We start from the raw sequence: 72,089 nt of genomic DNA, 5'->3' as shown, positions 1-72,089 counted from the left end.
ATGTGGTGGGGATGAGGAAGTTTAAGTTTATGTGTATGGTGTATGTATGTGTGATGTGGGGGGGGGGTGTAAGTACTATTTTATATTTGAAGTGGGATGGTGTTCTTGTATGTGTGTGATGGGTATAGTTGTCAGTGTATGATGGGGATGATGTAGTTGTCTGTTTTTGATAGGGGATGGTGTGGTATTCTATGTGTGGTTGATGATGGCATTGCGTGTGATGGGGAATAGTGCAGTAGCCGGCATGTGATGGGGAATGATGTGGGTTATTTTATTTGTGGAGAAGGATGGTGTAGTTGTCTGTGTGATTGGGGATGGTGTAGTTGTCTGTTTGATGGAGGATGGTGCAGTTGTCTGTGTGATGGTGAATGATGTAGTTTTCTATGTGTGATGGGGATGGCGTAGTTCTCTGTGTGTTGGTGGATGGTGCAGTTGTCTGTGTGATGGTGAATGGTGCAGTTCTCTATGTGTGATGGTGTAGTTCTCTATGTGTGATGGGGGATGGTGCAGTTCTCTATGTGTGATGGGGGATGGTGCAGCTCTATATGTGTGATGGTGGATGGTGCAGTTGTCTGTGTGATGGTGGATGGTGCAGTGTCTGTGTGTGAAGGGAAGTTGTGTAGTCGCCTTTGTGTGGTGGGGACGGATTAAGCCAGTCCTTTAAGACGGCTGATGAATGGCCCGTCCATCGCCTGAGATCCGCCGATACTAGCAGTTGTTCCCGTCAAGAAAACAGCGCCCCAACGACCGCGTGCACCAGCCAGGGGGAGCCGTGTCTTAACCCTAACCGGAAGTTGTCTAATTACCCACACTGAGAATAACGGCACAAAAGAGAATTTTTTAAGCTTGGGTTTTTTTTTTTACACACATTCGTTCGAGATTGTAGGAATGTTTCAACGGAAGGCGTTTAAATGCGTTTAAAATGAGTAAAAGTTTAAAAAAAGGGGAGGGGGGGGGGATATTTTTTGTATACAAACTAGTGTTTAAATATAATTTAAAAACGAAAGTAGTTTTGAAATTAGAACGGACAAATGTTTTAATTTCATCTGGACTTGGATGTTGTAACATTGCCGCGTGTGTACTTTATTTCAACTGGCTGACTTGGGCTAATTCGGTAACAGAAATATTCGGCTACTCCTGGCTCTCCAATCTTGTAGATCTTAATTAACCCCCGACCCCCCCCCCCCTCCCCACACCGTGATTCAGCCCCGCTTAGGTCACTGGCTGACCAACAGGCAGGACACACAGCCCCCTCTGGTCAAGCGCTGACAAGCCACGGCCCGAGGGGTCGGGGCCGGACACAATAGGAGGGGGCCGGAGAAATTAAATCTGAAATTAAAGAGTGGGGGCCGACTTGAAGGCTGACCCTTGCACAAGTGGAGGTCAAAAGGTGACGTGTTTTAGGAGCCGGGGATGACGGTAGGGCCGCGGTTTATCGATTTCATTAGGGGCAGCTCCTGTGTTTTTTTGACGAACAAGTGGGTGGGGGTGGGGGTGGTGGAGTGGGGGTGGGGACGAGAGAGGCTGGTGTCTTGGAATCCGGGTCGAATTTTGCACTCGTGTACTGACATGTGTTGCTGTAATAAGCGGGGGGAATGGGTGGGAGGGGGGGGGGTGCTATGAATGGGGTGGGGGTTCATATGTTAACGAGGAGGTCATAGTGAAGAGGGAGGGTCGGAGGGAGTAAAGAGTGAGGCGGGGGAGGTCATGGGTCTTTTAGTGGGGGGGGGGGGGGAGTAAAAATATTATCGAAGAGGACGTGTATGAGTGTAGGGTTAATGTGGGCGGTGTAAAGAGTGCTGAGGGTGTGAAGGGGTGGGGTGAATGGGAGAGTGGGGGTGGGGAGTAATTTTTTTTCCAAGTACTAGGACATTGAAGAATACGGTTTAGATGCAAAGATGGGCATTAAATACAGGAGTGGGGTCTTACCAAAGCAATGCGGCTCAAATTATTTAGCAATGTTTATTCTGGCTTTTATTTTCTGTCTGAATCAGCAAGGGAGTAGTTAGCGTGGGAGGGGGGTGGGAGCGAAGAGGCTGTTGGGGTGTAAAACCCAACAATAGAACAGCCACCTGGGAGCCCTACAGGGGAGGTGGCGGCGACGAACCGTGACGGCAGGTAACAGGCTTGGATCAGCAGGTTCCGCTTTGATCACCGGGCGGTTACTTCATCCTTGTCAAGGTCACACTGACGGTAATCTGCACAGCCGAGGGGGAGGGACAGCAACGCCTCTCCCCGGGGGTAGGTTTAGAGGGATGTTGGAATACAACTGGATGACACCTTTCTTAGAGTTTCATTTTTTTTTCTTTAGTCGCTCTGATCAAAAGATAGGAAAGCTAGTTGAGAATTCGTGACGGTGGTGATACTTTCCTCTAGGGAGATGTAATGTGGTGGCGGCGGTGGTAGCTGTCTCAGCGCCGTTGTGGAGGGTATTGTACCAGTCTTGACAATTTAAGCTCGTTAAGGGAGTTGATTGAGTGTCCCAGCATTAAGACGGGATCTGATACGCTACAGCAAGACGGTCCTCGCAACAGGCAAGTCTCAGAGACCCCACAAGATCTGATTTATGTACTAATGTGGTCAGCTCCAGGGATAACACCACCACAGCTTTGATACAGGTACCGCAATGGTTCTCACAATTAGAAAGTCCCAGGCGCCTCAAGATCTTATTGGAGCTGTGGATACATGATCTCTGATACAACGGTTCTTACACTAATGGCGTCCCTGGCGCATTAAGATCTTATTGGAGATGTGGATACATGATCTCTGATACAACGGTTCTTACACTAATGGCGTCCCTGGCGCATTAAGATCTTATCAGAACAGGGACCACGGCGGTTCTCAAACTATGGGAGTTTCAAGAAACACACGATACGATGGTTCTTACAATAACGACATCCGATGTCTCATTGGTACGGGGACAACGGCGGTTCTCAAACTATGGGAGTCCCAGGGAACACAGAACCTCCAAGATACAAGAATGTGCGACAATCGTTTAACCCAACGGCTTAACAGACCAGTAAGATTGTGTACATTATAGTTGAAGCCGCTGTTATCTTCTCATTGATTACATTTTCTGTGATTACATTTTCTGTGATTACATCTCGTCCACTTTGTCCCTGCTTACATTACCCAACACTTTTGAAAAAGTTCACAAAGACCCGAATAATTACCCGGAGGGGGGGGGGGCGTGTCCAAGTGACGTCATCACTATAGGTCAGTGCCGACCTTTCACTGGCGAATCCATCAAATGTACCGTACCGTTTAATTATAGACTGCCCGTCTATGGACGGAGTGGAGGGTGAGGGTGGAGGCAGAGGAGCGAGGTGGTCGGGCTAACATTATTTGCTATTGTTGAATGCGGTTACCTGGTAAAGCACGCCACAATTCACATGCCACACCTTCCTTTTTATCACCAACACCACCACTACCATAAATACTACCAACAACAACAACACTACTACAAACAACAGCACTACCAACAACAACATCACGAAAATACATGTATGAATTAAAAAATACACGTCGCCGAGATGATCAAAGAAACAACCCCCCCCCCCCCCTATCTTCCCGCTCCAAATGGAAACAAATTAGTGCAATCTTTGAATTGATTGATTATTGAAGGTTCGTTTTGGAACTTAGATATGAACACACATAAAACATACACATAGATATAGACGTGATAGACATTGTTATGGACTTCTGTTTGCCTTAAAGTGTGATAGACATAGAATTGTTATAGTCATATTCTTGTGTTGGACTTAAAGTGTGATAGATATAGTATTGTTATAGTCATATTCTTGTGTTGGCCTATAAGTGTGATAGACTTGATATTTTGAGGGGAATTGGTTTGTGATGCAGATTTATTAGCGTAAATAATAGAAACAATTATTCAATTAACAGTAATTAAAGGAGGAAAGGTATAACGTATTTACAAAGGTGTTTAGGCACAAGAGAGATAGAGATAGAGCGAGAGAGAGGGAGAGACTGGGAGGGAGAGGGGGAGAGAGAGAAATAAAACGTAAATTATTTTTTATTTAAAATTAACATACCACGCTGTATAGTCTTTAACGCGCCTGATGTGAAGCGAATCTTCGGATTGTCAACAAAATCAAGCTAGTTTTGGCCACCTATGTACAACCCTGGATGGCACCAGTTGGTCACTTTATTACAATCCTGAATGTTGGCCACTTTATTACAATCCTGAATGGCCCCCAAAACAATGTCGGCCACCTTAGTCAAAGCCTCGGAAATTAAAAACTTGCAAGCTGAAACCTCATATCAAAGTCTAGACGCCCTTTTGTTAATAAATTCCATAGCACCTGACCATCATTCGACCTTTAAATACGTCTACCCAACATAGAAAATTGCCGCTTCGACGTTTTAATTAGCATAATTAACATTAACTAATTACTGTTTTTTTTATATTTTAATTGAATTGAATTTTTTTTAATAGACCGGACTACAAAAGCAAAACACGCATTCATCAAACGTTAGCTCCCTTGATGACAGATAAATTACCTCCCCTTTCATAAATTAGTTGTAAACAAAAGGGAAAAAAAGCAGGATTCGCCTGTAGGGTGGGTAGTGTGTGGTGCTTGCTTTCTTAGATCTGAAGTTATAATTATAGGCTCAAAATTTTGAGTCAGATAAAAAAGATACTTCTGTAAGATTGTACACTAGACAAATGAATTCTTATATATATATATATATATATATATATATATATATATATATATATATATATATATATATATATATATATATATATATATATATATATATATATATATATATATATGGCAAAATTTAAAGAAATGACCACCGACTTTAAAGTTTCGAGTTAGAATAGTTAAGGGTACACTCGAGGGCAGTAAATGATGAGAGAGAAACGAAACTGATTTGATACTTGGACCACTAAATGAAGGCAGAGAATTAGTCCGAACAATTGTCTCTTATTTGGTCCTTCAGGTCAAATAATGACCGAGATAATTCCGTGTGGAGATATGACCAAGTTTTTTGCGAGTGCCGACTGAACGATGAGAATCTATATTCTCCAGTGTTGGTGGACGTGAAAGGGTTAATACACTCTGATAATAGAGGTACTTAGTGAAGGGTTAACCACGTCCTTATGAGTTTATTTAAAATTTTATTTTTTTAAAAACTTGGATAAGGAGTTGGTCTGTAGACGGCGGTCAAATTTGTGGTCAGTAATGTTTAATACTTGTTTAATCATTTGATCAATGTTGTTTAAAGTTTAATAGCACTCGATATAGTTTAATATTATCTAATGTGAATGTTTTTAACATGCTTTAAGTTGTCAACGTTGTGTACAACGTTGTAAAGTAACTTTTTACAAGTCAAGTGTGCACGGTTGTAAGCCTACAATCCCATTTGTTTTGTTACCTAACCCACCGCAGACTGTACCTCATCCCCCACACACCCAGACCTACCCCACCTTTTGTGTAAATAACATCACTCCCCCCCCCCCCCGCATCATTAGCAGGGCACGCCCGTTGCATACCATACCCTCTATAAACATTATAGTTTTTCGTTACACCTCACTACGTTAATAAAGTTTTTTTTTTTATCACAAAGAACTCATTTCAACAATTTTGTTAAAAAAAAAAACAACACCCATCAAGATATTTGTGTTGCATCGCAGAAATGCTATGAAGAATTAGCCAATGAAACGATCCTTTATAAAAAAAAAATAACCAATGAAACGATCCATTATAAAACTTCAATGAGCGATAACATTTTTTGTTTTTTAGGGAGCAATTAAAGAGCTCTGGACGTGACGTCATTTCTTTTGAAAGGTCCAGGTTTTGACGCACCCTCTGTTGTGTTTACCTGCCGGGGCCAGGCAAGGTTTAATTACACTAATTAAATGAGTATTTTTCATAACAAACTTTTTTTTCCCTCTTTTTTTTCTTCTCTTTTTTTTTTTATTTTTTTGAATTTTGAAAACATGACACGCGATCTGAACAGTTTTTTACGCGTAAATTTAGTTGTGGTATATGAGAAAACAGGGCAGGGATTGTCTGCCAGAAAAATATTCTGCAGTAAAGGCTATTTTAGCTTTTAAGTTAAGGCTCATCCATTGTTTGAATAAAAAAATCTTCATAGCCTAATTGGCTTTTTGAAGCCAAATTTAATTTCCACGCAAGCCAAAAAAAATGTTTACGATTTCGTGAACGGATTGTAACGTAATATTCCGATTTGAACTCACATTGCTTACATATCTACTTGCATGTCTTACATCAAGTCTGGTGTGTAATTATCATTCTTTATCAATCAAGCGGCTGCGCATGCGTGGTCTCGGCGCTGTGGCGTTATCTCCATGTGGGAATCAGCTCAGTCCGGCGCCGCCCTGAACCAAATTTTTTGTGTGTGCTTCCCGCGACTGTCTGCCCGCACAATCAGCCCGTCCCCGGGATTCAGTCTAACACGTTTTAAACAAAACTGATTAGGTCTGCCTCCAAATTAAACTCGTTAATCTTTCCCCGGCTGGCCCCCTATTCATCTACCAAGCGGGGTAACTCGGGGGCCAAGCACTTAACTCTATCTGCCTTATCTAACCGCCCACCAGTTTGAGAAGTTGGCCCTTCACTACGGCCGACACTTTCCGAGATTTAAAAAAAAAAAAGAACACCCCCCCCCCTACCTTTTTCCTCTGATAGAACTTCATTATGTACTATCGAATTACGAGTTTTCGAACCTGGGATCTGATGAAAGATAACCAGCATAGCACTTTCATAAATAAATACGAGCGAGAAACATCCACGTTTTTTTTTAAAAAGGGAGAAAAAAAAATAATTAAACAAGGCGGACAACTCCAGGTAAGGGGAGAAAACCCGAGAGTTAGCTACCTTCTAAAAATACGGTTCTCTTAACGGCATATAATATATACGTGTTCATCTGTTCAAAGGCGAGACGATTTGACTGATGTTGACAGGGTGTAAGCTTGCCGATCGCGTGATAAGGGGGCGGGGGTTCAAATCTCCTTTGTACCTCTGACACCTTCCATTTATTTGAAGCAAATATTCGCCCTAGGTAAGCGTCAACAGGGTTTGTTGTCGTAAATTGGTTTCTTTTTTTTTTTTTGGCGTGTAACAATTACTAATTGGCAAGTCATGTGATGTCACGACTAGTTAGCCAACTTCGTAGTAGCACACCAGGTATTTTAAAAAAAAAAAAAAAATTGAAGAAGAAATGTCTTGTGCGTATAAAAAATTTTAACAGAATTATTGTACTTTAATTTTTTAAAATGCGAATTAGTGTGGTCGGGAAGGAAGAGCGCATATCTCAAACACGAAGATACCGGGTTCGAATCTTTCATGAGGTGTGTAGTACGTCAATGACAACATGGAAAAAGACATCATGTTGTGACTTAACACTGATCACAACATCACTCACTAATTATTCACGACGATGTTGACATAGAATCTAAAGAAGGATGATATCTGTACCACTGAAGGATATGGCATCTATGCCGTTGAAAGGCATGACATCTGAGAGAGTGACATTTGAATAACTTTCAATGCCAACTCTTCAAATGTCAAAAAAACCTGAAACACATCTAAAACAAAGTACTACAAATCTAAAAACATGTCTGATGAAGCCCACTATCCACAACCTCTTGCTGTAACTTTGTTACTTGAATTTGTAACACGAGAACCCCCTCACCCTCACATTTTGTTACCCACATCTTCCCCTACCCCACCGGCCAGCCACTGGGCTTCCAACCATTTCCCCGAGGGGTGGGGCAAGAAACTGTAATTTTACTACCAGAGTTCTGATGGGAAATCATATTAGTAGGTCAATACTTTTAAAACCCGTTATTAGCTACATTTTTAACTAACTCATTAAGGAGAGAGGATTTAATTATTTTTAGGGTAGATAAGACTCGTAGTTTTCTTTTATACGATCAATGCGAAATTTAATCCTACGCTTAGGAAGATTTAGTTATATACCAGTGTGCATTTTGATTAGTTTTAGAATTAGATTCAGTAAAAGATGAAATATCAGTCACAATTTATTTAAATGTATTTGCAACACTTTAGCTTTAACAGTTGCTTAAATTCACTTCGGAATAAACGTTTCGTTTGTTACATGTATGAATAGACACACTAAGTTTTATAGGAAACTTTCGACACACAATTTTTTTTATTAAGTCGATACACCAGGCAATACTCAGCTGAGGTTTAAAAGATAAGTTGACCCCGGTTGGGGGCGGGGGGGGGGGGGGGGGGGGGGGGGCGGGGGGGGGGGGGAGGAGGGGGGGGAGGGCATTGGTGGGTAGTGGCACCACTGAGGTGGGTAGTAGCACAACTGGGGTCGGTAGTGGCAACACTGGGGTCGGTAGTGGCACCATCAGCGGCACAACAGCTTGTTTTGATATTGGTAATACTTAGTGGGTGCATACAATTTCCAAGTGCTAAAGTAAGGGGCATAACTCAGTGTATAGTAAGACAATGGACATACCCATAACTCAATGTAGAGTAAGACAATGGGCCAAACTTAATAAGCGGTTAAATATGGGACATATTCTGGTGAGAAAACTGAGGGGTAGGGGGGATAATCTCACAAAATGTACAACAGGGGAGCATAGTCTGGAGAGTGGTAAAAAGGGGGCATAACTTAACGAGTATACGCGGTTGATTGACAAAAGATTATTAAAAGCAGGGAGATTTTTTTGTCCAGCCCCCACCCCCGCTGTCAGAGCGGGAGATAAAGTGGGAGCAGGGGGAGGGGGAGGGGGAGGGAGACAGGTGTAGGGCGCTGGAACCTGCCCAGATAAAATGACACGGGGGGTGGGGGGGTGAGATGTGTTTATCACTGGTTAGGCTGGACTCAAGAAAAAAGCCGGCCAGATTCTTGGGCGTTGGGTGTAAATATTGTCTCGTTTTCATTTGTGTTGTTGGTGTAGATGGCTGTTGACGTCATTAGTGTAGGTGTATGTACGACCCGTATTAGATGGTATTGACGTCATTAGTGTAGGTTGTACGTCCCATATTTAAATGGTGTTGACGTCATTAGTGTAGGTTGTACGTCCCGTATTTAGATGGTGTTGACGTCATTAGTGTAGGTTGTACGTCCCGTATTTAGATGGTGTTGACGTCATTAGTGTAGGTTGTATGTCCCGTATTTAGATGGTGTTGACGTCATTAGTGAAGGTTGTACGTCCCATATTTAAATGGTGTTGACGTCATTAGTGTAGATGGGTGTACGTCCCGTATTTAGATGACGTCAGTACAATAAATGTTGACGTCAGTTGTGTAGGCCTAGATGGTTGTTGACGTCATTATTATAGATGTCTGTTTACTTCACTTTAACATATATTATTGATGTCAGTTTTTTGACTATTGACGTCCATTAGATGGCTGTTGACGTCCTTAATAGTCTATATATGACGTCAATAATTCACATAGTTAATGATATCTAAACCATAACTGTTGACGTATATATTCTAGCTGTTGAAGTTATAAATATAGCTTGATGTTGACATCTATGCTTTATTGTCGATTTTGACGTCTAACTCAGACACACTTTTGACGTCATTGTGAAAGCTGTTTGACGTATATGTTGAGGTCGAGAGTATATAAGTAACTGACGTCTATAATTAGATTGTTGCTGATACTGTTAACAACAGTAGTACCGAGTGTTTTGGTTACTTGAAATAAATTTTAAAACGTCGAAGAATAGTTGATATCACTTTACTACAGCAGTAAAAAAAAAATCACCTTTACAGTAGCCAAATCTTGTACTTTTAAACTAGCGGGGAAAAGGCGCCCAGCAAATTCACAATAAAAAAAAACTGTTTCGCTCCCAGCATAGGAAGTCATCTCTTTAGCCGCTGAGCTATCAATGAACAAGGGGTCACCACCCCATTATTGACTCACCCCGCGGTTGCAGCCCTTTGCTCGGCTTACCTTATTGAGGAAAAAAAAATTTCCACGACAGCGGACGCTAAGAGCGATAACTCAGTGTCCTCGCGAGAAGTTGGGAGTTGTCGGCGTTGGTTGGGGCACAGCGGTAGTAGGCCCGTCTTCTGCGGGAGGGCGAAATAATAGAGGGAGTGGGGAAGGGGGGGCGGGGGAGCGGGAATGGACATAATCGCAAAAAAAATTATTTAATTAATTAAATAAAATCTATTTATAAACCAGCAATCTAATCCTCAAGATTGTGTTCGTTACTGTTTAGTTTAAATCAAGGATTTCGTTTCCTTCTGTGAAAACAATGATTTATTCCGTTTTTATAGTTATCCCATTTTAGACCGAGAGGTTTATATGTCACGTAATGCAATTCGACACATACACCCGCACACAACATTACATTCTATTGCTCCACAACTACAACCACCACCCTAAATATTTATCATCCACTGAACTACCACCACTCTCATCAAACCATCATCGACAGCAGATCTACTTTCAGTTACGGTCCTACTATCAAGCTACCATCTTTATCCCAAATTTAACCCTATCACCTTCCTGATTCACAGATACAGCGATTTACGTGCGCACACACACGCGCACGCACACACACACACACCACACACACAGACACACAGAAACACAGACACACAGACACACACAGACACACAGACACACACAGACACACACACATACACACAGACACACACAGACACACACCACACATACACACAGACACACACAGACACACACACATACACACAGACACACCCAAACACACGCGCACGCACGCACGCAGACACACACACATATTACACACATACGCCATATCAGCACTTCAATATTTCACAACCAAGGAACAGAAGAACTAATTCTTCACTATTGGATCTAGAAGAAAAACAGAACTAGAACACCAGAAAAAAAATATCACAAGGCCAGTTTATTTAGTCGAACATGCATTTATTTTAAGTTCTATTTTGGTTTTAGTGAAACTTTTTGTACTACAAAATATTTTTATTTAATTTAAACGAACTTTCCCAATCTGATTGCGTAATTTATTTTGTAATGAAGTAATACAAGAGCGTACTTGTCCATATCCGTAGGCTAGTTGTCCAGTAGGCTAGTTGTCCAGTAGGCTAGTTGTCCAGTAGGCTAGTTGTCCAGTAGGCTAGTTGTCCAGTAGGCTAGTTGTCCAGTAGGCTAGTTGTCCATTAGGCTAGTTGTCCATTAGGCTAGTTGTCCAGTAGGCTAGTTGTCCAGTAGGCTAGTTGTCCAGTAGGCTAGTTGTCCAGTAGGCTAGTTGTCCATTAGGCTAGTTGTCCATTAGGCTAGTTGTCCAGTAGGCTAGTTGTCCAGTAGGCTAGTTGTCCAGTAGGCTAGTTGTCCAGTAGGCTAGTTGTCCATTAGGCTAGTTGTCCATTAGGCTAGTTGTCCAGTAGGCTAGTTGTCCAGTAGGCTAGTTGTCCAGTAGGCTAGTTGTCCATTAGGCTAGTTGTCCAGTAGGCTAGTTGTCCATTAGGCTAGTTGTCCAGTAGGCTAGTTGTCCAGTAGGCTAGTTGTCCATTAGGCTAGTTGTCCAGTAGGCTAGTTGTCCATTAGGCTAGTTGTCCAGTAGGCTAGTTGTCCATTAGGCTAGTTGTCCATTAGGCTAGTTGTCCAGTAGGCTAGTTGTCCAGTAGGCTAGTTGTCCAGTAGGCTAGTTGTCCATTAGGCTAGTTGTCCATTAGGCTAGTTGTCCAGTAGGCTAGTTGTCCAGTAGGCTAGTTGTCCAGTAGGCTAGTTGTCCATTAGGCTAGTTGTCCAGTAGGCTAGTTGTCCAGTAGGCTAGTTGTCCATTAGGCTAGTTGTCCATTAGGCTAGTTGTCCAGTAGGCTAGTTGTCCAGTAGGCTAGTTGTCCATTAGGCTAGTTGTCCAGTAGGGTAGTTGTCCAGTAGGCTAGTTGTCCAGTAGGCTAGTTGTCCAGTAGGCTAGTTGTCCATTAGGCTAGTTGTCCAGTAGGGTAGTTGTCCAGTAGGCTAGTTGTCCAGTAGGCTAGTTGTCCAGTAGGCTAGTTGTCCAGTAGGGTAGTTACGTGTGGATGGCTCAGATTAGCTCATCCTCTCCTTACCCTTCCAGTCACACATCACGTGGTACACCCTGACACCAGTCACGTGGTACACACTGACACAAATCACGTGGTACACTCTACTACCAATCAATCGGTCACGTCAGCCACTATCGCCACATAAATGAGGAACTGCAACATTTTTACAAAACATATTCCGTCTTCATATTCCATTAACCCATCCCTGTTTTTACAACTGTACCCACGGGCCATAAAGGAAGAGAACTACAACTTGATCTTCGGAAAATAGAAAATAAAATATATTTGAAAATATAAAAAAATTAACTAGAATGAAACTTGAAACTAAAATATATAAAAAATTATCCGGTAAAGTTTTTTTTGGTCAACCTAATTAACTGCAGTTTTTATCGACACAATCTCCTCCCTTACCCTCCACTCCACTACTCTCCCTTCCCCCCTCCCCCTCAGCCTCTCCCCTCCCCCCCCCACCCCAACCCATCATGACACCACAGCCGAAGTATTACAGAAAGAGATTCTGACGCTACCGCTGCATTCTGCCGAAGTTACGACTGGTATTGATTTCAAATCCACCACCCCCACCATCCCACCACCCCCACAATCCCACCACCCCCACCACCCGCCCCCCTCACCTCCGTACCCACTCCCTCACTCCCCCCCCCCCCCCCCCCCCCCCCCTTAAAAAAACCAAAAAAAACCTAGTTATTTTTCCTCAACCGGTTAAAAAAACCCGGATAAATTATTTAGAGGATGAACGGACTTTAGAGGCGTGGAGTTTTTAGAGGAATTGATAACAACGTGGGTCAAATGTGGCGGGGAGGGGCGGGCTGGACAAAAGTAATTAATCTAATGAGTATTGTGGCTACGGGGGAGGTCGTTGGACTTATTCGTATCAGCTTCTTTAAAGTAACTAGAATATACATTGAAGTGAATACATTTAAAAAAAAGTAAATTTAGGATGTATCGTTTTTGTTGCCAGAACTACTTAAGAAAAATTTGTTATGAAGAATACATCAAAATGATTTCGTTGTTATTTTATTTAGAAAGAATTTTAATAATTGGAATGATTTAGGGAAAAGTATAATAAAAAACAAAATGTAAAACGAAAGACAATAAAAGAGGAATAGATTTTATAGATTTTATAACAGTAAATAACATAAAAACATCAGCTAGGCTAAGCTGAACTTGTCGTACTCGACTTTGCTATTTAGTGTTATGACTCGACATTTTTACAACGCATCTTGAGAAGTCTAAGATAAGGTTCATCGGATATCACATCTTAGAGCATCGCTAGGCTTAGATTTACAGATTTAGACACATTAAAATTGTTCAAACACTAACAAAATTAATAAATAACAAAATAAATAGATAAAATAAAAAAAAAAACAAGAAAAAAAAAGACTGAAAATCTTAAGGTAACTTTTTTTTTCATGACAGAATTTTGTGGATTGGAACCCAGGACCACCAACATCAACCTGGCGGATTTGCTAACGATCGTATAAAACACTAAAACAATTTTTGCGACTTGGGAAACATAAATGTGTAAAACCAGTTTTTACTTAATCAAATAAAGCCGATATAAAACCGGCATTTAGGGTCTGTCTAACGGAAGTGTTCAGTTGAGTAAAAATGGAAGTCTGGGTGTTCGTTAAAGTACTGGGGGTGGGGTCATTAGAAAAGGCGAAATCTTCCTTGGGAGGGGCGGGAGATGTAATAGGTCGATGAGGGAGGGTGGGGGTGTGGGGTAGTGAAAGCATGGGGAGAGGGTGGGTGATGCTGGGTAGAGGAAGCAGAGTTATAACTGTGATAATGAAACGAGGGGAGGTAATGTTGTCGACGCTCTGCGCTATGAAAGAGATTCGCTCTTTTTATAGCGCAGAGACGGTTTTTCTGCTTTTTTTTACACCCCCCCCCCCCTCTCCCTCCCATCTCCTAATCTTAAATGACCATAACTAGGGGACATTAACCCTAACTCAGTAGAGCACCATCTTCTCTACAGAACTACTGGTCACACGGATATTTTATCTGTATCCCTATCCCTCGCATAACTTTAGAGTTCCCAATGTAATCACTCATTTTTTTTTTCTAAAGAAATTAATTTAAAATATTTTACGTGCAGAGAGTGTAGTGCATTGTAATCCCGACCCCCCCCCCCACATCCACCAACCTGAACCCAACCCCATACAGTTTAAATATTTTGTGTTCTCAAACGAAGCTCCCCTTACTTAAAAATTTATTTTTGTTATTTAAAGTAATCGGGTTTCTCCGATGAAGATCCTTGGTCCTTATGTCGAAACCTCACAGCTTTATTTTAACATATTTTTTCAATCCTACTTCCTGCTTCTCAAGGCGGCAACTATTGTTTTATACCACGCCCTATCTCCCCCTCCCCGGGGGACGCCATTAAGCCCCGATACAGCAAACATTTTAAAAAAAACAACACGACAATACTAGAAGTGCTGCCCTCTTAAACTCTACGAGTCATCCACACAGAGATAGTCTTTAAAATTATTTTCGCCCAAATAATAATAAAGCGAAAATTACATTATCACCGCGAACAGTAGGACGACGATAAGCCTCTACACAAGAACAGTTCAGTTTTTCCATTAAATCTGGAAAAAACGTCACATGTATTCCATTGGCTATCAGCACGGAGCACGTCTTTCTGCTGGTCTAATCAGTAATGGCCCGGGTAATATCTACGGTATTTACAACATTAAGTAGTCGCTCCCAGCCCCGGAGTTCACAGAATGGATTAGTAGAACCGAAATATCGCTTAAAACAGAGATAGTTTAGTCATTTCATTAGCGAAAGGAGGCGAGGGGCAATCTACATGAGATGATAACACAAGGGAGTCAAATATATATTTATACGAGAGCAGATAGGAGAGTGGCGCCCCTTTGGTTTCGACGTTGGTTACGTTTGCCGCACTGTAATGGAACAATTACTTGGACGTTTTAGAACATGGTCAGTCGTGTAGGTTAGGAGGTGGGTAATAGAAGAGGCAGTAATGTACAAAGTTTAGGTCTTGTGGTTTTATAGAGCTTTATTTTATTTTTCTACAAAGTTGTTTGTTGTACTTATATTTTCCACGAAAACTATATATATATATATATATATATATATATATATATATATATATATATATATATATATATATATATATATATATATATATATATATATATATATATATATGCCTATTTATACACATGCATACAGATAAATAAATAAATTTATATATATATATATATATATATATATATATATATATATATATATATATATATATATATATATATATATATATATATATATATATATATATATATATATATACACACCAGATACAATTACTCATCTCCCCTCCAAAATAATAGTTTAAAACCGTCATTGTGTATTTTGGATATCCAGGGACGTAACTCCGTTCATCCTAAATGTTGCCACTCCCCTCTCCAGTCAATTTAAAACTGTGCCGTTAATCACATGACCCGCCTACCACGTGACCTGTTGAGCACGTGACTAGTGTATCACTCGAGCTTATCACGACCGGCCCTCCAAAAGTTTCACGCCTCGGGTGTCAGGCGTTAAATTTATCCCCTGTAATCCACAAATGTTTCCATTTCTTCAGATGGTATCTTTCAATCTGCATCTCTATACGTCACCCACACACACAGGGCGCATCTCTACCCCTCCCCCCGTACCCCTCACACTTAGAGCTACCTCCCTGTACCCCTCCCCCGTACACCCTGGACGCATCTCTACCCCTACCCCCGTACCCCTCACTTAGAGCGACCTCCCTATACCCCTACTCCTAGTCGCAGCCCTCCATATCCCCCCCCCCACTTGGCGTATCTCTCCCTTCCCCGTACCCCTCACACTTAGAGCTACCTCCGTATACCCCTCCTCCTAGTCGCACCCCTCCCTCCTCCATACCCCCCGGGCGTATTTCTCTCTCCCCCATCCCTCTCAGGTACATCCCTCTTCCACCCCAACTCCCCATCCCCTGCCTCTAGTTTACGACCCCTCCTCCCTAATTCTAATCTCCGACCCCCGCCGTTCACCTAACTATGATCTTAGACTGAAGTTGACTAAGCTTATATCTGTTCAATGTCAAGCCCTCACCTAAACTCTTCTCAGTTATGAAGACCTGGAATGTTAACATAAAAAATGTTAACATAAAATAAGTTAACATACGCTCTTCATTCGTAGACCATCAACGTCGACAGCCGCGATAGAACGGCGTGTTTTATTATAAAAATACGCACATTTTTCACGCACTCGCAGCTAAGACCCACGCACTGTAAAATGTTGTTGGTTGTAATTAAGCGGCCATAACTCTGTTGTTAACCCGCCATAAGTAGTCTTGTTTGTTTGGCTGGGGCCAGGCAGGGTGAGGAGAGAGTTGTGGGACTTTAGTTAGGGAGTAAAATTAAGTCCCTTGGGGGGATGTGTCGTCTGATGACAGCATAGACAAAAACAAAGGTGTACATACAATGTTAAGACAGAGACAAAAAAAGGTGTTCATACGATGTTAAGACAGAGACAAAAACAAATGTGTACATAAAATGTTAAGACAGGCAAAAACAAAGGTGTTCATACGATGTTAAGACAGAGACAAAAACAAAGGTGTACATAAAATGTTAAGACAGAGACAAAAACAAAGGTGTACATACGATATTAAGACAGAGACAAAAACGAAGGTGTGCATACGATGTTAAGACAGAGATAAAAACAAAGGTGTACATAAAATGTTAATACAGAGACAAAAACAAAGGTCTAGCGCTATATACGATGTTAAGACAGAGACAAACAGCTGCTGATGATAACAAAAATATACTGTTATGTTGATAGTACACAGAAACAAGGTATGTTGATAGTACACAGATACAAGGTACGTTGATAGTACACAGATACAAGGTACGTTGATAGTACACAGATACAAGGTACGTTGATAGTACACAGATACAAGGTACGTTGATATGACAAATACACGGTATGTTGATAACAAAAATACACCGTACGTTAATGTCAGCAATTCATTTGATGTTGAAGGCATTTTGAAAAAAAAGGCAGATATATTTTGAGGTGCTAAAAACCCCCACCCCACCACACTGAGTTTGTTTTTAATGCCGATGTACCGATCTTCTACAGACCCCTAAAATTACTGACCCCTCTTCTAAATGACCCATGTACAGCAACACCACATTTACCATTAAGTTGTGATACGCTGTTACCCCTAAGCGTAATTGAATCAAATAAAAAATAAAACGGCGTAAAAATAACCAAAACCCATTCGTTTAAAATCTTAAAATAATGACAGTTAATTCGCCATAAAACATTTTTTCTGCGATACGACCGTTAGCTGTCACTTCAAATGGAAATGAAATCTTTTAGCAGACGCGCGAATTTAAAAAAAAAAAAAATTCCAAATCTGAAATGTTCCTGGTTCCCTTTATGCGATGGGTGAAATTTATATCGGCAAGGTGATGCCGAGGTATCTGTTGATGTAGATGTGTCTACTGATGTTGATGTAGATGTGTCTACTGATGTTGATGTAGATGTGTCTACTGATGTTGATGTATCTGCTAATGTTGTTGTATCAGTTTATCTTTATATATTTGCTGATGTAGAGGTATCTGAATTTTTAAATGTTTGCGTATGTTGATATACCTACTGCTGTAGATGTATTTGCTTTTGTTGATATATATGATTATGCTGATGTATTTACTGATGTAGAGGCAGAGTTAAGTCAAAATATCTGCTGGGGTATCTGCTGATTTCGCTGTATCTGCATGATAACTATTTTAACCAAAACTTATGTAAGTTTAATTTTTATTTTCAACACATTACTTTCTATAAATTTAATTCAAGAAGTTAAGAAACTACTGTAAAATGTGAACTTCTGTAAAACTGAACTACTGTAAAATTGTGAACAATTGTAAAACTGTGAACTACTGTAAAACTGTGAACTGCTGTAAAAGTGAACTTCTGTCAAACTGAACTACTGTAAAACATAAGCCGCCTACACGACCCCTAATTCAGACCCCTTATAATGGACCCCTCATATAAACAACCACACTAGATTTCTACACAACCCCAGACCCGTCACCATACGACCCCGCATACCAACTCTAGACCCCGACCCCCCACTACACGACCCCACATACCAACTCTAGACCCTGACCCCCACAACACGACCCCACTACACGACCCCACATACCAACACTAGTCCCCGAACCCCACTACTCGACCCCACATACCAACACTAGTCCCCGAACCCCACTACTCGACCCCACCACACGACCCCACTACACGACCCCACATACCAACACTAGTCCCCGAACCCCACTACACGACCCCACATACCAACACTAGTCCCCGAACCCCACTACACGATCCCACATACCAACACTAGTCCCCGAACCCCACTACACGATCCCACATACCAACTCTAGAACCCGACCCCCACTACTCGACCCCCACCACACGACCCCACCACACGACCCCACATACCAACTCTAGACCCCGACCCCCAGGTACACAAGCTGGACATGGACGCCACAAGGCCAAAATAAAAATGTGCGGAATTTATTTTTTTAGGCCAGAGATTTCTGACACTATGATTTCTGACACAATGTGATTTCTGACACAGTGTGATTTCTGCACACTTTCCCCCCACTTTTTTATAATTAATCTGATTAACACCGGCAGGTTATACGATGGGAATAAAAAGTTTTAATTAACTTGGCAACTTTTAAGTTCGGCCACAATGTCAGAGCAGTGCAGTGGCCAGCTTTTTTTGGTGGGTATTTTTACAAATCTGATAGCCATTAGCGCGCTGCTCAACTGATGGGTTGAGTTTTTGTCAAGTGTACGCGAGGATGATTCGTGTGGTTTTTCTTGTGTGGTCGAGTTCATATGACGGCGTTGATGTGTGTGTGTGTGTGTGTGTGTGTGTGTGTGTGTGTGTGTGTGTGTGGTGTGTGTGTTCGTGATTCTGTTTCGTTCGCTATTTTCTATCACTAAAACATATTCCAATTAAACAGATTTTAAAATCTTCAACAGATGAACTTCTTTACAGGAAATAAAACATAATGAACAGCTTTGCGCTAGAGTATTGAGCCAACATCATTGAGCCATCATCATTGAGCCATCATCATTAAGCCAACACAATTGAACCAACATCATTGAGCCAATACAATTGAACCAACATCATTGAGCCAACACAAAGTAGCCAACAGCATCGAACCAACAGCATTGAACCAACATCATTGAGCCAACAGCATTGAGCCAACAGCATTGAGCCAACAGCATTGAGCCAACAGCATTGAGCCCACAATTGACACACATTTTTCAGTCAACTTTTCTTGAGTCCTGCCCATCATTTAAGTCCGACTAAAAACACATCGCCTATTATCGATTGTCCTGTCATGCATGTTACGTTTTTTACCGTGTCTCCGCTCGGTTGACTCGTTTGGACAATTGCTCCATTAAAGCCAAGGATCTGGGGGTGGGGGGGGGGGGGGGGGTGGGGGGGGGGGATTGACACTAAACGGACTTTATTAGGGGGGGGGGGGAGGTAGTGAACGCCGTAGTTTATTTGGTGGTTCGTCGGTTCGATAGGGGTGCCAGGGTTGGGTTCCAGGGTTGGGTTCCAGGTCGCGTCTGTATGTCGGGATCCAGTTTTCGGGAAACCTGGATGAACTTTATAACATGTCTGTCGAGAAATACATGCTGGTAGGTCAATGTCCGGCTTGGTGACAAATATCTGGTTAGTAAGTCAATGTCCGGTAGGTAGACCAATGTCCGGCATAGACCAATGTCCGGTTGGTAGGTCAATGTCCGGCTCGAACGTTAATATCCGGCATTGACCAACGTCTGGTTGTTAGGCCGATATCACCAAAAAAACGTTTTTTTTTTTTAAATTAAATGGATCTGCATTAAGATTAGGAAATTAATTAGAACATTAATTCATCTTGTAATTGTTTTAATTACTTTATTTCTGTTATTTGAAAATTGTTATTTCATGGCTAGGGCTTGTCAGTGTTGATAGAAGAATGTTCTAGAGTCACATAGGGAGGGGGGGTGAGGGCAGTAAGGAGAGAGTACACTAACACAACATCCAACCCACAACATCCAACCCGCAATATCCAACCCGACACTAAAAACATATTAGACCTGAATCTTTATTTACGATCAATTTTTCGGGAATTTTTCTAAAAAACAAACTACATTTAAATTAAATCTTGGAATTTGTTTTTATACTTTTCTTTACTAATAAATACATAAACATCTCTTCTCTCCCACCCCCCCCCCCCCCCCCCCCCACCTCCACACCCCCTGTTAAACCCGCTAGACCTTATCTGTCGATCTAAAGCTTGTACTTTCGCCCCTCACCAACAGGAATTTGAACCATCTTCACCAGCGTATAATTAGCATAAACATTTTAGATGCGGCACATGGTATTCATCTTATCAAACTGTGACGGCTCATACGCTCAATTTTTTTTCTTTATAGACAGGCACATACGCTCTTAGTTTTTTTTCTTTATTACCGTAAGACCATATTTTCAAAAAAAAAAATTAAATTTAAAATGTAAAAAAGTTGACCCGTGAAAAGTTACCCTCCTGTTCGCGTTTTTTTCATTGCAGTTAATTACACGCAACATAAAATCCCTAATATATAATTTTAAATTTAAAAAAATATCAGCTCAAAACAGCGGTAGTTGAGTGCGAGTGTGCGATGTTAAGGGTGAGCAATGGAGAAGGCTCACGGTAGGGGGTAGACGCGTAAGTCATGAGGAATATATGTAGGGGTTATCTAAACATAGTGGGGTCTTGAGACCCCCGCCAGCGAGATATCGCGCCACTGTAAAGAAATTGTCACAAATTATGAAGGATGCCCTGTGTTGTAGGGGCTGCCGGTAGAGGGGAACGGGGCAGAAGCCAATGAGAGTAATGGCCCGTGCTAGCAGGAGGGGAGATAGCTCTTCCCTGTTGGAGGTGTCAATGAGAGTAACGCCCCTTGAGAATTTTGAAAAAAATAAAAAATAAAAAAACTTGATTGCGCTATAATCCAAGATGTGTTTTATCATAAGAGAGTGGAGGGGGGAAATAAAGGGAACAAACTCCTTTGCTTGAAATAGCATTTAATGTTGATTAAAATCAAATAAACTTTAGGAAGGGGAGAGAAGGAAAAAAAAGATGAAATATTCAACAGGAGAAGATATTTAGGTTTTCGGATATATAAAGGTTGATGGGGCATGGAGGGAAGGGGGAGGGGGAGGAGAGAATGTGAAGGGAGATAACTTTGTGCACTAATTGTGATAGGACGATTCCTTATAAGGTGGAGCGTGCACGGTTTGGGCAAGGAAAAGCTTTTAGTTTTAATCAAAATAATCCTGCATTACCTCCCTTCGTTGTTTGTTCCCTCTTGCTTGCGCCGGTTCCTTCATTGTTTGTTCCCAGTGTTTGTTCCCCTGTGCTCCACGCGAACTGTTCCCTATGTTCCCTGTTACAAAAGAACCATGGAACTCAGCGACCGATAACTCAAGCGAAAAGGTAAACACACTTACCTCCCTTGAAGATTTTAGAATGCTTATTATATTAAAATTTTAATCACATCATCTTTGTTGAATTTTTATTTTCTCAAGATTTATTTTTCCATTAAAAAGGAAAATAATTTCTGGAGGCTTTGGAGGGGGAGGATATTTATTTTTAAAAAAGTAATAGCGACCTAAAAGTATTTAAAACTATTTATTACACAGCAGTAGTTTGTTGAAAAGTTAAGATGGCTGCTCTTTATTTACCCCATATATTGAGGGCATCTACTCATGTGCCCCTTATGTAGATGGCAGCTGTTCAGTGCCCCTCGTATACATGGTAGCTGTTCAAATGCCTTCATATTTAGGGCATCATGCCCATGCCACCCTCGAGTGTATGACAGCTGTTTATGTTTCTATTTGATAGCCATCTGTTTTGAGCTTTAGTCATATCAGTGATAGTGTTTATTTCTATTTTACCCAACCCCACCCCAGTTGTTTATTTCTATTTTACCCACCCCACCCCAGTTGTTTATTTCTATTTTACCCACCCCACCCCAGTTGTTTATTTCTATTTTACCCACCCCACCCCAGTTGTTTATTTCTATTTTACCCACCCCACCCCAGTTGTTTATTTCTATTTTACCCACCCCCACCCCAGTTGTTTATTTCTATTTTACCCACCCCACCCCAGTTGTTTATTTCTATTTTACCCACCCCACCCCAGTTGTTTATTTCTATTTTACCCACCCCACCCCAGTTGTTTATTTCTATTTTACCCACCCCACCCCAGTTGTTTATTTCTATTTTACCCACCCCTTCTAAAAACAGATAATGCATCATACTCTATGTTCTAATATATTACGCTGGTTATTATTTTAGTCACTTAGCGACAGTGAGTTGACCTCACACATACAATTGGTCACGAACCGATGAATTACGTCCACACTCATAAGACATTGGTGGGATTCGAACTCTGGACGCCGGACACTTCATTCTACTGCCGTTTAAAGGTTAGAAATGTATATTAAAAAGTGCAAATCCCATAAAAAGTCTAAAATCAATTAATGTATGAGAAATTAATCAATATAATTATTATAAGTTAGAAATTAATCAATTAATTTATTAGTAATTTAATTTGCAAACAGAGCTTGTGTTTCCTGAACTAAAATGCAGACCCCTTCCCACCCTCAACAGTTGATAAATTACATATGATTTTAATTGACATTTCAAATTAATTTAGACAATAACTAGACTCACCTTTACCCAGGCACCTGGCGCTAATTAAACACGCCCACACCTCACCGTGTGGCGTTAGAACGAAAACAAAAGGAAATTTATACTTTAATTATTTAAAACGTAACGAGGGCAAAAACTGGATCTGTTATCATCCCCGCCTACCTGATTAAAAATTCAGCTTTTTACAATCGTCTTTAACACACAATTCAACCGGCTCGTCAAAGGGGAATTTTTATTCCACACAAAAACTCATTAGTTTTAATTGTTTTAATTGATAATCCCAAGGGGTAGTCTTGTCACGGAGCTGCGGCAGCCATATTTAAATACACTTTTTGTGTTTGTTGCTATTGCATCTCCCCTTGGGAAACCTGTTTTGTTTTACTAATCCGTCTGAGTTTTAATTGGATGTTTGGTCGTAGCGCGTTAATTACGCTGTGGTTTGATTGGCCGGGAGAATATTTATTTAAAAAGATGTTGCGTTGGGCACTGCACATTATTTTTAAAAAAAATTCTGATTATTAAAAAGCTGTTTGTATTTTAATTTGGGTATTTCGCAAAGTTTCGGGGGAAAAAATGAACTTTTAAACGGATTATGAATGCAGGTGAATGTAGGTGAATGCGTTAATATTTATTCACAGCGGGGTCGATCCTAGGGGTCGTGTGACCCCCAGCAAATCAAACCCTTGACCTCCGTTAATCAGCCGGCCGGCAAACAGCCGACAATGACAGGCGCCGCATGGTTTCTCTAATCATGTTTTCATTGGAGGATTCTGGCGCATTAATACATTAATAATATAGAGTTGGAGGAGGGGGGGGGGGAAGGTCTGAACTCTTGCTACACACAACTTTAAGGTGGATGCAGGGGGTGGGGGTGGATTATAATATGGATTCACGACGCATTCAAGACTAGTTTAAATTTTATTTTTAAAAAATAACGTCTTAATTAGTAAACTCTAACATAAATAACGCTTTACACGCTATAGCTGATTAAAGTGCATATTATCCTTCAATGGGTATCTGCATAGGCGTAGCTACGAATAGGGTAAGACGTGTCACAGACAAGTCTTAAGGGGGGGGGGGGGGTCAGTGAAATGATGATGTGTCACCCAATGTCCATTTAACATCTATCCATATTACGCCACTGCTTATTTAAGTGATGTTTCTTCCCGCTAAAGTTTTATTTTCTTTAAAAAAAAAACAGTCCAACCAATAGTTTTAGCTTTTCCTCTCAGATAATTCTCCTCATTTACCAAAACAGAAATTAAACCTACCTATATCTTTGAAAGTCTGAATACAAACTAAGCTCCAACCCAGTCTTTAAAAAAAAAAACCACGGAAAATTTCAGGGACTAATAAAATGATTATTAATTATTGACAAAAATCCCAGACGAGTTTTCGCTTAATCCCATCTTTGTAAGGTCGGCCATGACACGCGACCAAGAAAGAAAGAGTTTAATGAAGATGGAAAACATCGGCCTGCGAAATAAAATAATACAATATTAATACCCTCGAATGAAATATATTATTGTGGGATAGAGCGGGAAGGGCGGGCGGGGAATGGTGTACCACTTTGAAAAGTTATTTAAAAAATCGCCAGCAGCCAGGTATCATGGGGTGGGGGTGGGGGGTATTGTTTAAAAGTGAAATCTGTTTTTTTTTTAAAATAATAAAAAAAAAGAAATGGAACAATATAAAGACGGGCTTATGGAGGAAAGACAAAGGCCGGTGAGGAGAGGCATCTTAATCCAAGGAGCAAATCTCTGTTTAACAAAAGGGGAAATAATTGAAACCAGGGGAAGAGGGAGGGAGGGGAAAGGAGGAAGTTGAAGGGAGGGGGGAGGGAGGGAAAAAAAAGAGGTTAAATCCCAAAGATCTGTGTAGCATCCAAATGGCCTAAACAAGGATCTTTTGTTGTAACATCGGAAGGGGCATCGGTAGAATAAAAACTTGAACGGGAAAAAAAAATTACGGGCAAAGAATTGAAGGAAGTAGCTGAAAAGATTAATCTCATTCAGATTTTTTCCCTCCCCCCAAATGTTGTAAAAAATATCTTGACATGGCAAGGTTTCAAATTAAAAACAAACCTAAATAAACACACATGAAGTTTAAACAGGCGCAGCATAATTGTGTTTTTTAATACAAGAAGAGCATAGGCATTTATGTGAGGTTTTATTCCGTTGTCAAATATTTCTATGAGGAAGATGGGTCAAAACAGTTTGTTATTCTTAGACAAATGTTAACGCGTCTGACACACAGTTATATATATATATATATATATATATATATATATATATATATATATATATATATATATATATATATATATATATATATATATATATACAGTGTGTGTGTGTCTCAGTGTGCTTGAAAATCTGTGTATAGTCACACAGTTTGCCTTGAATGTGCGTAGAGCCTTGAACAAACAAACAACATTCAACCTACGAGGCTTAACACGTCCTATTGAGGTGCGGTAAGAAGTATGTCATGGAATTAAGAAGTTAATCTTCATATCACCAACCCACCAACCCGCCCGGGCAACCACCCATCGACCCCCCACCCACCCAAACCAACCAATAACAACCCGCCCAACCACCCACCCAGCCACCTCCCTACCCACCCCTTCGCTTTTCATTAAAAACGTGTACGAGTGAAAGCCTAAGATTTTCAGGTGGGCTGCGAAACGAGACGATTAAAACTCGGGTAGAGGGCTGCATAAATTAGAGTAATTAAGTCACCATTTGTGTGTGACCCGGCAACAGGACCGGCACCAGTCTCGTGACTTAAGATCCCGGATTAAACGAGGTTCCTGGTTGTGTGTTAAGTACGTGGCTTAGCCTGGCTGTTGTGTAGAATCATAGGCCGATAATCTCAGTTTTTATAATTTTATCTTGGTACTACTTTTATTTGGGACGTGAATTCATATGGGGTCAACTTTAAGTTAGCCGGTGGTTCTCATGTTGTAAGACAGTGGTTCTCATGTTGTGAGACAGTGGTTCTCATGATTGTGGGACAGTGGTTCTCATGTTTTAAGAGATGGCTTATCATGGTGTGAGACAGTGGCCTTATGTTGTGTGCTCATGTTCTGTTCTCATGTTGTGATCAGTGTTCTCATGTTGTGTTCTCATATTGTAAGACATTGGTTCTCTAAGGTATTTTGTCTGGGGTATCATGTCCTTGGTATCATGTCCGTAGTATCATGTCCGTGATATCATGTCCGTAGTATCATGTCCGTGATATCATGTCCGTAGTATCATGTCCGTGGTATCATGCCCGTAGTATCATGTCCGTGGTATCATGCCCGTAGTATCATGTCCGTAGTATCATGTCCATAGTATCATGTCCGTAGTATCATGTCCTTGGTATCATGTCCGTGGTATCATGCCCGTAGTATCATATTCGTAGTATCATGTCCATGGTATCATGTCCATAGTATCATGTCCATGGTATCATGTCCATAGTATCATGTCCGTAGTATCATGTCCATAGTATCATGTCCGTGGTATCATGCCCATAGTATCATGTCCGTGGTATCATGCCCGTAGTATCATGTCCGTAGTATCATGTCCATGGTATCATGTCCATAGTATCATGCCCGTAGTATCATGTCCGTGGTATCATGCCCGTAGTATCATGTCCGTAGTATCATGTCCATAGTATCATGTCCATAGTATCATGCCCGTAGTATCATGTCCGTGGTATCATGCCCGTAGTATCATGCCCGTAGTATCATGTCCATAGTATCATGTCCATGGTATCATGTCCGTAGTATCATGTCCGTAGTATCATGTCCATAGTATCATGTCCGTAGTATCATGTCCATAGTATCATGTCCGTAGTATCATGCCCGTAGTATCATGCCCGTAGTATCATGTCCGTGGTATCATGCCCGTAGTATCATGCCCGTAGTATCATGTCCATAGTATCATGTCCATGGTATCATGTCCGTAGTATCATGTCCGTAGTATCATGTCCATAGTATCATGTCCGTAGTATCATGTCCATAGTATCATGTCCGTAGTATCATGCCCGTAGTATCATGCCCGTAGTATCATGTCCGTGGTATCATTTCCATAGTATCATGCCCGTGGTATCATGTCCGTGGTATCATGTCCGTGGTATCATGTCCGTGGTATCATGTCCGTGGTATCATGTCCGTGGTATCATGTCCATAGTATCATGTCCATAGTATCATGCCCGTAGTATCATGTCCGTGGTATCATGCCCGTAGTATCATGCCCGTAGTATCATGTCCATAGTATCATGTCCATGGTATCATGTCCGTAGTATCATGTCCGTAGTATCATGTCCATAGTATCATGTCCGTAGTATCATGTCCATAGTATCATGTCCGTAGTATCATGCCCGTAGTATCATGCCCGTAGTATCATGTCCGTGGTATCATTTCCATAGTATCATGTCCGTGGTATCATGCCCGTGGTATCATGTCCGTGGTATCATGTCCGTGGTATCATGTCCGTGGTATCATGTCCGTGGTATCATGTCCGTGGTATTTTTCTGTAATACTTTGTCTGTATCATTTTGTCTGGGGTACATATCCCCCCCCCCCCCCGCCTAGGGGAACCATATACACGACATTAGAACAAACCAAATAAAAATGATGATTTTATCATGCTTGATTTCCCCAACCCTCCAGCTTTATAGAGACCGTGGTCCATCTCCCCACCCCTGTGTCCCAACCCCCATCTTTCTACACTTATTAACTTTTCCATACGAACCGACTGACCTAGAACAGACATCAGTCTGATTTCGCCCCAAAATTCTAGGTCTCCTACCCCCCCCCCCCCTCGTATCACCAAGGGAGGGAATTAAAACCCTCACAGCCCGCCTCACAGAGTGAAGGTGATAATGTTGTAACACCTCCAATGACCACCTTAACACCTCCAATGACCACCTTAACACCTTCAGTCACCCATCATGCACCAGACATCCGGGGCATCCAGTGCTAGTTCTCCCCCTTTGAAATGACAATTTTTTATTTTTCTGAAATTAAGCCGGTCGACCAAATCGAATCGAACAAATTATACCACTGGTGTTAAGTGCTTTGTGATATTTGTTTTGGGCCGTATCTTAAGTTTGATACAATTAGCTGGCAACATGCGAAAGGGTCGGGGACTTTTTTTTCAACGACCCTCAAAATCTAAGTGTGCGGAAGTACTGGAAGCCATGAATTAATGGCCGAGGTACAAAAAAATAAAACAAATAAGATAGATATAAGGAGAATGTTTACCTACCTGAGGGTAAACATTTTAATCAAATGACGGTACACTTTTCAATAAATTTATCGAAAACATTTCTTTGATAACGCAAGTTTTTATTTTATTTTTTTAATCTAAACATTTCAATCTTATTTTGAGATATTGTTCAAAATATGTTTTAAATTATATCGGTATATCTAGAACCGAGATTGGGGAGGGAGGGGGTGGGTGGCAGGTGGACGGGGAGTCCAAAATTATGGCAAAAAACATATCCAAGACGCATATGATCAAATGAGATAAAACCCACTGCAAAACTAGCGCTGACCCACGTAAGAAATGACCCCTATGACAAGTGACCCCGGTTTCTTAATATCTGCAGCTTCGTCGTGATCGTTACTTTTCACTACAGTTCTCTTGTGACCTTCACGGGTGGGCTGACCCCCCCCCCCTGCTGATCCACCCCCAACCACAAACCCTACCACCCCCACTCCGTTGCAACAGCGTGCAGGCCAGATATGCAAATGTACCACTGCGATTAACACCCGACTGTATTGTGCACGAACCGGAAACAGATCAATCGCGGGGAATGCTGGGAGTCCCCCCCCCCCTCCCGCCCGCCCCTTAACAAAACCTGAAAGAATTTCTACGTCTACCACGGTGTCATGGAGAAAGTGCCGGGCGGGTGGGGGGTGGGGGATGGGGTGTAAAAATGACAGCCCATAAGAAAAGCTAATTAAAACACGATTCGCGGACAAAAGGAACGGAATTTAAAAGAAAAGTATTTAAAAAATTCTTGGAGACGAACTGTAGTGGTACACCCGGTGACCTTTTGTCAAAAACTGGAGGTAAAGTAGCAAGGTACGCTTACACACACGTACAGGGTATGTGTGTGTGTGTGTGTGTGTGTGTGTGTGTGTGTGTGTGGGTGGGTGTGTGTGTGTGTGTGTGGAGAAGGGGTGGAAGTTTCCAAAAATGGGTGGGGGAGGTCTGCTTTTATATCGAGTAAGTCAATTTAAAAGTTCGCTCGTATTTTTTTTTTTTTTTTTGTTATTTCGACTAGTTGACAACAGCGTCCGTTTCTCTTTGTAGTTTCGTATAGCTAAAATGCAACTCCGTTGCTAATTTTAGTTGTAGCTAAAACGATTCGAATGACGTATAGTATTTTTAATCTTTAGCCTCTTACTGTTATTACTTTCTCGTATATACGAAGTATAGAGAAAGTATTGTAATCGTGCAAAAAAAAAAAAATCGAGATTTTTACAGATCTCGACGTTTTACACCTCACTGATACGGAAAAACATAATTTTGCAATCTTGTCCGTATGTCTGTGTGTGTGTGTGTGTGTCTGTGTGTGTGTCCGTGTGTAAACACGATAACTTGAGTACCGTTACAGCTAGGTTGATGAAATTTCATATATAAGTATTATATCAAAATCGTAGATCCGTATCAACTTTTGAGCGATTTCCGACAACCGGAAGTGGTACTTTTTCTACTTTGAATTTTTCAAAAGCCTATAACTTGAGTACTATTTCAGATAGATAAATGAAATTTCACATGTAAGTAAAAGATCTAATTCTCTACCTTCTGTTAAATTTTGAGTAATTTCCGTTGACCGGAAGTAGTAATTTACGCTACTTCCGATTTCTCAAAAAACTAATGTAAATTTTTAAAGTACTAATAATATTGCGCACTATTACGCACATTTGGTTTTGGTGCTAGCTTGGTGCGCATTTTTTTTTCTACTAGATTTTATTCTATTTTTAAAAGTTTAAGTAAACAAAAATCATGTCTATATTCCGAGTTGACATCCCACGTAGTGTTATATTAGAATATTCGAGAAAGTTTAGGGGAGATTACTCCCGGTTTATTTTTAATTCCCTAATTGCACGGGCATAAGATTAGTCACACTAATTAGTGAGCTGTTAAGTAAGATTTGCACAGATTGTCAACTCGAAATTTTGTACTGAGCGCCGGTGCGCACCGCTGCAAAGCTGGCGCACTAAATGGTGCGGAAATATTTTCGAACCGAGACAATCGGTGTGAACATGCCTAGATCAATGCCCAGGCTACAACAAGGCCAGCGAAGCGTAGATAAAAAAAAAGTCGACCTTGTTAGGCCAAACGATATTCAATACTAATTACGCCCTAATTACAGCCAGTAACGATTTGTTCTTAGTTTGGTCAATTCATTTCCATTGCCAGGGGCGTGTCTGGCTAATTGTTCTGTGGGACCCACTCATCCATTGTTACACGGGACCCACTTTGCCACTACATAACAGAAAAACAGTGCAGTATATTTTCCCGTTATTGTTTTTAACTTGTTTTGTAACGGGTTCGGTCCATTTCAATAGCCATTTAATGCGTTTCTGAACGGTACTAGAATGTGATGCTTAGATTGTGGTGTTTTCTTTTGGTGTGGGGGAAATGGTGTGTGAGCTATGGTGTGAGAAAAATGGTGTATAAGAATAAGAAAAGTGGTGTTGTCGTATTAGGGTAGGCGTTGATATATAGTAATGTTTGTTTTTTAAAGGTGGTTTTATTAAACAACTAGCAAGGGTAAATATTATATAGGTGAAAACATCAAGAAAATCTTTGATCTATTACACTAATCCATGTTTTATAATTGTCTTAACTGTTCTTAGATAGTTTTCAATATTATTATTTAAAACACAATACGATATAAAAAAAAAAAAAACAACATCGCGAATAAAAATGTTATTAAAAAATCTTCAAAGAATAAAAGAAAATTCCTAATAAATTAGTGTTCATTATTTTAATTGCATGCGGCATAATCCAGAGTTAATTACTTATCGTTTTTAATTTGACACAGTCAAGAGTATTAAAACTTGGATCTGGGGGGTCGATTTTCATCTTCAGTTCTGTCCATCTTTTAATACCTCTAAAGATAATTGAAAAAAAAATCAGGGGAGGGAACCCAATCATACAGTGTAGGGGAGGCTACCCTAGACTTGATATTTCAAAGTTCAATATTAGTTTTGGCGTCGATCTGAACGTTGGACGTCATATAAATGTGATTTAACTTGTTTAATATGCAGTCCTGGGGGGAGGGGTAAGGGGGCATCGAGAACATTCGTTTCTTATGGGTGGTGTGAGTGTGGATGGGTGGGGGGGGGGGGGAGTAATTAAATGTGTTGTGTAACTTTAAAATATTGTGTAACTTTAAAAATATGTACGTGTGATGTGGTGGATTTATATTGGGCGTGGGTTGCGGTGTTGGTTGGGGTTAGGGTTGGGGTGTAGGTTGGTGTGGGGGTTGGGGTTGGGGTGTGGGTTGGGGTGTAGGTTGTGGTGTAGGTTGGGGTATAGGCAGGGATGTAGGTTGGGGTGTATGTTGTGGTGTAGGTTGGGGTATAGGCAGGGATGTAGGTTGGGGTGTAGGTTCCAAGCATGAATGTTTTTTTTTTTTACTTCTGCTGTAGCGGGTAACTCGATAAACTGCGCAAAAACAATTATTTGGATACATTTGAACTAAAATCAAAACTATGATTTATAAAAACCATTTAGTGAGGTGTGTTTTGTTAGAACTTATCCCCCCCCCCCCTCCCCTCTTTCTACAATTGTTCAGTATAGGTGACCTATCCTCCCCCTTCGTTTGAAATTACATCCTTATCCAACATTCTCATTAGGACCTACATCGGTATTCCAATTCTTTCGTTAAAATCATCCCCCCCCCCTCCATTTCTCAAATCTTTACTATAAATTACAAACACTCCCCAAAAATTTTTCAATAGAATTTACCTCCCTTTTCCCTAATATTTTATTGAAACTTACCTCCCTTACACAAGGATGAGCCTACCACGTATGTACCCATACCATACAGCAGAAAACTTCACACTTTAAAAATTATGCTTTTTTTTTAAATAAAAAAAAGATTTTTAATTGCTTTAGCACAAGAGCCTAGTTCTCCTGACTCAGGCTATGGATTACATGAAAAATATTTGTCGAAGACGGTAGAGCGGGCAGACATAGCCTGCGTGAAATTAATTAAAGGTCTTACGAAGTAATTACAAATCTAATATTGCCCTACATGCCGGCACCGTCAGAGGATGATGGACGGCACGAGGAGATGCCGAGGGTTGGGTGCCTCCATGGTAACCAGACACCATTCTGGAAACCGGGGGGTGATCTATTTTTTAAATCTAAACATCTTGCTAATCTAAAACAACATTAGCTGGGCTGAACTAGCGAATGTTTTTTTTTATGTTCGGTGAAAAGAAGTTTAATATACGCCAGTATTTCTAGTTAAAGGTGTAGTTTGATAGTCAGTGTGAGTACTTATGGTGTGGAGTCGTGTTGGTGATGGTGGTAAAGTTAGTCAGTGTGAGATCTTGTGGTGTGGTGTTGGTGATGGTGGTAAAGTTAGTCAGTGTGTGATAGTGTGGTGTCGTGTTGGTGATGGTGGTAAAGTTAGTCAGTGTGAGATCTTGTGGTGTGGTGTTGGTGATGGTGGTAAAGTTAGTCAGTGTGTGATGGTGTGGTGTCGTGTTGGTGATGGTGGTAAAGTTAGTCAGTGTGTGATGGTGTGGTGTCGTGTTGGTGATGGTGGTAAAGTTAGTCAGTGTGTGATGGTGTGGTGTCGTGTTGGTGATGGTGGTAAAGTTAGTCAGTGTGAGATGGTGTGGTGTCGTGTTGGTGATGGTGGTAAAGTTAGTCAGTGTGAAAAGGTGTGGTGTCGTGTTGGTGATGGTGGTAAAGTTAGTCAGTGTGATATCTTATGGTGTGTTGTCGTGTTGGTGATGGTGGTAAAGTTAGTCAGTGTGTGATGGTGTGGTGTCGTGTTGGTGATGGTGGTAAAGTTAGTCAGTGTGTGATGGTGTGGTGTCGTGTTGGTGATGATGGCAAAGTTAGTCAGTGTGTGATGGTGTGGTGTCGTGTTGGTGATGGTGGTAAAGTTAGTCAGTGTGAGATGGTGTGGTGTCGTGTTGGTGATGGTGGTAAAGTTAGTCAGTGTGAAAAGGTGTGGTGTCGTGTTGGTGATGGTGGTAAAGTTAGTCAGTGTGATATCTTATGGTGTGTTGTCGTGTTGGTGATGGTGGTAAAGTTAGTCAGTGTGTGATGGTGTGGTGTCGTGTTGGTGATGATGGTAAAGTTAGTCAGTGTGTGATGGTGTGGTGTCGTGTTTGTGATGGTGGTAAAGTTAGTCAGTGTGTGATGGTGTGGTGTTGGTGGTGGTGGTAAAGTTAGTCAGTGTGTGATGGTGTGGTGTCGTGTTGGTGATGGTGGTAAAGTTAGTCAGTGTGAGATCTTATGGTGTGGTGTCGTGTTGGTGATGGTGGTAAAGTTAGTCAGTCTGAGATCTTATGGTGTGGTGTCGTGTTGGTGATGGTGGTAAAGTTAGTCAGTGTGAGATCTTATGGTGTGGTGTGGTGTTGGTGATGGTGGTAAAGTTAGTCAGTGTGAGAAGGTGTGGTGTCGTGTTGGTGATGGTGGTAAAGTTAGTCAGTGTGTGATGGTGTGGTGTGGTGTTGGTGATGGTGGTAATGTGGGGATGAGGAGGTTCAATATGGTGTGTAGGGTCTTTGAGTGCTCGCAGTATTAGTGTACAGGACAGATGGATTGGTATTCAATTGAGTTACACGCTGATTATGTGTTGTATGGGTTAGTGGATTGTGTAAGGGCTATATTGGTTAGGGTTAGTGGATTGTGTAAGGGTTCAATGGATTAGTAGATTGTGTAAGGGCTGTATGGGTAATTGGATTGTGTAAGGGTTGAATGGGTAATTGGATTGTGTAAGGGTTGAATGGGTTAGTGGATTGTGTAAAGGCTGTATGTGTTAGCTCAGAGTATTGTGTAAAGGATAATTTTTTATTTACATACCCATTTAGGCAAATTCAACAGTTGATGAATTCAATGACGTGATTAAAACAAAAAATACAATTTGATAATTTAAAAGCCTGTAGAGCCTGCCAACCTGTAGCACCAGATAACCCTGCCAACCTGTAGCACCAGATACCCCTGCCAACCTGTAGCACCAGATAACCCTGTAGAGCCTGCCAACCTGTAGCACCAGATACCCCTGCCAACCTGTAGCACCAGATACCCCTGCCAACCTGTAGCACCAGATAACCCTGCCAACCTGTAGCACCAGATAACCCTGTAAAGCCTGCCAACCTGTAGCACCAGATACCCCTGCCAACCTGTAGCACCAGATACCCCTGCCAACCTGTAGCACCAGATAACCCTGCCAACCTGTAGCACCAGATAACCCTGCCAACCTGTAGCACCAGATACCCCTGCCAACCTGTAGCACCAGATAACCCTGCCAACCTGTAGCACCAGATAACCCTGTAAAGCCTGCCAACCTGTAGCACCAGATACCCCTGCCAACCTGTAGCACCAGATAACCCTGCCAACCTGTAGCACCAGATAACCCTGTAAAGCCTGCCAACCTGTAGCACCAGATAACCCTGTAGAGTCTGCCAACCTGTAGCACCAGATAACCCTGTAGAGCCTGCAGACCTGTAGCACCAGATAACCCTTGTAGATAAGGCACTTCACCGTGTCCTACACGCCACCTAGGCCCTGATTAAAATTTGACAAAAATTGATCTTAAGGATTAGCCCCTCCACCCCTCCCCGTTTTAACCCACCCCACCCCTTTGTTCACCCAACACATTCAATTAAAACTTAATTCAAACTGCTGCTTACGTTCTCACACATGCTCAAAATAATGAGTCGAAAAAATAATTACCTAACCCTAAACTAAGTAATAGATTAAGGTGACCCCTCCCCTCCCCTTTGTCTTTCTACAGATGTGCAAAGGACGTGTGATTTAATTGTCTAGGTAAGCAGACACAAAGACCTAATGCTGATTCTGTCAGTCTTCATTAGAATTTATGTTAAATTTAAACTAGCTAATCTTATCTCTAATTATTTTCCCTTTAATTTTTTTTTTCTCTACGTAAATTAACCACCGGAGAAGTTTAGCCATTTTCCCCAATCGCTATAATCAGTAGACCCATCTATTATCCAGTTAATTGGATTGACTGGATTTAATCCAGATTTTATTTCTGCACGCAGTCATACAGAGGCAGACATTGATTCAAACTCAACAAGCCTATTGGTACAGTAAGCCTTTTTAACAAGCCCATGATGCTTTTCAAAAAGCCCATTTTTACACACAGAACTTGACTCTTAAGTTGTTTTCAATAAGCCCATTTTCAGACAAAGAACTTGAGGCAAATTGTTCTCTAAAAGCCCAATTTCACATTCAGAACTAGGTTCCAAATAGTTTTCAACAAGCCCATCTTAACACGCAGAACCTGACTCGAAGTCTTTTACTCATCAAGCCCCCAATGACATAAGCCCCCAATGACATGCAGATTTTGATCGTACCCCAACCATCAGTCGGTGCATGGGGTGAATTTGATACACCCCCCCCCCAGTTTAGCGCAGCAGTCACGCAACGGCCCGCGGTCCTGGTGCGGCGCGACATTTCAGACAGGAAGTGAGCAATTATTGCATTGTATGTGGCGACCACGTCGGCTGGGTGTGGGTGGTGGTGGCCGGTGTGGGGGATCTCATGACAGAGTGGAGGGACTCTCACACCAGTGTGGGGGTTCTCAAAACAGTGTGTGGGGGTTCTCACACCAGTATGTGGGGACTCTCACACCAATGTGTGGGGGACTCTGAAAATGTAAATAACTCAAAGCAGAGAAAATAATTTTATTTAAAAGCTGATATTTTTTTGTGAGTGTGTGTGTGGGGGGGGGGGGGGGATTTAAATATATCTTGTTTTCATTCCAAAATTTACAAAAGGACATGATCAAACAATCGTTTAATTTGGATCTACACTTAGATAGTTTCTTTTCTGCCTCAATGTCAAGCTTATGTTAACTTATACAATACTCATTTAATGGACGAGTTACTTATTAATTTTACAGCAATACTTTATAAGACCGCTAGCTGAACATATTGATGTCCGCTCCAAAACGGTCTGAAAATATTCTAGTGATGTGTTCAATCCGTACAATCCGTAGGCTTCTTCAGGTAAATTGTACTCAAACAGCAGAACAGCAACTCACAGTCCTACCACACGTAATCCCCCTCCCCACACACAATCCCCTCTCCCCACACGTAATCCCCCTCCCCACACGTAATACCCCTCCCCACACACAATCCCCTCTCCCCACAGACAATCGTGTTTGGAAACTTAAAATGACACAATAACTCGGCCATTTAAGACATCCATGAAAACATTAACTCATCTAGGAGCAACACCTCAACTCAAACATCACACCGTGTACAAATATCCCACCAAATACTCGGCTGTTTCAATACACCGTGCTATAAATATAAAAAGATCACCTTAAAATAGAGGTAGGGGGAGCCATCAAGCAAAAACCTTCTAAATCTTCATTTATTTCCTACATTAACGGACAGTTACGGGTTAATACGGTTCTAGCTGAAAAGGGGGTAATCTATTTACATTTCAGGCAGGCATCAAAGGGTTGATATTTAAACCAGAAAGAAAACTTTTTAAAAAAATCCAATTTAATTATTGACGAGCCTGAACTTGAGACCATATTTGTGGAATTTGTTTTTTTACGGACATTTTGAAATTTTCCATTTTTCATGTGGTGGAATTTAATTTTTTTTTAGTAGACTCGTTCCCGTTGCACTGGTTATTTTCATTATCTGAAGTATTAAAAAGTGCAGAGTTGGGGTTCTTTTAATATTTCTTTATGTAATGAAACGTTATCTGTCGGCCAATTCCCCCCCACCACTCCCCCAACCCCACTCTTCCTCCCCCCCCCTCATCCCTCATGCACCCAATCTAACCCTGCCTATCACCGGGTCTATCGTCTGCTAGTTTTTATAAAATAATTCAGCATCAACTTTCAGTTAAAAAATAAAACAAAACTAAACCTCAGCATTTTATTTCGGTGACATTTCTCACCAAGTTTTTAAAATTACATAATTAAAATATCATCTTTTTTATATTTTTAACACTTGGGGGGGGGGGATATGCTTAAATTGTGCTGAAAATGTACTAAAATGTGATCGATTAAATGTTATATTAAAGAAAAACACGGAAAGAACATAATAAAATATCCACTAGCATGACGCATTGACTAAGATTAACTTGGAGTCTAGCATTCAATGACGTATTGAGTCAAGGATTATCTCAACTGTCAAACTTGATTTAAAATTTAATTTATATCAAAATCTCCAGCACCGTTAAAAATCAATTATTTCAGTTTCAAGTAAAGTATTAAAGTTATCAAAAAGAAACGCTAGTATTCAAGTACAAATAAAAACAACAAATTTAACTTTCACTGTAGCTGATCAAGAATTTATGCAATACTAGATCTAGTAACTAGTAAATCAGGTTTAGACTACAAGGAAGTAAAAAAGCAAGCTATTGAATTCTATCTTGGGTATAAAAATAGAGGACGTATTAGGTTCTGTCCAGTACTGCATCAGTAGCGGGTATCGGTTCATTTCATCAAGGGATAGCAAATTTTTAAAAAATATCTCTGTTCTATTATTTTTAGTTCTGATTTATATTACAAAAAAAAGTAATCAAACAGATATTTTTGTACAGTTTTTTAAGTTCAATCGAGTGCCTGCTTATCGCCTTGATTTCTGCTGAAGGGTCAGCCTTTTGTTACACGATTCCCAAGTTCAAGGCCACGGGGACGCTGTCGTGAGAGAGATTCCCCCCCCCCCCCCTGTCAAAAATACATCCGCGTGGAAAAGTTGACCCGGAGCTTATCAAACTAACGGCAACAACATTCATTCGGCTAAGTGGTGGGGGTGGAGGTGGTGGGGGTGGAGTTTTTAAAAAGTTATTACATGTACATTGTAGACAAGCTTGAAAAATAATGCAAGCCTAGTTTGTTCTAGTTCTAGCCTCATTACCAATTAATTGGAATACTTAATTAAAACACCAATTAAATAAAACCATGTGATTGAGGTACATAGTGTAACAGTTTTTGGGCTTCTTGGGTCATCTGACGTCTAAGAATTGGCTTTGTTAAGAATCTCAAATAGCAGTATTTTTGTCCTTAGGATTAGTGTTGTAGAGATTAGGATTTAGAGTTAGGAGTAACCTAGTGCCAATGAAATGTGTATAGAAGTATGCATATTTTTGAAGACTTCCAAATGTACTTTGCTCTCCAAAAAATTGAAATTTTCCTAAATTTAAGACTTCGTTTTTTTTTTTACTTTGCGACCCTCATCCCCCCCCCCCCCCCACCCCTCCCCCCAGGCCGTGTAATTCAACTCCATCAATTTCAACCGGTGAGGTTATACACCGTTATATTACCTTTCTGGTTTTAAAACTTAAAAATAAAATACCCCTGGGGTAATGGGGTGGGGGGTGGCCCGGGGTAGGGTAAGTATCTATGAACGATTTAATTAGAAACCCAGCCCAACAGAAATAACATCCATTTTTCTCCTCCGTCTTACGGGGTGTAGAAGGAAGCGAGTACTAATGCGAGTTCCCTCCCCTGCCTTAACCCTACTTATTTGAGTGCAATCAAATTTGTAGAAACATTGACAAACATGGCCAACGACTTGCCGGCTAGATCTTCACCTGAGGTAGATCGTTGGAGGTGGCGGAGATTTTTTTTTTAACCCCTGCGAGAATAACGGTATGCCGCTAGACGGGGCGCGAGAGAAAAAAAACACCCTAATAAACGGGTTATTGAATCGGTGAGATGAACAACCCGCCGCGTGAAGAAATGGAGGGGGGCGACCATAGTGGGGTCAAAGATCAGTAAATAATGAGTTGAACAGAAGCGCGGGTTTACCGTACAGGCTGTAAGGAGCTGCTTCAAATCGCAGGGGTTGTTTCGCTACGCTGTTAAATTTTTAAATTACACCCCTATACTTATTGCCACCCCCGACCCCCTTACTCGTTTACACCCCCGACCCCCCTACACGTTTACACCCCAACCCCCCCCCCTACACGTTTACACCCCCACCCCCCGACTCCTGTTATTTTCTTCCCGTCAGATTTCATTGCATTAAAAAAAAAAGCAGCCTTCACGCGCTGTGCCCCCACCGCATAAATTGCTTTTTAACTCACGCAGGCAAAACAAATGTGATGTTCCATGCGGTGCACCGCGCTCAAAATTAAGTGGGCTTTGTGGGGGTTGTATCATATTTCTTTCAAGTAAACAAAATTTAGTAAAAAAAAATAACAAAAAATTATCCCGGCTAATTTTTCAAGTGAGCACCGTATTAAGAAAACAACAGCACTACAGTGTACCAGACCAGCGTAAATAAATCTATTGGCAACTAGGAGACACAGCTGAGAAATTCCACGCATTAAAACCTTCACTATAAAGGTACGGCCGGAGACATAATATCACGAACATACACGCATACATCCCACAGGCAACCCGACTCACGTCGGATCATACACATACTCATTTACTCCCAGCATTCCTTGCATACATCACCCTCCTTACTCACCCCCCCCCCCCCCCACACCATCATCGTGGTTACGAGTGCTCCCAGCAGGCATCACTGTCTCCTTCACACCCTCGTAAAGGCGTCATTAGAAACCGCTCCGGCACAATATACAGCCATCTTTGAACTATTTGTCACGGACGGCGCGAGCCTAACTCGCGTGCTGAACTAAGGGGGTAGGGGGGGATGAGGGGGTGGGGGGTAGGTCTTCAAGCACTCGGTACTAAAAATGTTGGGGATGGAATAGTACCGTGACTAGTTTCTTCACACACAACATTAAACAACAATTACTCCATGGAATTATTGGCTTTTACTTCACAACTATGTTATAATTGCAAGTAAACCATCCAAACCCCTCCCCCCGCCCACCTTATGTTATTTTAAAGATAGGGGCCCTAAGTAAGTTACATTTATGTAAATGATATAGATATTACTTATTGCAGTTAATGTACATTTGTAATGCACCGGGTGACTAAGAGTATTGAGTAGAAACTATAAAGCCTCACTACACCCCCCCCCCCCCCAAATTCTTTTTGTTTGGTACAGTTTTCATTTCATGATTTATCTTTTTGTTGGCATATTGCTACCTGTACTACATTTATGCTTGTTTGTATTCCCATTCTACTACCTATTTGTTAACTGTATGTTAACTTTTGGCAACTATTAACTTTGTATTGACTTTTTGACAACTACTTGTTAACTTCCTGTTGATTTCTGCTGTAAACTTTCTAATTAACTTTGTGATAACTATTATTAACTTTTGCTTGAATTTGTGCAATCTATTTGTTAACTTTTTTTCTGTTGACTTTGTGCAATATATCTGTTAACTTTGTGAAAACTATTTGTTAAAATTATGTTAATTCTGTGTTGACATTGTGCCAACTATTTGTTAACTTTGTGAAAACTATTTGTTAACATTAGGGCCGACTATTTGTTGAAATTATAATAACTCACTGTTGACATTGTGCCAACAATTTGTTAACACTCTTTTGACATTGTGCCAACAATTTGTTAACACTATGTTGACATAGTGCCAACAATTTGTTAACACTCTTTTGACATTGTACCAACCATTTGTTAACACTCTGTTGACACTGTGCCAACTATCCTCACCACTGCATGCGCCACTAAAGCGCCTGTCAGAGTGAGCACCTATAGTTTGACTGCCCCTGTAATTACCTGTACTCACCTTCTGCAGACTGCTAGCATCTCAATCAGCTCGCTCGTGAGATGCACGTGCGTCTCCTACACCTGGGGTCCATGGGGCGACGGGAGCAGACGACCTGTTGATTGGGAAACAGGTTCATTAATTAATTAGGCGATCAACACTTACAATCACAATATGAAAACGGACATGTTATGGTTTCAATGTTAATCAAAGGTAATTATATTCAAGTCTACAACGCGATGATTAGTAAACACTAGCTAATTAACCATATTGACAATTTCCATGTATAATTAAATAATGAATTGTAGTTAATTATAGTGTATACAATTAATTTTAAATTATTTTAATATCCTCCAATACATACAATTTATAGATTGGAAAAAGAATATTGTATAATTACATGTCAAATGTTTTTTTGTCTAAAATCAATTCTAATATTTTTAATATCTGCCAATATACCTCATTTATTGATAAAAAAAATTGATTTAGAAAAGTCTTTGTTTCGTTATGTAATCAACCAATCAAATTGTTAAAAATATGAATTGTATAAAAACCCGACATGATTCCATCTAAAATTAGTAATATCTAACATAAAGAGTTTCATAAACAACTTAGTTATAAGGGCGCGGGTGGGGATGGGGGGGGGGGGGGTTGATATATCGTTGTCTTGTCTGCCATCGAACAAGGCAGATAAAACTACACTTTATTGATCTATCAGTTACTGTGTGCAGGGTGTACTCACTCCTAACTTCCATTTTAACTCCCCCCCCCCCCTCAATTGACGGAGAAGAAAATAACGAATATCGATTGAATACTCGAACTGTAATAGCGGCCTGATTGCTTTATCGTGAGTAGAATTTTTTTTTTAGTCAGGTAATTTTTTTTTATTTAAAAAAAAAAAGTTTTTTTTTTTTTGTAGTGTGTGTCAGAAGTACAACGACAAAGTCGAGACAGACTTAAAATAAACAAGCTAATTAGGCGGTAAAAGGACGAGCAGACGCCAGCACGCTGCGAGCTTTAGCGAGGGCGAGAGAGAAGACGGGCAGAAATACAGAAGAAGAAAAAAAAACAACAACGTGCGACGTAAAATGAAACAAGGAGACATAGACATGAAAGGCAGTGCGGTAATTTCTGCCAGCCAATTAAATCAGGAGAAGGGAGGGGACTCCGAGCCACATCCCGCACGGCGTGATAACTTGCCGGCAGAGTTATCGCCACTGATTCGCCGCGCCTGTCACAGGCTAGGTGTACGCAATCAGCGGGTATTTGCACCTGTCACAGGCGGTAGATGCGTGCACAGGCCGTGAGCGTGTCGTGGGAGGGGAGGCAGGGTGGGGTGGGGTGGTGGTGGGGGTGGGGGTGGATCATCTTCGTGTGAGGTGATCAGACGGCACTGTCATATTGATCTGTTATGGGCAAGGGTTTAAGTCCTGGTTGTGACGTCATGGCACGTGACACAGGCGTGTAGGGGCCACTTGTGGGCAGTTAGAATTTAGGTTTGACCAGTTGAGGGCAGTTAGACTTTACCAGTTTAACTGAAAGTTTACCACCTGTGGCGAATTTAGCGTTAGGTTTTATCAAGTATGGGCAGTTAGACTTAAGGGTTGACCACCTGTGGGCAGTTAGACTTGACCAGTTTAACTGAAGGTTTGACCACCTGTGGGCAGTTAGACTTGACCAGTTTAACTGAAGGTTTGACCACCTGTGGGCAGTTAGACTTGACCAGTTTAACTGAAGGTTTGACCACCTGTGGGCAGTTAGACTTGACCAGTTTAACTGAAGGTTTGACCACCTGTGGGCAGTTAGACTTGACCAGTTTAACTGAAGGTTTGACCACCTGTGGGCAGTTAGACTTGACCAGTTTAACTGAAGGTTTGACCACCTGTGGGCAGTTAGACTTGACCAGTTTAACTGAAGGTTTGACCACCTGTGGGCAGTTAGACTTGACCAGTTTAACTGAAGGTTTGACCACCTGTGGGCAGTTAGACTTGACCAGTTTAACTGAAGGTTTGACCACCTGTGGGCAGTTAGACTTGACCAGTTTAACTGAAGGTTTGACCACCTGTGGGCAGTTAGACTTGACCAGTTTAACTGAAGGTTTGACCACCTGTGGGCAGTTAGACTTGACCAGTTTAACTGAAGGTTTGACCACCTGTGGGCAGTTAGACTTGACCAGTTTAACTGAAGGTTTGACCACCTGTGGGCAGTTAGACTTGACCAGTTTAACTGAAGGTTTGACCACCTGTGGGCAGTTAGACTTGACCAGTTTAACTGAAGGTTTGACCACCTGTGGGCAGTTAGACTTGACCAGTTTAACTGAAGGTTTGACCACCTGTGGGCAGTTAGACTTGACCAGTTTAACTGAAGGTTTGACCACCTGTGGGCAGTTAGACTTGACCAGTTTAACTGAAGGTTTGACCACCTGTGGGCAGTTAGACTTGACCAGTTTAACTGAAGGTTTGACCACCTGTGGGCAGTTAGACTTGACCAGTTTAACTGAAGGTTTGACCACCTGTGGGCAGTTAGACTTGACCAGTTTAACTGAAGGTTTACCACCTGTGTTAAATTTAACGTTAGCTTTTACCAGCTGTGGGCAGTTAGACTTTAGGGTTTCAAAATATGTGTGTTGACATTTTTACAGCTTGTAATTTAGACAACAGCACTCTACTTCACCAGCTGTCATTTAATTTCCTAAACAAAGCCTGCTTTTTTAAGCATCGTTTTAACTTCACTAAACTATAAAATAAATTGATGGGATTCTAAAGTTAAACAGACTGCTATTTTGAAACCGTTTTTTCGAATAAACACAAAATACACCGACATATTAAAGCTATACAAGTTTAGGAATGGGATGTTACTTGTTCTGATAAATGTTTATCCTTCCGTCCACAATACAAGATAACTTTAGTAGGTAAAAATAATTTTAAAACAAGCTTAATAATGATCTCATAGCCACGACAATTATGGTATCACCACCAACCCACTTATGGTGTCACCACCACCCCACTTATGGTGTCACCACCAACCCACTTATGGTGTCACCAACACCCCATTTATGGTATCACCACCACCCCACTTATGGTGTCATCACCACCCCACCTATGGTGTCACCACCAACCCACCTATGGTGTCACCACCACCCCACTTATGGTGTCACCACCACCCCACCTATGGTGTCACCACCACCCCACTTATGGTGTCACCACCAACCCACTTATGGTGTCACCAACACCCCATTTATGGTATCACCACCACCCCACTTATGGTGTCACCACCACCCCACCTATGGTGTCACCACCACCCCACCTATGGTGTCACTACCACCCCACTTATGGTGTCACCACCACCTCACTTATGGTGTCACCACCCCCCCACTTATGGTGTCACCACAAACCACTTATGGTATCACCACCAGCCCACTTATGGTGTCACCACCACTCACCATAATGTGACATGTGATAAACCAAAAGTAGGCCTACATGTTGTAGGATAAAACATAATACATCTACCTTTTGTGACATTACAGCACCTGTTGAAGGTGATTGATCTAGTCACGATCCCCTACACATTTTATTAAAATCAATAAACACAATTTTTGTCGATTCTTTGATAAACACAAATTTAAAAAAAAGTTCTTTGCTGTTATTTAAAATACAATGTTGTTTTCAACATAGAGGACAATGACTTGAAGTTTAACGACTTTGACTTAAATGACTGACTAAAATGGACTTGACCATCGTTAAACTTCAAAGAACGGCCTGATCTATTATGGTATGTCCGTCTCATCTTTACAGGGCGGGGCAGGGAGTTAATGGGCGCTGGGTGAAGTTACTGGGTGGGTGGTGATCACACGTGTGTCAGACAGGTGTGTCACACAGGTGGGTTAAATAGGTGTGTCAGACAGGTGTGTCAGACATATGTGTAGGTGTGTCAGACAGGTGTGTCAGACAGGTGTGTCAGACAGGTGTGTCAGATACATGTGTAGGTGTGTCAGACAGGCGTGTCAGACGGGTGTGTCAGATAGGTGTGTCAGACAGGTGTGTCAGACAGGTGTGTCAGACAGGTGTGTCAGACAGGCGTGTTAGACAGGTGTGTCAGACAGGTGTGTCAGACAGGTGTGTCATATAATTGTTCAGGTGTCTAAGACAGGTGTTTCGGGTTATCACCGTCTGACAATAGGGATAAAACCAAGTGTCACATGTGCGTGTCACATACATGGTTAGTGTGTCGTAACATGCATGTTTGTTGTCGGTGTGTCAGTCTAGTATTATGATGAGTCATACAAGTGTGTCGAATATGTATGTTGTATTGTGTGGTGTGTATATGACACAATGAATACTTTTGTGGAAATTTTAGGCCTATCAAAAGTGAACAAATTCAGCATATGTGTGTTATGATACTATTCATAAATTGTTCAGCTCTTCACGTTTTCAAAAACATAGAAGGGTTAGGGATAATTTTATATCTCTGACATATAAGTAGGTCTATATCTAGCACCCCGTCCAAAAATTCAGCTACATGTCAGTGTCAGTGTACGCAATGTGTTTACATGTGTACGTGTACACACGTCGACTGATGAGGTAACAACGAAATACCAACAGCTGACCTTCCAGTAATAACAAAATGACAACAACTGACCGTCCAGTAACAACGAAATGACAACAACTGACCGTCCAGTAACAACAAAATGACAACAAATGACCGTCAAGTAAAAACGAAATGACAACAAATGACCGTCAAGTAAAAACGAAATGACAACAAATGACCGTCAAGTAAAAACGAAATGACCGGAGCAGGCGTATTTCCAGCTAGGAAAAACCTGAGACGAACGGACTAATTTAATTTAACACGGACCGTTAATTGTTTTAAAAAGTTTTGGCCACGTTTTCAAGTTTTAAGAAACACTTCACCCCCACCCCCTCATCTCCAAAGAATTGTGTCCCGTCCATTTAGGGTCAAGGTCAAGTTTAATTTACTCCTCCCCCCCCCCGTTCATAAATCTAAATTAAATATAAGAAAGAACCACCTGTACCACCACCATCTCTACATTCTAGGTACAGCCGCTCTACAGCTAGGTACAGCTGGTCTACGGCTAGGTACAGCTGGTCTACGGCTAGGTACAGCTGGTTTACGGCTAGGTACAGTTGGTCTACGGCTAGGTACAGCCGGTCTACGGCTAGGTACAGCTAGCCTACGGCTAGGTACAGTTGGTCTACAGCTGCTCTAGAAATGTTCATTAAGTAGTATGATTGTTTTCAAGTTCTAATCAATATTCATGATAGGAAAACGTAATTAGTCTATTATTTGATAATTGTTATATCTTTTATTCTAAATCGATAAAAACTACGGCATGATAATTAACTCCACACCCATATTTATTGCATTACTCTTATATATATATATATATATATATATATATATATATATATATATATATATATATATATATATATATATAAAGTATGTGTGTCTGTGTATGCATATATGTGTATGAATATGTGCACTTAGAACTTAGAACACAATCACTGTGACACTGTCATCGACATAAGATTTTATTTACGTATACAACTAAGGTTCATGATAGGGATAAAATAAAGTATCAATCAAAAAATAATTAAACGCAGCTTTTCCATCCATCCAGTTGTAGTACAGACTACTCAGTCTTTGAGCTTTTCATTTGAACAGTTGTGGAGAAAATTACGAACATTGCATTGTAAATTTATATAAAACACAAAGCTTACTATCAAGATCAATTCATGAAATTTCTCGTTGCTGTAAACTATCCTTGTATTTTAATCAATCTTTAATTTAGAAGTCATTAGCAATTATGGTTTATTTGGACACAAGCAATAGGTCGACATTTTTATCTTTTAACTGTTTTTACCGTTTAAATATTTTTGTGGTTGTAATTATTTTACCTGCAATTAAAAACTCTACTAAAGTTAGCAAGAAAAGATTGTAACATTTGACGACCCTGTTTAATCAGTTGTATGACGCAAAAATCAAATCACAAACATGATAATTACGTCACTAGACATCACTGACGTCACTCGAGCAACGATTTCTTTTAAAGTATCGTCTGCGCGCTATTAATGTCTTTAAACAAAAATGTTTCGAAACCTGCGTTCATAAGACGAAGAGACGATTGCTCCAATTGATAATCGCGTTAATTAGAAGCGGGAAATTATCCCGAGGGTGGGGGAGGGTAGGAGGGGGGGGGGGAGACGCTCAGCCTTGCAGTCTCCCGACACTGTGTCGCACACAACCTGCCCAGGTAAATCTGTCTAATTGTTTAATACGATCTGAATTTCTTCAAGTTTTTCCAACCCACTTAACCCCCTCCTTGCCGCCGCCCACCCCCACCCTTACCCACCCCATCCTTTCCACTTTCCCTACCTTAGAATCTATTCCGAATCGTCACCATGGAAACGGAATATTTTATGCATTTAATTACTATCGAAAGTGTTTTGTAACAAAACAATTCAAAAACCGGATGTTTTCTGTTTGGATCGATGACGCTTCTTTCACGGCGGGAGGATATGTGGTGTAATGATATGTGGTGTAATGATATGTGGTGTAAGGATATGTGGTGTAAGGATATGTGGTGTAAGGATATGTGGTGTAAGGATATGTGGTGTAAGGATATGTGGTGCAAGGATATGTGGTGTAAGGATATGTGGTGTAAGGATATGTGGTGTAAGGATATATGGTGTAAGGATATGTGGTGTAAGGATATGTGGTGTGGATGTTTACTTGGTGTAAGGATATGTGGTGTGGTTAACTTGGTGTAAGGATATGTGGTGTGGATGTTTACTTGGTGTAAGGATATGTGGTTTGAGGTTAACTTGGTGTACGGATATTTGGTGTAAGTGTTTACTTAGTGTAAGGATATGTGGTGTGGTTAACTTGGTGTAAGGATATGTGGTGTGGATGTTTACTTGGTGTAAGGATATGTGGTGTGGTTAACTTGGTGTAAGGATATTTGGTGTGAGGTTAACTTGGTGTAAGGATATTTGGTGTGAGTGATTACTTGGTGTAAGGATATGTGGATAACTTGGTGTAAAGATATGTGGTGGTATGTTTAGTCACTCAGTGTAAATGCAGGACGAAATCAGTGAGTCAATGATATAAAAGTGGAATAAGTATAGGTGCCAAGGAAACAAAGAGAAAAAGAATACAGGCCCAATCACTGATGTAAAAATAGTGCAAGTCTAATCACAAATATTTTAAATTATGACATTTACAACACAATTTTAAAAGAAAATTTAAATGATAGAAATTATAAGTTATCTGATGAATAATTAAAGTAGAACATATACGGTCATATCACAAGAGGGGAGATATAATCACAGGTACATTGTGATCATTGATCAGTTGAGTTTAAAAAATCAGCCTATAAATATGCTCAATTTGTCCCAGTTGTCGAAGTCTAAACACACACCCAAGTCTCCAATAACTTCAAGTTCTCATATTTATTTTCACAAAAATAAAATAAATAAAAACTTGATTTTTCTGGTATCTAATGACACCTCGCCATGATGGTGTCAAAGGTCAACTGGTCTCTACCCCGCCCCTCCCCTGAGTGACAACAGGACAGGTAGTGTAAGTAAAGGACCCAACTGTGGACAAGGGTGGAAAGTTTGTGGTATATCCTCAAAAACTTGTCCAAACCGTTTTTCAGCGACTACCAATTTTGTCAGTTTCTCCAGTTTGATGTGTTGTGAACAGTATAGTGCAGATGTAGATCTATATACCGACTTAAGAGAAAAGTAATTTTGTGAAATGGTTCGACTAATATGTGGAAATTATAGGCAAGAGGTGCTTGTCTATCTTTCATCGGTATGGATGGTAAATCGAAGGCAGACTAGGAGTGTATTGGTCAATCTTGGTATCAATGACGATATAGTGAAAGCACATTGGTCAATTAGGAGATCGGAAACAGGAAATTATGACCAATTGTTGTGTTGAAACTCATCTTTATGAGACGAATATGGAAAATAAAAAAAAACAACTTCAGGAATGTCGAAATCAAAAACTTGACAACAGGATCAAAACAAAACTTTTATAATAACGCAGCCACCTACAGCAGAAGAGATTGCTGTTTTGGGTTTTTTTTGTGTTGGTTTTTGTGATGTTTTTTGTGATGGTTTTTATGATGGCTTTTAATGGTTATTGTGATGGTTATTCTTGTAGTTTTTGTGATGGTTACTGTGATTGTTTTTTAAATGTTTATTTTGATGGTTATTCTGGTGTTTATTGTGATGGTTAATGTGATGGTTATTGTGATGGTTATTGTGATGGTTATTGTGATGGTTATTGTGATGGTTATTGCGGTGGATATTGTGATGGTCAACCTGTTGGAAATCTCACACATCTGCATGTTTTGGCCCAAGAACCAGATGTACTCTACACCCTCTACACTAGGTATTTATCGAACCAGTAGTTTACTTTGACCTTTCACTCTTATAAGCGGCTATTCTTCTGTGATCCTGGACAATCAAAGTACATGTCAGCGTATGAGATTGTCGGGATTTTAAAAACATTGACGGGAACAATTTTTTCTATGTGTTACAATTGTGACAAAACAAATATCGACAGGCGAGCAGAGTGGCACGTGTAAAGGGGGGGGGGGGGGAGTCGACTGAACATAGTGCTTCGTGGAACAAAGGGTTAACGCATTTTTTTAAACGGGGTAGGACAACCTAACCTAACCTAACCTAACCGAACCGAACCGAACCGTACCGTACCGAACCTAACCTAACCTAGCCTAACCTAACCTAACCTAACCTAGCCTAGCCTAACCTAGCCTAGCCTAACCTAGCCTAGCCTAGCCTAGCCTAGCCTAGCCTAGCCTAGCCTAGCCTAGCCTAACCTAACCTAACCTAACCTAACCTAACCTAACCTAACTATACCATGTCTAACAGGACATCCATACAACAACAAAAAAAACCCCAAGACAAAAATGCCTGGACTATGAAGAATAAAAAAACCCAACTGCTGTCAATTAAAATCAATGAGAAATCAGTCGAATGGTAGGCGGCGGTGAATTAAGTCAAGCTATTATCCTCTTTGTTTGTTTGAAGAGGCAGAGAACCGGAGACCCAAACTTGTGCTGTCGTTAGATTAAAACAATTAACCCCTCGGATCGATGGTCGGGAGAAAGCCGCTAGTCGAACCCCCCCACAGGCATGCGATTAAACCCTGGAAAAAGTGAGCACTACCCGACTAGGAGTGAGTCGTATTAGGCCGTGACACAACAATTACGTCCCACCCAAACCCGTTTTTTTTTCTCACTCACCCCCACTCCGCCTGGGAGGGGTTAACCTGCGACCGCGCGCCCCGCCCGGGAGGTTGAACCTTGCGACCGCGCGTTGAGTTAACATCCCCCCCCCCCCCCTATTCCGTTATTAAAACATCCCGTTAAGAAATTCCAGGTAATTGTTTCGTGGTTGTTCTGTTTAGTTGTTTCCCCTTTATTGCGGCACTTATGCCTCGGGAATCCAACAAAAGATTTTGTCATAATTGATGCTCACTCCCCCCCCCCATCCCACCTCCAGGCCCCCGTACCTCCTCCAAAAGCATGAGGATAATTCTTGTCTAGGAGACTACTTGTTTTTTTAAAGGTCTGAAATGGGGCGTAATTTACGTCACGTTCTAGCATTTAACGTCGTTTATTGGAGGAGTTGTTTCCCTTGCGGGGCACGACCTCTGGGTGGGGATCGTCACATGTGAGCGGCGGAGGGTTAATGTTATACCTGGGGGTAGGGGGGGGGTTAATGTTATACCTGGGTGGGGGGGTAATGTTATACCTGGGGTGGGGGGGGGGGTGGGGGAGGGTTAATGTTATACCTGGGTGGGGGGGAGTAATGTTATACCTGGGGTGGGGGTGGATGGGGGAGGGTTAATGTTATACCTGAGGTGGGGGTGGGGGGTTAATGTTATACCTGGGGTGGGGGGTGGGGGGGTAATTTTATACCTGGGGCGGGGGGATGGGGGAGGGTTAATGTTATACCTGGGGGTGGGGGGGTTAATGTTATACCTGGGGTGGGGTTGGATGTGGGCGGGAGGGTTAATATTATACATGGGGTGGGGTGGGTGGGGGAAGGGTTAATGTTATACCTGAGGTGGGGCTGGGTGGGGGAGGATTATTGTTATACATAGGGTGAGGGGCGAAGGGTTAATGTTATACTTATACTTGGGGTGGGGTGGGTGTGGGGGAAGGGTTAATGTCATACCTGGGGTGGGCCTGGGTGTGTAGGTGTGTATGTGGGGGGAGGTTAATGTTGTACCTGGGAGGGGGGGGGTTGGGCGAAAGGGTTAATGTTATATCTTGGGTGGACCTGGGTGGGGTGGGGGGTTAAGTTATTCCTCAGATGGGCCTCGGTGGATATGTGTGTGTGTTGGGGGGGGGGGGTAAATATTATACCTAGAGTGGGGCTGAGTGCGGGGTGAGGGGGGGTAAGGCCGTGGGGCTAGAAAGTGATGATGATGTTTAAGGAAAATATAAACTTATGAAAAAAGCTGCATTGAAAAGTATGGGGGGTAGGAGTTTTATGGGGAAAATTATGCTTTGGATCACTTTAAGAAAATTTGGAGGGGGGGGGGGGTAGAGGGTAAAGGTGAATGTCAATAATAAATCCCCTACCGCCAATAAAATAATATTTATAGATTGAAACAATGTCGCGGGCAGGCTCTGATTAGCCGCGGCTGTGGAGTTAAGTGACATGACGTCAATAGAGGGCTGTAACCATCCTAGGGAGGTTGCCAAAAACCTTTCTCTCCTCACCTTCAGCAGACGATAAAACTGTGTTACTTTATTAGCCGGCCACCCATTTAGAAGTTTTGACTTCCGGTCCCCACACAACTTGGCTAAAGGCAGTACAGCAGCTAATGTAGGGGATGGAGGGTAGGTTCAGCCGGATGGAGGGTAGGTTCATCCGGATGGAGGGTAGGTTCAGCCGGATGGAGGGTAGGTTCAGCCGGATAAAGGGTAGGTTCAGCCGGAGGGAGGGTAGGTTCAGTAGGAGATGGAGGGTAGGTTCAGTAGGAGATGGAGGGTAGGTTTAGTAGGAGATGGAGGGTAGGTTCAGCCGGATGGAGGGTAGGTTCAGTAGGGGATGGAGGGTAGGTTCAGCCGGATGGAAGGTAGGTTTAGTAGGAGATGGATGATAGGTAGAGATAGTTTAAAATATTTATACGTATATTGTACTTTGTGAATACAACACGTTTATATAAAAGAACTATTGAATACCTTTGAAATGGAAATAATGTATAGATAAACAATGCAATGTTGAATATCTAGTTACTGATCTTTCGATTTTACATGTTCACTATAATTAGAGTTAGTCAATTAAATCACTAAAATAATTAACATTTGTTTTACCAGGATTTGTCAAGTGTTATTTTGGTAATAATATTTACTTTTAATTTTTTGGAGAGAAAAAAATATTTTAGTATAGTTATAAATATAAAGGATTAATAAATAGCTTCAAAATTTATTTTAATTATTAAAGTGGCTATCGCATGTTGTATAACATAAAGTATGACATTTTACCCACCCCATATAGGTTATATTACAAATAGGTTATATTACAATTGCATACCCCCCCCCCCCCCCCTTATGGTAAAACTATCTAGCAATTTGTTTTTATCTCTCCCCTTTGACGAATACAACACTTTTCTGATTACTGAAATAAACAACACAAAACATAATTTTTTTTAGATAAAATGGCATTAAAACTAATGTCAAACTTTGAATTGTTAAAAAATGTAAAGGCCATTTGTGTGAACATATTAGTTCAACCATTTCTAAACAACAGAAATTTTGCAAATATATACCATACAGTAAAGAAACAAACAACTAATTCAAATAACTAATTAACCAGACGTGCTATTAACTTACTATAAATATTTTATTTGATTATTTCCTATTTGAAAAAAAATGACTACTCTATTCAAATTATAAATCTACTACGACTATATGATAATATTTCCCCCGCCCCCTCCCCAACACACCCCCACCACCACCAGCCGAGATAGTACCTGATAACGAGACAATCAATAGGCGTACTCTCCCCCCCCCCCCACCCACCCCCCACCCACCAGCAGACCAGATAGTACCTGAGTCTCCACCGGGCTAATGACGAAGGTTATTAGACCAAAGGCTTCGTGATGACAATTTGCCATTAACAGTTCTATGGGGAACTCTCATTTCCGGCAGCCATAGTGGCTTATGGCTTCTTCTTTTTGGGTTTTTAAACTAATTTCAAATGGTAATTATAATCATTAGCTAGAGGATACTGTTATGTATAGACGAAGAATGGGGGGGGGGGGTCTAAATTTTCATTAATGTAAGTTTTTTTTTGTCTTTGATAAAAATTAGGTAGACTTGGTTTAAATTATTTAAGAAAAATGGGTTGTAATAGCCTTTGTTTTTATTTCTTGGACCTGTAATTAGGGTCAGCGCCAGCGAGTAAAGTTGCTTTAGTTAAAAGGTAATGAAGTTAAGTAGAAGTTTTAGTCTTTAATTTTACTGTCGTGCCACATTAGGAGAAAAAGTTGTAGAATGTTATTTTTAAATTCAGTTAAAGTTTCTGAGGTCAAAGTATGTGTAGATTTGGTCCAAAAATGTGTAGATCTAGTCAAAGAATGTGTAGATCTAGTCAAAGAAAGTGTAGATTGATCCAAAAATGTGTAGATTTAATCAAATTATATGTAGATGGGGTCCAAAAATCTGTAGAACTAGTTTCAAAATTTTTAATTTGGTCCAAAAATGTGTAGATATGGTCCGACAAATGTGTAGATCTAGTCAAATAATGTGTAGATCTGGTAAAAAAAAATTTGTAGACCTGGTACAAAAATTAATAGATTTTGTCCAAAAATATGTAGACTTGGTCCACGAATTTGTAGATCTGGTCTACAAATGTGTAGATCTAGTCCACAAATGTGTAGATCTAGTCCACAAAATGTGTAGATCTAATACACAAATGTGTATATCTAGTCCACAAATGTGTATATCTGGTCCACAAATGTGTATATCTAGTCCACAAATGTGTAGATCTAGTCCAGGGGTCTCCAAACTTTTCAGTCCGAGGGCCGCATTAACTATCAAATTTCAGATCGGGGGCCAGTTTCTTCCAGGCATGTCTTTGATTTTTCTGGGCAAAGTTCCTCAGCCATCATCAACAAACGATTTTTTCTTGGACAAAAAGACCTCCGCGGGCCGGATGAGAGGACTTCGCGGGCCGCATCCGGCCCGCGGGCCGTAGTTTGGAGACCCCTGATCTAGTCCACAAACGTGTAGATGTTGTCCCATACTTCTGATGTGGCCCCTGTATTTGTAAATCCCTACCACACTGCTCACGTGACACATGTTGTGTTGAATGTTCGACTGGTCCAATCAACTACAACAACCTCTGTATACGTATACAAAAAAACTTTTTACACCTTTTACACCTGCTTCATAATTTAATGACAAATTAATTTTAAAATTGTGTAGCTGCGTTATAACATAGTTTTATGACTTGTGATATTTGTGAACAATGAATTTTTTTCACATATATATTACTTTGTATATTAATTTTAAGACGTCATATTTTTTTAATAATTTGGATTTTAAAAAATCTATATTATTTTTTATAGATAGTTAATTGTGTCGTGCGTACTATTTATTTGATATAACCTAACACATCTTTGTTTAAAACTTAGTATTAATTTAAAACAACTATCTAATAACATCTATTATTTTTTTTATTTAATAATTTATTTATTTTTTTAATTTATGAAAAGAATTATTTTATCAACCTTACCATAAATTTACAAATAACACTATTGATTTTATAATATAAACTTTATTAACTATTTTTGCAATTAAAGCTATGATTAAATTGTTAAACCAAAAATATTTATCAAAACGTATATTATACTTTTGTACGCCAAATTTTTTTTAGAAATTATGCCAATCTACATTGGATTTTTAAAAATCACGTAACTACTAAATAAGACACAACTTATCTAAATTAAGTTAAAAAGGTCATCTTGCGTATAGTACCGTTTTTATTTTTTACAAAATAATTCAAGTTTTGTCAGTTTTTAATGTATCCAAAAGATCTTTTGTTTTTAAAGTACCGAGAAGAAAATAAAACAAATCTATAAGGACATACAATCTGCCACATGCAGTGTATATGTATTCAAATATTCTAAGCAAACGTATGATAGGATATTTTTACGTGTAAATGTTTCATCCACTGACTTCTATATAAAATAAAATAATTAAATCAAGTAAAAACGAAACAAAAATATTTTTTTAAATATTGTTTTTAAAAAAATTATGAAACGGTTTAACTAATTTTAAAAAAATATATTAATTACAAAGAAATTGAAATTGTATGTCCAGATCCAAATTAAAGATAGACATCTGTGTATGTAATTGTATAAATATAATAAATAAGTATAGTTATATATGTATTGAGATAGAGGGATAAATACATACATACATATATATATATATATATATATATATATATATATATATATATATATATATATATATATATATATATATATACATTGACTGAAAGGAATAGTTTTGAAACGACTGGTTTAACTTTACTATATCTGACTACTTTTATTCTAAGCATTTCTAATTAATTTTATGATAAAATGTATATTTTTAAAAATGTGACTATGCCATTAACAGCTATATTATTCATGCATTGATTAAAAAAAAATTAATAAGTCTAGTGTCGAGAATTGACGTCCCTTTTGTGTTCCTATTGTGTACCTATTGTGTACTTATTGTGTACCTATTGTGTACTTTGTGTGTACCTATTCTCTGTGCCCAACGTGTGAACGAGTTGACGCGCCGCGGCGTGTTGTAAAGAAAGACAACTCCAACTAGTAGCAACAAGTCAATGGGGGGGGGGGGGGGTCTTTTCAATAGGGAAGGGGCGGATTAAATCATGATTAATCTGGATTGGAAGAGACTTTAAAAAAAAATATTTTACATAATCGGGGCATTCGGGCACATTAAGTAGACGCTTTTAAAATTAACGTCTTAAAATACTTAAAAAATATTTGATAGTCAAAAAACAAAATAAAACTTAAGATCGTTTTGGACGTTTTGTCAATAACTGCTTAAGGACTGTCTGTCATAATTAGCTCGTTGTAGATAACCGTGTCTGTTTGTTGTGGAGATTTCGTGTAACCTAACATGTAGAGGGTTAATTGAATTTTAGTGACTTAGCTAGGGTAGACATGAAACATCATGTTACTTAACATCTAGAGGGTTAATAGAATTTTAGTGATATTAGCTGTGTTGTCGGTGACTGTAAAGTATAATCCAACAGTTATGTCAGTCTTTCAGCTAGTGCATAATTGGTTAAAATTATCTTATTGACTAATTGAGCACTCATGGGTTAAATCTGAAATATTTCTGAGTAAATGTCATCCGTCACACACATTATATCATGACTGATGTGGTACGCATAGGGTTAAATGTGCAATATTTCTGATCGAATGTCACCCGTCTCACACAGATTAAAATTATATCTTGACTGATGTAGTACTCATAGGGTTAAATGTGTTATATTTCTGATCGAATGTCATTCGTCACATATAAATTAAAATTATATCACGACTGATGTGGTACGCATAGGGTTAAATGTGTGATACATTTGAGTTTCTGCTGATATATTGCCCACAAGTATAGAGTTAACTGGCTGCTCTGAACGAGAAAGTATTAAACACAGGCGAGAGGACGTTTCAGTTGACGTCGTTTTGTCAGAGTTGGTGTACACTCTACCAGCTCACTCGGGGATTTCTCAATTTCACTTTTTTTCATTGCTTTAAAATATATTTTTGTCCTGTCTGTACGTGGGTTATATTTGTTTTGTTTTAGGGGACGCCACGTCAAATTGTGACCATTCAAAATTTAAAAAAAACTGAAAGATTTGCCAGGTGTCATGTTAACACAGTTGAGAACCGCTGAACTTTGTAGGACGGACGTCTGGGGGCGGGTCAGAGGATACGGTCGGTGTCGGTACCCAAACACATTGTGACATATATACCCACACAGATGGCGACTAATCTACCCACACACTCACCACATATGGTGACATATATACCCACACACAAGGTGACATATATACCCACACACATGGTGACATATATACCCACACACATGGCGACATATATACCCACACACATGGCGACATATATACCCACACACTCACAAAATATGGTGTTACTTATTCTCACACACACGAGGCGACACATACACACACACCAAACATGGTGACAAATGTACTCACACACATGTTGACAAAAAGGCCTATACCCACCCACACACCACACACGGTGACAAATATTCCCACACACGCATGGCGACAAATATTCCCACTAACCACATATGGCGACAAATATTCCCACACACCACATATGGCGACAAATATTCCCACACACCACATATGGCGACAAATATTCCCACATACACATGGCGACAAATATTCTCACACACACATGGCGACAAATATTCCCACACACACAAGGCGACAAATATTCCCACACACACACACATTGTGACAAATATTCCCACACTTCACACATGGCGACAAATATACCCATACACTACATATGGCGAAAAATATACCCACAGTCCACACATGGCGACAAATATTCCCACACTTCACACATGGCGACAAATATACCCACACACACATGGCGACAAATATTCCCACAAACCACACTGTGACAAATATACCCACACACCACATATGGCGACAAAAGCTTTTGACAAATTTGCTTTAACTTGAACTTGAAGACTTGACGCACAGGTGGCAACAAAATTTAAACCATCGCGTATCTAATATGTGTAGTATAAGTTATATATATATATATATATATATATATATATATATATATATATATATATATATATATATATATATATATATATATATATATATATATATATATATATATATATATATATATATATATATATATATATATATATATATATGTTGTATTATACACGATTTTTGTTCCATTTTAAAAGTAGTAAGGAGTTACTCACATTAGAAGAACAAATCGCCAAAAAAAAATAAAATAAACTAAGCCTATCACATGTAACACTTGTAACATCTGTTTAACACTGTTTTAATGAGGGTCAAGCGAACAAGTTGAATGTTTTAGAACTTATCTAAACTTTAAAGTAATAGTCTATGACATATTATAGTATTTGAGCGCTTAAAAATTAATTTCTACGCCAAATTTAAACGAACAAACAATGTATTTATTTTTCTTACAAAATAAATTTTTGTAAGAAATAATTTAGACAACGAGAAAGTGCAATTTGAAAGTACAAATAAAAATTACATTTCAAATATAAATTTGAAGATATAATTTGTACGTAAAATTTTAACGCATGATTTAAGTTACGATTTTAAGGAGCGTTGTGAATGTTAGTTTTTTACAATTGAAGATGTTATTTATTTATTTAGAAGTTACGACAAAAAGGTACATTTATTTTATACGCAAAACCGAATGTATAATTCGAATGTGCAATTCAAATAATAATTTGAAAGTACAATCTTAAGGTATAAAATGAACTTTAAACTTGAAGGTTAAATTGGAACGAGAATTTAAAATTTGAAATTGGATTTTCATAATTGTAACGGTGTAAATTGAATGAAGGTATAATATAAACGTGCTAGCGAATGTACGATTTGAAAATATATTTGAACAGAAATAAACTTTGTATGTGGTGGTTTGGAACGAGAATTTAAAATTTGAAATTGGATTTTCATAATTGTAACGGTGTAAATTGAATGAAGGTATAATATAAACGTGCTAGCGAATGTACGATTTGAAAATATATTTGAACAGAAATAAACTTTGTATGTGGTGGTTTAACATCTATGGTGTATGTCATACATTTACGGCCATATTTTCTATCATTAAAATGTGTATTTTATGTAGAAAATTATCCAATATATATATAGCATATAAAGAGATTAAAATTGTATGCATTACTCACTAAGCAAAAAAAAAAAAAAAAAAAAAAAAGTAAATTTTACAAACAATTTTTCGCTGTTTTTATTTATCTCAATTTTATGTGCTTTTCGCGGTGAATTTCTACTTCTAATTATCTAATTATTACATATTTTAGAATTTTAAATAAGTATTTCTCTAATTAATTAAAATAATTATCAAATGATTAGCCGTTAAATGAAATCAGGGTAATATTTACCTATTTCATGCAACTGTAATTAATTTATTTTGATGGTTAATTAAAATGTCTTTAATATGCCTAAGCGTTGTTGTTCAAATCGCATTTAGTACAATAAAAAAATAAAAAACATATTTTAAAAGTTAAGTCAAATATTTTGAATGCTGTCGAATAATTATTTGTATAAAATAATGTACATAACTTTACTTTACAAAACGTACCGTCAATATAACACTGTAATTGTTTATTTGTTTTCTTGTATATTCCTTTTACATCAAGGGGACATTTTTTTGTTTAATTATATTTGAGCGGAGTTGTGAAAAATATTATTTTATGACTGGTGTATTTAACTAAAAGAACATCACAATGACTACGGTTTTTATTTGACCATTGAAAGATTAAATGAAAATAAATATTGAAACAAAACAAAATGTTACCTGTGTGACGTAACTGAGGTAGAAAGTTCAGGTGGGTATCCACAAGTCATACATCCAAAGCAGGTGTGTCACCATATACAACCATACAGTAATCCATCTGATATTTGTTCACTGTTTTAATCCAACACGTCTTGAAACTAATTATTGCAATTTTTTTTTCACTAAAACGGATTTAGTAAATTAAAAATTATTATTTTTTAGCCTAGTTATTTTGTTAAATTAGTTTTATTTAAATTTGTTTTTATTAAAAAGTTTTCTAAAATAAAATTTTAAAAATAATTAATTAAAATATTAACAAGTACTCGTATTGTAGAATTTAATTTATTTAGATCTAGATCTATGTATGATATATATAGTATGTTAAATCATTTAAACACAATCTTTTTTTTTTTTAATGTTAATCTACCTCTGAGTTTAATCCAGGAAAGTTGAATAATATCAGTTTAATTTCTCTCAAAACACAGGCACAAAGAATGAACATCTACCGATATATCACCATACACAAGCCAACAACCGTTCAGATATTAGGTAACTTCGATGTGCCGGTTCAAATAGCGCCCAATTAATATCGAAGAGCGCACGTGCTGAATGTAAACACAGCAACTTTTACACGCTACTGTGTGGGAACAAAAGCCGCTTCTGCTGGGCGGAATTTTTTTTTTCTTCCTCAGCGAGACGGGTTAGCCGTCTCCTGCGCTGAAACAAATCAGTTCTCTCAGAGTGATGTGCCCCTCGCTCACCCTCTCGCCGACGGCCGTAGTGCTACGGTGTTGGGACGGCAAGAAATGGGAGGGGGGGGGGGCGCTATTAACGGGATAGGGGACGTAACAAATTCACAGGCTAGGGGTGACAACGTTATTTTTTACATGGGGTTAATTTTAGAATATTTTTTTTCAAGAATCAAAAACAGGAATTCTATAAAACAGGGTTTTACAAGAGGTTTAGTTAAGACTGTATGTTAGCGCCGTATCATATGGGCTTGTTGTAAAGTTAACATATGGATTAAACATAATATGGCCTGTTAACATTTATGGGAAATGTTGTCGTACTGAAGACTAACCCTTGTTGAAATCACGCGATTAGAAAAAAAGCAATTATCTTAGCGTATTAAATTGATTATATAAAAGACGAACTAATTATACCTCTGTATTGTAAGCCTATCTTGAAAGCTGAATTATTTTCTTAGTGAGGTGGCGTATGTTGGCTGACATTGTATGCGCATATGTTATGTAAATAAATAATTATAGGCATGTCCCCTCGTCACACACATTTGAAGTCTTGTATTTTCACCCCCTCCCCCACAACCCACACCCACCCCCCCCCCCACAACCCACACCCACACCCACCCTCCCCCACAACCCACACCATCCCACACCCACCCTCCCCCACAACCCACACCATCCCACACAACCCACACTATCCCACACCCACCGTCCCCCACAACCCACACCCACACTCCCCCACAACCCACACCATCCCACACAACCCACACTATCCCACAACCATCCTCCCCACAATTTATACCATAACACACCCACCCTCCCCCATAGTCCACACCATCCCACACCCACTCTCACACACAATTCACACAACCCCACACCCACCCTCACATTTTAAATTCATGTCCTCAAATGTTCCTAATGTTGTGTGGTCAACAATTATTTTTATGATCAAACTTTCAACCACCAAAATATCAACGATCACTAACATATCACCAGCCAACAATTCTAACAAATCCTACACATCTCTTAAATAAAAAAAAATCTTTAAAAAAAAAAAAAGATTTTTTTTTCTACAGTGTCCTCTCTGTCGCACATTTTTTGTGTGTGTTTTCAAACTTGGGTTATCTTTCTTTGTTCCTTCCTGCCCTATTGCGGGCGGCCATTTGTTTTTGTCCTTGTCGTCTGCGCGTCTATCGGACTGATGAGATCCGCTAATCGAACCTCTGCCCACCACTGCACTCCTCATCAATTGCTACCCACCTTCATCAGCAGCACACCATGGTATCACCGCTGTAGTGCTTTGGTGCGTACACATCATGGTATCAGTGCTGTAGTGCTTTGGTGCGTACACATCATGGTATCAGTGCTGTAGTGCTTTGGTGCGTACACAACTTGATTGGCTGCTGAGACAAAAAGTTTGTCATTTCTTAAGATCATTTATTTTACCGGAGTGTCGCATATCACAAACGTCATATGTCACCGTATTGTCACCACAGTGGTGTGTCAGTTACCAAATGGGTGTGTTACCAAACTGGTGTGTCAACACATCAATGTGTCACCATACTGTCGTGTCCCCACAGAGATGTGTCAGTCAGTCACCAAATAGGTGAGTCACCACATCCAAGTGTCACCATATTGGTGTGTCACATGCCACATTACTTTTTTTTTAAAGAAACTGTTGTGTCACCACCTCTTCGTTGTCACGTGACGTGCCACTCACAACATTCTTAAACCAGTTACCACATGGCTGTATCACCAGTTACCACATGGCTGTGTCACCATTTACCACATGGATGTGTCACCACTCACCACATGGCTGTGTCACCATTTACCACATGGCTTTGTCACCAGTAGCCACATAGTTGTGTCACCCTGTTGTGTGTCACCAGTTACCACATGGCTGTGTCACCAGTTACCACATGGTTGTGCCACCCTGTTGTGTGTCACCAGCTACCACATGGCTGTGTCACCATTTACCACATGGATATGTCACCATTAACCACATGGCTGTATCACCAGTTACCACATGGCTGTGTCACCATTTACCACATGGATGTGTCACCACTCACCACATGGCTGTGTCACCATTTACCACATGGCTTTGTCACCAGTAGCCACATAGTTGTGTCACCCTGTTGTGTGTCACCAGTTACCACATGGCTGTGTCACCAGTTACCACATGGTTGTGCCACCCTGTTGTGTGTCACCAGCTACCACATGGCTGTGTCACCATTTACCACATGGATATGTCACCATTTACCACATGGCTGTGTCACCAGTTACCACATGGATGTGTCACCATTTACCACATGGTTGTGCCACCAGTTACCACATGGATGTGTCACCATTTACCACATGGTTGTGTCACCAGTGACCACATGGATGTGTCACCATTTGCCACACGGTTGTGCCACCAGTTACCACATTGATGTGTCACCAGTTACCACATGGTTGTGTCACCAGTTACCACATGGTTGTGTCACCAGTTACCACATGGTTGTGTCACCAGTTACCACATGGTTGTGTCACTTGGTTATGTCACCATTTACCACATGGTTGTGTCACCAGTTCCCACATGGATGTGTCACCATTTACCACATGGTTGTGTCACCAGTGACCACATGGATGTGTCACCATTTACCACATGGTTGTGCCACCAGTTACCACATTGATGTGTCACCAGTTACCACATGGTTGTGTCACCAGTTACCACATGGTTGTGTCACCAGTTACCACATGGTTGTGTCACTTGGTTATGTCACCATTTACCACATGGTTGTGTCACCAGTTACCGCATGGTTATGTCACCAGTTACCAAATGGTTATGTCACCAGTTACCACATGGTTGTGTCACCAGTTACCACATAGCTGTGTCACCAGTTACCACATGGTTTTGTCACCAGTGTGTAACTAATCACGTGTCTCTCGCTCCCATTTATGTCTCCCTCTTCTGATGTGTCGCCGTCTACCCCACCAGATCGTGCTTCAGTATCAGAGGTTAATTGTACCAACCCCACTACACTGCACAGAACCCAATTGTTGAAGAATAGATGACCATCAAAAAAAAGTTGATATCAAAACTTGTTTTATTTAAAAAAAAAAAAAAGAAGTAATACAACCACACAAGCTGAAATTTAAAAAAAAAGTCTTTGATTTTAGTTGATCGTCAGAAGAAAAACAAATCAATTATTTCTTTAACTAGCCGCCTTTTGTATGTAATAATGGCGTTAAAATTAGATCGGGCAGCGGTTGTGTTAATTGGTTGCTAAATCACTTTAAAGCCACCTTAAGAGGAATAGAGAAAAAAAAAAGTGGGAGAAAAAAACCTTCTATTAGTGTCCTAGGCTGTTGGTAATCGATTCCGTTATTGATCAGGGATCGACTGTTGACCTTTTGAATACGGTACCCACGTCGTTATGTAATTATAAAGTTGTTGAAAGTTTTCTTCCTAGAGGATGGAGGGTACTCACACTGGGTAGATGGGGACTATCACGTGCTCACGTCGCTGACACGGACAGCCATCGTGTGTACGTGTGCCGAGGTCAGACCTAGCGACGGGTACAGGGAATTTATCAATTTATCGCCCTTACATTTGACGGAAGTTGTTTCCCTTGCGTTTGTTTCTTCAACAGATCGATGTTTTAAGTTCTGCATTAGGGAAATACAGTAAGGCTGAGCGGAAATTTTCAAACTTTGTAGAGTCTATGTGTATCAAACCAACAACTATATTGTTTACAATCATTTTAGTATAGATCTTTTGTTTATAACGTCAAAAACTACATTTTATACAATTATTTTAACATATACAGTTACAAAAATATATATTCTTCTATAATTCTGAAATGAGATGTCATATTTAATTTTTTGCACTGGCAACTTGAATAAGATCACAAAAACCTATAACAAGCTTTCGATAAATATAAAGCGACGGAAATTGAACATTCAATAAAAGTGTATTTCATAATTAATAATTACAAAATCCATACCCTTATACTATCAGCATACAGATATACTATCATTATGTAGTTATTATATCCTAACGTTACACTACCATACACATATCCTACCATACAGTTATACTATCATACAGTTTTTCTATCATACACTTATACTACCATACACCTATTATATCTAAGTGCAGTTGGTCCCAAACTGAATTATAAAACAACTCCATGGCATATAGCGCGACAGCTAACTTCGTGTTTGTCTCTGGTTCGAGCCCCGAGTTATGACTACATAATATTATGGTATGCTGGGACCTGAGCAACATATCAACTCTGCTTCATCTGACTTACATGCCGACAAAAAAAAGACGATTACGCTTTCATGTTCAAACTACATGCAGTAAGGTCATGCTTTGTGGTTCATATCAATATAATTCAGATATTCCTTTCACACTTGTGTATGTTCCGTATTGAATAGTGGGATGTGGCTGCATTACCATCCACTAATCCATCTAATCCTAACCCTAAATCCAGGTATAACCTCAACATACATAAATTAAACTTAAATTATTAAACTGAAAACTCTTCAAGCTAAAGAAAATTCTAAACCCCCGAAGTTTAAAAACAACAAAGAACCAATCAAAATCGACGTAACAAATCATCCCACGATCAAAGTCCTATTCTTCCTTGTTATCCCGGCCAATAGCTTGACTTGTCCTCGCGACATTAAAAACTTCCATTGTCTTACGCATGCGGCGCACGACATGCAAATTGCCTTATTAAATTTTATAGCATTATTAATTTGTTAAAACCACAGACAACAGCGTTTTAAAATTAATTTTCTTACAGCGACAATTACTTTTTTTTTAATCAAAAAGCACAATGGCTGATGAACAAACGCCTGATGAATAATTTATGAGTTTATTGTTTTAAAACCAAGAGCCGCTCGACAAATTGCCTTCTCTCCGAGGATTTGGCGGGAGAAATTTGCGGGATTGTATTGGCTTTAATATGACGACTTCTGGTGGAGATGTAGCTTGATATTTTTTGTGTTTGTTGTTGAGTTCTGTCCGTTGTGAGTTCAAATAAAGCCAAGTATTACAGACAAGAATGACGTTTTGAACTGTACTCACTAGTGTTTATTTTATTAATTATTCATAGTGCGCGATGAATGCATTTCGTTTGTAAAGTTTGGTGAATATTTATGATCGAAACTTAATTTTACATCTTTTTGTTATAAAAAAAAAAACCTCACCCTCCACATAATATATATATATATATATATATATATATATATATATATATATATATATATATATATATATATATATATATTGTATATATAATGAACGATGCAAGCGCTACACACACTGCTACCCTAATGAGACATTTTTTTGTGCCCGACATTAATGTAGCACAAATGTTGAACTATCCGCCTATAAAAAATAAAGCACCTGTCTGTGTGTGCTAATGTCTGTATGTGCTTCCTGTGTGCGGGTGGGGGGTGTGACGTCATCACAGGGGACCTGTCAAAAAAAAACGTCCCTACCTTGTCAGCCTGCGCAATTACGCCGGACGTCCAGAAACCTTAATTGACACGGGACAATATCTAATTAGCGGCGGTAACCTGTATTGGCGGCTCCCTCAGTCAAGTGGCTGGGGGAGTGGGGAGGGGGGAATTGTTTCACTGGTAGGTGGGGGTTGGGTGAGTAGAGATTTTCATAGGTTAGTTGGTGGGGAGGGGGGGAGTCGATCGTATACAGGTTGATGGGGGGGGGGGATATTGTTTCACATGCTATGGCAGATTAGCTGTAGCACACCCTGTGTAGGGGGTAAGGGTGCTATGGATTAGAGGGTTGGAAGGTTAGGGCTTTAGTGGGTTGTTGGTAGGAGGGTTGGAAGATTTGAAGGTTGCAGATTCGGAGAGTTGGAGTGTTGAGTGTTGGAAGGATGGAGAATTGCAGACTTTAAGGTACAGATGAGCTAATATTAAATTCTGTGAGTAGGTTATGGGAGCGGTATCGGTGTGTTAACTAGGGATTATCAACACTAACGATTGGGTATTTAGGACCTGATTGGGTTAGGGTTACTCGGGATTATCAACACTAACGATTGGGTATTTAGGACCTGATTGGGTTAGGGTTAACTCGGGATTATCAACACTAACGATTGGGTATTTATCACCTGATTGGGTTAGGGTTAACTCGGGATTATCAACACTAACGATTGGGTATTTAGCACCTGAGTGGGTTAGGGTTTACTTGGGATTATCAACTCTAACAACTGGGTATTTAGCACCTGATTGGGTTAGGGTTAACTCGGGATTATCAACACTAACGATAGTGAGTTTTTTTGTGTTTTCTAGGCAAGCATTTAGGTTAGACTTAGGTTTGTCAAGCTTCTGTGTATATGATGTTAAAGTGGTATCGTCCAAAATGTTTGGACTTGGTTTAGACTTAAACTTGTACCGAATAAACATACATTCTAATTATATAATTATCAATCTACTAATCAATGTGTCTTTATTTATAAATTTCCCTAATAGTTAAATCAGTTTATATATATATATATATATATATATATATATATATATATATATATATATATATATATATATATATATATATATATATATATATATATATATATATATATATATATATATATATATATATATATACACTCATCTAGCTGTATTCGAGTAACACTTCATTATTCAAGTGTATGGCAACAAATTTGGTTCCATTTGATGAAACCATGTTTCATACTGAAAAAAAAAGAAATGACTTTTTAAATCAATATGGAAGAACATTAACAGGGGGGAGGGTGTTATTGGTGGGGGGGGGGGGGGGTAGTGAAAATAGATGGAGGTTAGGCAAGGACAACCAGTACACTAGAAAATTCTAAGCAATTTTTTTTTCTTTTTTATAAAATTACGAGCGAATTTCTTTCAACTTTAGCGCGATGCGGCAGATGTACAGAAACAAGGCGTGATTTGAACGCCATTAAACACAACACAACACACCCTGTCGATGTTTGTCAATGTCTACTGTTGTCTTGTCAAGAAGTCGAAACTATTGCGAAAATAACTTTCTATTGACCGGTTTAATAGCCGCGCACGTAAAAAAAAAACCCTTGGAAAAAAATTAAGTCTAATTTTCTGGTGAATACTTGAATGTTTTGTATCGCGTGAAGACGGCATATCTCTCTCGTGATGTGGATAAAGGGCAATCGAAGATTGAACTCGCAAGAACTAATCACAACAAATTGTGTTTTTCCTGGTCTTTGCTGGAGATAATGCGAGTGTTGCAAGTCATCTCTGTGGGCTAGGAATTATCGAATAGTGTGAAAAGTACGTCAGTGTGTTGACTGCTTTGTGTGTATGTAGGGGGAGGGGGTGGATGGGGAGGTGAAGTTAGGTGTGAGTGGGAGGGGGTATAGGAGGGGGGGAATGGGATGGGGGAATGGGAATATAGACCATAAAGTTGTTGTTTCAAAAGATACAAACACCCGGTGATTCGGTAATGAAAAGCAACTGGAAACATAGTCAGTCTTCGTAGTTTTCATCTTCTTGTTTAGAATGTGTTTGAGTGTCGGTAGGATAATATCGAGACACAAACGTGAATGGGCATGACGTTAACTTACCAGAGGAGAATTACACTCAAACAAACAGTAGAGATTTGAAATGCTTCACACGGGACGGTAGTTTGATCACAATTATAACCTAGTTTTACTCTGGCATAAGACTTTAGTCTTGATTTACCAGTAGCCCTAGTGTCTGGGATTAGTTCAGGCCACGTCTTACCATCTTCCTCGCGTTCTCTGTCAACAGACCTTCATCAGGCATTTCTGTTTATTTCATTTCATCGTTAAATGTTAAGTAAACATTATATAATGTAGATAAATACAATATTCGTTATATTTATTTAAATGGAACTTGAAAAAAAATTAGAATCTAAAACTTGTGGACTAAGCTCATGAGCTAATGTGTGGGAACATCAAGCACAAGTTGTAAGGCGGAGCTAGCTGGGTAAATATTTTCTTTCAACAGGACGGTGCATGTGAGGTTACAATACCATAAGGTGTTTGGTGCAGATGTACAGCAGATACAGATACCCAGCTATACAGCAGATACAGATACCCAGCCATTCAGCAGATAAAGATACCCAGACATACAGCAGATACAGATACCCAGCTATACAGCAGATACAGATACCCAGCCATTCAGCAGATAAAGATACCCAGCCATAGATACAGATACACAGCCACACATTCCTACAGTTTAACTCGACAACAACATCATCCAGATAGAAGAGATTAAAAGAGATTATCTCCCGTGTTCAGGAGATTATCGCTCGTGTACCGCCCTATCTTTAATTCGCCCCGCTATCATTGCCTACATCTTAATGTGTTCACACGCGTCTATTTTCACCATTTTACCCTCTTGTTGCCTCCCTTACCCCCTGTCATACGTATTACCTCCCCTTGACTGTATATCATACGTGTTCTTCCCCCCCCCCCCCCCACACCTCCTCTCTATATGTCATACGTCGTCGCTCAACCATTAAAGGCTTGGTGTAGCCACGGGGTGTTCTAATACTCTAACTATCGCACTGCCGTCATTTAGAGGCTACACCAGCAGACGATATTGCCTCTAACTACTCCCTACCCCCCCCCCCCACCCTCCAGTAAACAACCCCCCCCCCCCACCCCACCCTACCCCCACCCTCCAGTAAACAACCCCCTCCCCCCACCCTACCCTACCCCGAAGATAAATGTTTTGTAGTTATCACTACTTGACGCTACAAGACTTCCATCTTGTTGTTATATCGATTGTATCCATCTGTATATACAAACCACACTCAAGCGACGCCTCCGACAGCCCTACACCCCCCACCCCTCTCAGCCGCTGTGTGGGATAATAGCAAATCTTCTGCAACGGAACTTTAAAATTGAATCCAATTTAGACCCAATTATCATTATTTATTTCATAAAAAAAAAAACTTTGACAGATAATGTATGCGACCTTCCATCAGGGGCATAAAAAATGTGTGTCCCTCATTACTTAACATACGGGTAGGATGTGGTGCCGTGTAGGGACAGGAAAAGGGGGGTGGTGGAAAATTGGTAGGTGCATTGTGGGAAAACTTGGTCTGTGAGTTGTGGCTGGGGTGGTGGGGGTAGTGGCGTGTGTCAGACACAACATGGGTCAGTACATGGGTCATGGAGCGTATACATGGGTCATGTAGCGTATACATGGGTCATGTATTCTATATAGGGGTCATGGAGCGTATTCATGGGTCATATAGCGTATACATGGGTCATGTAGCGTATACATGGGTCATGTAGCGTATACATGGGTCATGTAGCGTATACATGGGTCATGTAGCGTATACATGGGTCATATAGCGTATACATGGGTCATGTAGCGTATACATGGGTCATATAGCGTATACACGGGTCATGGAGCGTATTCATGGGTCATGTATTCTATATAGGGGTCATGGAGCGTATACATGGGTCATGGAGCGTATACATGGGTCATATAGCGTATACATGGGTCATGTAGCGTATACATGGGTCATGTAGCGTATACATGGGTCATGTAGCGTATACATGGGTCATATAGCGTATACATGGGTCATGTAGCGTATACATGGGTCATATAGCGTATACACGGGTCATGGAGCGTATACACGGGTCATGTAGCGTATACACGGGTCAAATAGCGTATACATGGGTCATGTAGCGTATACATAAGGCATATAACGTATACACGGGTCATTGAGCGTATACACGGGTCAAATAGCGTATACATGGGTCATATAGCGTATACATGGGTCATATAGCGTATACATGGGTCATATAGCGTATACATGGGCCATGTAGCGTATACATGGGCCATGTAGCGTATACAAGGGTCATGTAATAAAAACATGTGTCATGTAGTGATTACATGGGTCATATAGCGTATACATGGGTCATGTAATAAATGCATGTGTCATGTAGTAAATACATGGTTCATGTAGCCAATACATGAATCATGGAGGAAATACACTGGATATGTTGTCAATATTTTGTCATCAGGAAGGTACAAAAAGTAAAGTTTCCCTTTCGAACCTGAAGGTCCATGGGGTAAGTGAAGTAGAGTTCACCTGTTTCTGTAACCCCAGATGTAATCCCAGCTGCTTTTACTTTCCCTAACGTGAGTTAGATATCCATCTGAGCTGGGTGGACTCTGGGACGTTCTACATCTTGTTTATGCAATGAGTTTATGCAATGTTTAATATGCTTCCAATGAATCTTTAATCTGAACTCGGATTCGAACTGGAGACTTTCGGGTTAGCAGCCTAGCGCGCTATCGCTGCATCATGCAGGACTTGTATGTTATTTGTGGTCAGTAGAAAAAAAAAACCCCACAAACACATCAAGACTTATCAACCTATCAGATGTGAGGATTTGAATCGGCACCCATTAACCAACAAACTCAACCATCCTACTCCATCCATGTTACAAACATAACCCATGTACGTGTATGTAAGGAGTGGTAGTGAGTCTGTCTAGTGGCAGGTAGTCTAGCGGCAGTTTGTCTAGCGGCAGTTAGTCTGTCTAGCGGCTGTGAGTCTGTCTAGTGGCAGTGAGTCTGTCTAGTAGCAGTTAGTCTAGCGGCAGTTAGTCTGTCTAGTGGCAGTTTGTCTAGCAGCAGTTAGTCTGTCTAGCGTCAGTGAGTCTTTCTAGCGGCAGTGAGTCTAGCGGCAGTGAGTCTAGCGGCAATTTGTCTAGCGGCAGTTAGTCTGTCTATCACCTGTAAAATCGTCTAAATTACTTTCCCGATGACCACAGCAGGTAATTAATACAGCCGATTGACGGTCTACCGAACGGGAGGGTGATAGCTTATTAGTCCCCACCCCCACACCAGCCCACACTACCCCACACCAGCGGGGTATGAAGTTTCTTCTGGCATTCAATTAATGAGTTGAATGTGATAATTAATTGGACCAGCCCCGGACATCTGCGCCTCGCGGGCCTGTACGCATGCGCAACCTGGTCGAGGTGGGTCTAATATCGGTATTGATAATTATGTGAAGCAACAATATCGTATGTGTCGGATAGCCATGTATGGTAATTATGGAGTGGGGGATGTCGTAATATAGTATTTTTTTATTAATATCCAGTACATTTAATTATGCCTATTAGATTGCTGTTTTGTAAAAATGGGATGGCGAAATGGATTGGTTATGTAGTGGTTTAGTATCTGCAAGTGTATTGGGTGATAAAACATGTATATACGCTTGCATGTATATATATATATATATATATATATATATATATATATATATATATATATATATATATATATATATATATGTGTGTGTGTGTGTGTGTGTGTGTGTGTGTATGTACGTATGTCTGTCTTTCTTTTGTACTGTTTTCTGGTGTGTCTGTGTATTGTCAATAGGCAGTGGGTGTTATAAGACCAACCCCCCCCCCGCCCCCCCACCCCCACACACACACCTTAGGACAACTGTCTTCTGTGAAGTTACACCTGTTAGCTAAGACGCATTCGTGTTGATTTTAATCCTTTTAAAGGTAACAAAAGCCCAACTAAACGTTTACCCTGGTGTATGAGAATCTGTATCTATCTCAACACTAACATCCCCAAAACAAAAACCTTTCTACGCCACTGTGTATGTGTGTATGTGCGTGTAGTGTAATGTGTCATTATCTTAATCAGTATCTCAGGGATTGCTAGGGTTAGTACAGCGAAAAAATATCAAACCTAGTAGGTTTATCTCAGCGCGAAAAGAAATGGTGCAGGGTCAGAGGCGTAGCGATTTATTTTGAAAAATATTGTAGTCCTTAAGGTTATTCTAACAACCACAAAAAGTTATTAGATTCCACAACTACTAAAAGGTGATTAGATTCAACAACCACAAAAAGTGATTAGATTCAACAACCACAAAAAGTGATTAGATTCAACAACCACAAAAAGTGATTAGATTCAACAACCACAAAAAGTAATTAGATTCAACAACCACAAAAAGTGATTATATCCAAAGAATAATTATTTTTATATTATTTATTATTTCTCTGCATCCTGCATGTGTCACAACGAGTCACGTG

The 72,089-nt window shown here is 40.1% G+C and overlaps 1 protein-coding gene across 1 annotated transcript; it reads right to left on the bottom strand.

The window, feature by feature from the left end:
- Positions 1-42,230: 42,230 nt before the first annotated feature.
- Positions 42,231-44,088, bottom strand: LOC131935436 (uncharacterized). Its single transcript, XM_059291836.1, has 2 exons — positions 44,076-44,088; positions 42,231-43,189 (listed from the first exon to the last, which is right to left on the bottom strand). Exons 1-2 carry the CDS (start codon positions 44,086-44,088, stop codon positions 42,231-42,233), a joined length of 972 nt encoding a protein of 323 aa, XP_059147819.1.
- Between the last annotated feature and the right edge of the window lie 28,001 nt (positions 44,089-72,089).

This window comes from Physella acuta, unplaced genomic scaffold, assembly GCF_028476545.2.
Source record: "Physella acuta isolate Inbredline_101_S28 unplaced genomic scaffold, ASM2847654v3 ptg000144l, whole genome shotgun sequence".
NCBI lineage: Eukaryota > Metazoa > Mollusca > Gastropoda > Physidae > Physella > Physella acuta.
This window is presented reverse-complemented; position numbering and strand designations above follow the sequence as displayed.